General features: G+C 37.8%; 3 protein-coding genes across 4 annotated transcripts in view; 2 read left to right on the forward strand and 1 right to left on the reverse strand.

The window, feature by feature from the left end:
- Positions 1-869, forward strand: part of LOC127964060 (transcription factor ATOH1-like) — a 1,864-nt gene extending 995 nt beyond the window's left edge. The window contains exon 1 of the mRNA XM_052564207.1: positions 1-869. This exon is cut by the window's left edge and continues 995 nt beyond it. Coding sequence (XP_052420167.1) covers positions 1-282 — 282 coding nt within the window. The 3' untranslated portion in view covers positions 283-869.
- A 24,361-nt stretch (positions 870-25,230) lies between these two features.
- smarcad1a (SWI/SNF-related, matrix-associated actin-dependent regulator of chromatin, subfamily a, containing DEAD/H box 1 a) lies at positions 25,231-34,134 on the forward strand. Of its 2 annotated transcripts, XM_052564300.1 has the most exons (25): positions 25,231-25,296; positions 25,396-25,449; positions 25,556-25,642; positions 26,037-26,136; positions 26,335-26,440; positions 26,529-26,595; positions 26,827-26,906; positions 26,996-27,118; positions 27,203-27,281; positions 27,391-27,863; positions 28,243-28,439; positions 28,524-28,614; positions 28,731-28,830; positions 28,917-28,976; positions 29,114-29,189; positions 29,297-29,432; positions 29,572-29,703; positions 29,855-29,950; positions 30,124-30,241; positions 30,461-30,576; positions 32,062-32,250; positions 32,342-32,460; positions 32,823-33,005; positions 33,088-33,194; positions 33,601-34,134. In XM_052564300.1, the coding sequence occupies exons 2-25, from the start codon at positions 25,410-25,412 to the stop codon at positions 33,660-33,662; spliced, it is 2,937 nt and encodes a 978-aa protein (XP_052420260.1). In that variant the 5' UTR covers positions 25,231-25,296; positions 25,396-25,409; the 3' UTR covers positions 33,663-34,134. The 2 variants fall into 2 exon arrangements, with proteins under 2 accessions (XP_052420260.1, XP_052420261.1); XM_052564301.1 differs by having other exon boundaries at positions 25,247-25,478.
- A 9,412-nt stretch (positions 34,135-43,546) lies between these two features.
- LOC127963225 (perforin-1-like) lies at positions 43,547-47,171 on the reverse strand. Its single transcript, XM_052562985.1, has 3 exons — positions 46,841-47,171; positions 46,062-46,599; positions 43,547-44,940 (listed from the first exon to the last, which is right to left on the reverse strand). The coding sequence occupies exons 1-3, from the start codon at positions 46,854-46,856 to the stop codon at positions 43,917-43,919; spliced, it is 1,578 nt and encodes a 525-aa protein (XP_052418945.1). The 5' UTR covers positions 46,857-47,171; the 3' UTR covers positions 43,547-43,916.
- Positions 47,172-72,089: the final 24,918 nt, after the last annotated feature.

A 72,089-nucleotide genomic window follows, 5' to 3' on the forward strand; every position in this document is an offset into this window, starting at 1 on the left:
CACTCTCCCAGAGGATCGCCGAGCGTTTGCCGGAGAGGCGCGAGTTACCCGTACCAGTACGAGGACGCATCTTTCGCCTCTTTCATGGAGCAAGACCTCCAGTCGTTCTCTGGAACGAGCAAGTTCGGTTCGGAGGCCAGCAAGGACTCACCTCGGTCGAACCGGAGCGACGGAGAGTTTTCCCCTCACTCGCACTTCAGCGACTCGGACGAAACGCACTTGGAGATGCAAAGCGAGGACGAGCTGTCGGAACTGAAACTGCCCAAGCACAGCGCTTTTTAGAAAACACACCAACCGGACTGTCCATCAATCGTGTCAATCGCATATTTGGGCTTTTTAATAGGCGGCTTTATTTATCCATTTGCTGTATGATCTTTTGATAATGAAGTTGCTGTTGTGTCTGACGCCAATAGATTTAGTTGCCTTCTCGTGACATTGACCAGACCCCTACGCCATGTGAACTGCCGCGTGCAGCAGTGCCATGGGCTCGAATGTCATGCATAAAACTGTCTTCCGTGAACTGTTTTGACACGTCATTGTCATAGGCCTATTTTCGATTGATTACGAATTACGATTGATTTTGAACCCTCTAAGAATTTGCAACTTCTAAAGTTTACGTGCACTTTAAAAACGGGCCATAGGCTTGAGAAACACTGTTTTGTCATGGAACAAGAAATGTTGTGTTTATGTAGAAGTAATGCCAATTTGATGAATATATTTAATATAGCCATTAGATTTTGTACATCCGTTCGTTTTTAATATTTGATTTAACTGCAAAGATGTTGTGTTCTGCTTCCGTAGCTGAAGTAAGCTATTTATTTCCATTTGCCTTGTCAATTTTTTGCGTTATTGAAAATGAACAGTTTTGTTACTCGTATGTTTTGTTTTATTGTGTAGAAATAAAAAAGAATTTAGAAAGTAACATGTTTATGTCTCGTGTCTCTGTGTGATTGTCGTTATACATTTTTCATTGCAATTTATCAAATAACTTTCCTAGAATCTAGATTTTTTTTTTTTAAATAAAGAAAATCCTAATATCTGGGAACCAGCTTTATCTAATGCTATTTAATGTTAATTAAGTTTAGCCCTCAACAAGAACTTATATGTGAAACATTTTATGGTTGTAAATTATATGACATGATCGAATTCATTTTTTAAATATATTATTTTTTTTCGGTACTGTAGCCTATACAATTTTCTATCAAGACGTAGGGTGATCTTGTCTGTGAGACATACAAAACAATCCTTTATTTTTAAGTGTGAACTTTAGTCAAGTAACCTACAGTGCACCATTTAAAGAAAAAAAATGGGTGTTTTCGTAGCGATGCCATAGAGTAATATATATATATATATATATATATATATATATATATATATATATATATATATATTGGTTCAATGAACAGTTCCTAGAAAAACCCCTTTTTCTTAATGTGAAGAATATTTGTATAATGTAAAAATACACTTTTCCCCCCACTATAAACCTTTTGTGGAATGAAAAGGCTCCATGGATTTTAAATGATATTCATGGAACCATCAATGTCAATGATCCTTTTGACCATCTTCTTTTAAGAAACCCTTTCTTAAGTTGGTTATTTGGACAAAAAAGCTCTTAATTTAACATGACTTAAATTATAAGTAATATTTTATATAGCCTATAATTAGATATCAAAGTTATTTTTGGAACTTAAGATTCTATGGCAGCAGACAGCAACACAATGTTGGCTATAATAAAAACATTTAATTTTATATAATATTTCATTTTATTTACTCAAAAATCTGGGAAATCAGATCATCAAATCAATGCACTAAACACATTTAATTTAAAAAAGCAAATAAATAAATAAATAAATATTATTCATCATTAGCCTATTCATTAATTAAAAAAAAATATTAATCTCGCCGTCACCTAATTTAGCTAATATCAGTTCAGCATATTTGTATTATTATTTAGCCTGTTCATTCTGAGTCTGTTTTAAAAACCTTTGAAGTTTTACTTATAGCTGTCAAAAAGCTAAGCTGCAAACGCTTTATTTAGGCTATATTACAAATATTGCTCCTGTTTCACAGGTTTAAAGCCAACCCGATCTCATGAGAAAACGTATTTTAACGAATTTCTTATGATTTGATTCCAATAAAGCGAAAAACCTGCAATTTTAGAAGACGCAGGCATGTTAGGAAAACTTTATTCAGCTGTTCGTTCTACACTTGTTTTAAAACGTTATCTTTAAGTCATATCTTAGTCTCATTGTTAATATTTTCTTTTAGTCAGAGTTTGGAAGCACTTCTCTAAAGGCGTTTAGCACATACGTTAAAGTTTTCTTTATGTGGTTCATATGTATTCTGGTATGCTGCCAACTGCCCCCGTGCCAACTGTCAGCTTCTCTGCCCTCAAGCCATGACAAACATCATGAATCATTTCAGTTTGCGTATGAATTGGATTTAATAGTTTTCTTATCTATCATCAGCCTCGTGTCTATTGAAGGAATTGTTTTAACTGTAATTGAAGTGTTATTAACTTTTACAAAATTGTTAGCCGACCCGTGGCAGGGGGTGTTGGGTGTCCTCCTGGAAGCACGCGCTGTCAGCTGGTGAGCGCAACGAGTGGAGTCCCACAGGACCTGACTCGAGAGACTATACACTCGCTCCGTGAGTCTGCCACACACGCGCACACACGCCCGCCAGCACGCACCAAAGTAAACACTCGCACTCGGTTGTCTAAAAGGGGGCCTAAAATAGCCTTCCTTTGTTGTTGTTGTTGAAAATAAAACTGAAATAATTAAAGACCTCTAAAACACACGTTTTGAATAAACATTTTTGCCTTATGAACTTTTTTCTTTTTCAGAACATCTCCAAAAATGAGGTTTAATCATTGTAAATACCTTATTTACCGTGGTAAATTATTATGCATATTACAAAAAAAAGCGTTGATGTATTCTTTTTAATAGAGTAGCTTCTTTAAGCACTTTTCAACGACGATACAAGCTACTGAGAAAGTTCCCTTTAGGAACAGAAAGAGATAAGTAATTTTCCAAAACTTTTTTGTCCGCACCCTTCGAAGACTTCACTGGAATTGCTCAGGAATTATTAATGAAAGTGGGTTCTGTGTACCTGCTTTTTTGAGTCTCCACCCCTGAGTTTAACCAATCACTTGCCATGCGTCTGCGATCTCTGTCCAGATTAACATCGAGAAGAATAATAGGCAATATCATGCACACGTTCAGCACGCTAAATTATTCACAACATTCTCCATAATACCTTTATCTTCCAGTGAACCGCGCGACCATCTGTGCCGTCCTGTTACATGCGACCCTCAAACGACAAACGCGCTCAAATTTCGCGACCACGAGCCAGTAAATAGGGAGTAGCGACGCCTACCAAACTAAACTAGCTGAAAAGTTTATCACCTTCACTTATAGTTGCATTTAGTATGTTTTTTCTTAAAATGTGTTTCCCTAAGTTTGTATCTCTCGCCTTTCACGGTATTTTACAACGGAGACTGCCTGTTTCCGTTAAGTAGCACTTAGATCGGTTATCAGGGCATGGTTACATGAGCTGTCAGGTCCAGTCGTCCTCAACTAATTCCAATGCGTTCACCGATATGTCCAGTTTGTCTCCTCAATACAAAAATAGCTTAGAAAATGCTATTTTTCATCTTGACAGTTTTCTTTGTTTTTGGTTTGGTATGCGCGCGACTTGCACGTGGAGCCTTATCATATACAAACCGAATCTCATTAAAATCTGTAAAAATATTTTATTCTATTTTGTATTTAATTTTATGTAATTCTGGAGTAGGCTAGTCTATTTCATTTTAAGCTAGACGCCTGGGACCGAAGTTTCATGTCTTTTGTTGTATTTATTTATTTTATTTTTTCTCAGATTTGAGATTCCAATAGGCTAGTCTGTATCAACAATATCCTTAAAAGAGTAGGCTATGCGATGATTTTATGGTGCCCATGGTATAAAAATATTGCTTGATTTAATACAGAAAACAAATAATAAAATAAAACGTGCATTGTGCTACAAAGACGAGACAAGAAAATTACGTTTTGAAAAATGTGTTTAATTTTCGTGTTTTAAGTGGATACTTAGCTAACTGTCAGTTGACCCCGCGTGCACTTATTACCGCATCAGGGCAACTGAACTGATCTGATATCAACCTGTGGCCCCATGGGTCTTTTTTGCTAATTAAGTATTCTTGACAACAGCTGGGAAACTGCCTGCGTTGAGGTTTCACATCTCATTAAGTATTGAGGTAGAGCGTAGAAGGAAAAACATAAACAAACACTCTCTCCCTTTTGCGATGCGCGGGAGTCTGAGAGGCTCGTGCGCAATGGTGCTATCGTGCTATCGCCTTGCAACTTCATGCTATAACTTACAAATCCAACAAATTTGTTGAGTAAAGATTCCGAAATAGTTATGGTATGTTAACATAATGTGTCTCACTTAATAACTTTATTAATATGTTGTGAATGCAGAAAAAGTTGGCTCTTTCCCAACTTCACACTATTGGCTCAAACCTGATTGTTAGGCATTCCACAGTTTTTGTTTGACAGTGAAAACATAGGACAGTAGATCAGTTTTGTATGCATTCCAATGCTGTTAATTTTTGTTTGAGGTGGTGGACGAATTCGCATGCATAGCCTACAGAACAGGTAAAGTGTTATAAGTGAGTTAACAATATAAACTGCCTGCAGAGCACATGCTCATTCCTGTGCTTAGTTGAAAAGTGAGGTTCCTAAATTTCATTGAAGATAAGGGGAGTGGGTGGAGCCAAGGAAAGGGCTCGGACTCTCTGGGGACACTGGAACAAAAGCTAAAACTGGGCCGTACTTTCCATCTGCTTCGAGACTGTAGCAACAACCACAGAGCAAGACAGAAAAAGAGAGAGAGTGCATGTGGGGGTGAAGTGCACAAGGCATTCAAAAGAGAGGAAAAGAGAAGTGCAGAAATTGATAATAACTGGAGAAAAATCCACTGTTATAGTGCAGACAGATAATCATTCTCAGCTATGTAAGCACTGATCTGAAAGACTCGTGTCAGGTAACTGTTGCCCATCCAGGTATTGTCGAAAGAGCATTGGGATGTCAGCTTATGGAGACAACGCTTTGAAATATTAATGTCAAGTAATGTATTAGAGGCCTTTGTTGACACATACGCATACACCTGGGCATGTAGCACAACTACGTGGTTTGCAAAGCTTTGTGGTGTTTAAAAAAAGATTGTTATCTAAGCAAGGGAGGAAAATAATAGAAAACGTCACATGAGCCTCTGAATAAAAGGTATGAATAATGCATAGGCTTCCTGTGAATACTAGTCTGCAGTCTCTGATGATGCATATCAATGTAACCCAGATAGCCAGGATTATTCTTGTGAAATCATAGATAATGTTATCCATGAATGCTCTTAACTTGCAAAACGGGGGAGGCGGGGGCACTGAAGTGTCTGTTGAACATAATCTTCGGTCACTTTTGACTCAAGAATTGTACAATTTTCAATTAAAAAAATTGTAGCTTCATCAGAATGATACAAAACGAAGTGACTTTTATGGTACTTGATATGTGAACACACAAAAATAATTGAGGCATGATTTGAAAAAGCTAAGTGCTCATAAAAAACATTGTCACATTCATGTTCTTAGAATTTTTTTTTAACAATCTAGAAATCCTCCACAATGCAAAAATAAATAAATAAAATTGCACAGCACTGAAGGGGTGAAGCTCTAAAACATCTAGAGTGCAAAATCAACACACACACACACACACTTGTACACACCCATCCCCCCATGTACTGGTGTGCCTGTAACACAGACACTATGTAAAATAAAATTAATAATTCAACTACAGTTTAGTGGAAAAGTGGACAGCAAGGAAGGGGTTACACTTGAAAACATCATGAGTGCAAAACAGACACATCCACTCACACATACTCACAGACACACACACGCAATTATACACACTCAAATGAATTGGTATGGCTATAAACATATAGCCATAATGAGTACGAAAACTGAAATAAGAGGTTAAAATCAGATCACACCAAGAAGGGTTAAGCTCTGATAAAGCATTCCTGTTTATTTTTGTTACATGTTTATAGAATTGTAATGCTTTGTATAACAAAAATGCATTCTGGGTTCAGGTTTCACTATAGTAATAATAATTCAAAAACTGATGCTTCAAATCAACATTTAAAACAACAAAAAATATATCTATAAACCTTGACAAAAGATAAAAGTAAATAATTATGTATAAAAACAACAAGGGAATTCAAAGGCCTCTCTATAGATTCCTATACAGGCATCTAGTGGTTACACCATGAAATTGCATGTTTTTCTTTCTTTGATCTCACCAGGAGGAGCTAATCTCTATTTTAAAAAAAATGAGATACTGCATTAATTGAAATATAATTGTAATTTTTTTTTATTATTTCTAATAATTATTGTATAAATATGAATTATTACTATACAATTATCTCAAAATAATAATAATAATACATATTATTGAATAAAATTATTTTAGATTGATTTTACTGAAGAAAAATAAGTTACATTTCAGGTGTCTTGTCACTTTTGAAGACTATAAGTGTGATTCACAAATAAAGAACGGGTTCAATACAAGTAAAACTCACTCAACAGCATTTGTTGCATAATGTTGTTTACCAGAAAAACAAACTCTCTTGTTAATCAATTTTTTTGTTTAACTTTGTTCAATTATATGAGCTGGAATGTTGTTCATGTAATTTTTATTTTATAGTCATTTTAAAGGGATAGTTCACCCAAAAGTGAAACTTCTGTCATTAATTACTCACCCTTATGTTGTTCCAAACCCGTAAGACTTAGTTCACCTTCGGAACACAAATTTAGATATTTTGGATGAAATCAGAGAGCCTTCTGACCCTCCACTGACAGCAACACAACAACCACATTCAAGGCCCAGAGACGAAGTAAGGGCGTCGTTAAAATGGTCCATGTAACATCAGCGGTTCAACTGTAATTTTACAAAGCTACGAGAATACTTTTTGTGCACAAAGAAAACACATTTTTTTTTTATTACTTTATCATTCAATTCCTCTGCACTCTAGAATATGCGCTGAGCATTGTTTACGAGCAGAGGAGCGCACATGCATGCGCTGTGATACTCAATAATGGGGGAGGACTATCGTTGAATAAAGTTGTTATTTTTGTTTACTTTTCTTCCTTTTTTCCCATAAAAATAAACTAACAAGCTTGTTATTTATGTCATGTGTCCCTCCGCCATATTTTTAAACAGGTGCAGTTGATATTCTTCTTACACAGTATAGCACCTAATGAATTGCAAATCTCGCACTTTCACACAAAATAGCTTTCTTCAGTGTTGCAAAGAAAGTGAATACTATTGAAGCAGTGCGTGTAAAACTTTGTTCATGAATTGGCCCTATTCACTATAATCCAGTTTTTTGCTTGGAAAATGTTTTTTTTTTCCCCTAGTAATCAGCATTCATCGCAAATTTTGTTGAACCTGGACTACCTTTTTGAGTCTTTTGAACATGTATGTGATGTTATATATCACATTAGTTCATTAAAGTAATCTACAGAAAAACTGGAAGTATTAGCCATTTGTTAGCTAACCTTGTCCACCTCATCTCAATGTCTTTCAGCACCCCGTATAAAGAAACTGAAAGGGCAGTGGTGGTTCTACGCATCTTTGTCCCTCTTGTGGCTGCCCTTTTGTGTCTGCAAATGTTCAAAGTGGACGTACCTACACCAACATGAGGCTTCTTGGGTAACCGTCCCATTCAAAGGTATACAATAGTGAGGCCAATTATATTGACGTTCAATGCCCTTTGAGCATCAGTTACATTCATTGTGAGGATTTGGATGTGTGTGCATATGTATAGGAAACACCTAAACTGTAGGGGCATTTATTCTTTTTGTCGAGTTCTTCATGGATTAGGTTACGTCCAGCTTGCTGTTCCCCTTCCGATGAACGAGAGGCTGTGGTAGTGAATGGTTGAGGTTAAAAAAAGAAATGGCTCTCGAAGTGCTGGAGGCACTTTTCGAGTCACACCTCAGAACGAGAGGGGCAATTCTTTCTTTAAAACTAGTGGTGAATGCTTTGACTTCTATAGATTACAAGGGCAGGCACAGAGAATGATTGGATTTGTGGTGTAAACCACATCTAAGACCCTCCTGTGTGGGTACGTCTTTGAATTCTGAGCCGATATGCAGTTCTGAACTTCACGATCATAGAAACGCCATAAAATAATTTTCATAAGTAAATACTATTTCAGTCTTTCTACAAAATGTTCCACTTAATTCAAATATTAGTTGCTGTTTCTTTGTAATTATTTGTGAATTTGTGAAAATCGGTGTATAATGAATGAATCGCATTCAAAATAAAAGTTTGTTTACATACTATATAGATGTGTGTGTGTGTGTACTATGTATATTTCATATATTAAAATATGCACACATATATGTATATATGTAAAAAAAAAAATATTTGTATGTATGTGTATTTATACTTGTATATGAATTATATTATATATAAATATAAATGATCAGCCGTTCTCTGTTCAAATCTGCAAAAATTCTGAAGGTCTAATTTATTGCAATTATTATCCGGGACATCTAGGACTATTATCTTAGGAAGTATTCATTTTAAAACTTAAGTAAATATGGGTAATAAGATAAGGAATAGACAAATGGGTTAAATCATTTCAATTCGGTGTCCATGACATCTGCACCAGGACCTCTCTTGCCTTGAACTCATTTAACTCGCTGACTGTCCCACCCACTCACCTGTGAAGGCCACGCATCTATTAAGGGACTCTTGCCCCCATTGTACAGTGGCTGCACAGATAGTGTTTCAGCGGTGAGCCATGCTCAGGGGAGGGATACTGTATATTGTCAGGAGTTTTCTTGTGTTTTATTCTGCTGCCTTTTCATGGCCTGCTGAAAGCCTCCCCTAGTCCAGTTCCCCAGAGACCCTCACTCTCAGGTATCCTGTGGGTGGAGCAGAGGGGAGTGGGGCAAGCTGGGGGAGACAAGGATATCGCTTTCAGCTGTACGCAGAGACAACCGTGCCCCCCGCCCAACTTTTCTCCCTCCCACTCCCAATTAGGGATACATGTCCGACCCTTTTTGTTTTTTTTTTCCTTCCCACTAAAATTCATCTATTCAGCACTCCAAGATGAGCCTCTGACAATGGAGATTTGTGGAAAGCAACTTTGCAAATCAAACAATGTCATGCAGGGCAGTGGGATGGAAAAGGTAGAAGACAGACACACGGACGGTCAGATAGATAGATAGATAGATAGATAGGGGTTACCATGGCTGAGTCATGTCTAATGAGTTTGTGTAAATGTGTTTTCTTTTGTCACTAAGAAAAATTAGATGTCTGAATCACTGATGAGTCAGCAGACACAAGGTCTGTTACAAGAAAATGAGAGTAAAACCTGAGCTGAATGACCTCTGGTCAAAATCACCATTCAAGATTAGCATGCACACCTTCTTTGAAATGTATCGTTGGTTCCAAGGTGACAGACTGACCTGTTAATTTAAAAACATTGGGATACACAGTCACACTTCTCTTGTTCCTTAGTTTTTTTTCTTCTTCTTCCTTCTTTTGAGCATCCCTGCAGTATGAGTGTGAGACACGGGAGTGGTGGGGAGGGAGCTGGTGCCTGCAGGGTGTACTTAGAAAACATGACCCCTTTCTAAATAGTTTGTGCCCAACACTAACAGAGCAACTTCCTTGTTGCATTAATAAAGCCCAGATTCACTCATGATACAAAAGAAGCTGAGTAATTAGTTAACCAGCCAGCAGGCTTCTTAGCAACTCAAGCCTCTCAGCACCATCACACACCCCTCCTCCAAATCATTACTCAGCAAAGCTTAGCGTCATTTTTAGTTTGTAACTGTTTTCTGCTGATTTGGAGTTTGCCATTATTACCTCATCATCATTCCAAACCTGTTTTTTTTTTTTTTTACTTGAAACACAAAATGTACATTTTGGAAGAATCTTTTTTAAAGGGACTGCCTCTGTCAAGTTTTTAAAGAAAAGAAAATACAATACAAGAGGAATGCATAGCAATTCCAACAAACTGCAGTCTGTTAACTAGGGGACCTCAAGGGGGTAAATAAATAAGAATATAATTTTTTTTTACTAAATGTACAACAGTATTAATTTTAAAAAATTATAATACAGCTTTTTTATTTTTAAGTGTCATCACAACATAAATAGACTGTAGATAGACTTTATCTTTTTAAGGAGTTTCCCTACAGCCTGCTCTGATTGTATGACACTGCTTTGTGAAAACCTGCATTGAAACTTTTTTATTGTGAAGTGCAATACACTAATATTTGGTACAAAATAAGGTAACAGTTATTTTTCACTTTAGTAAACTAAATTTCAAATCGATTTCACAATTTTGGACACCTTTAAAAAAGTTTTCTCTACTTTTTGGAGCTTGACAGTGGTGTCTTTTGACTGTCATTATATTGATAAGAGTTGCATGGAACTATATATATATATATATATATATATATATATATATATGAATTAACCTGTAATACCTTTTTCTTTGATAATTTGATGAATAAAAAGTTTAAGAGAACAGCTTATGTTCAAAATAGAAATCTTTTCTAACAATTAAGTATTTGTTAGTACTTTTTATCAATTTAACACATCCTTGTTGAATGTTTTTACTTTCTTTAAACAAAAAGAAAGAAATATTTACTCACCTCAAAATTTTAAATAGTAGTGTCTATTGTAACACAAAATTTCTATTTTGACATCAGAACATTAATTAACAATCAGCATTATAATATTTTTATTATAGTATCACAATTTATTATAGTAGATAGTATTGATTGTGGAGCTGTTTGTTCAGGTAAGCATGGGAAAAGTTCTAGCTGTCTCTCATACTTGAGTTCATCTTCCCTCCCTGCAGATTATCCCTACATCCCTCGTTTTCACATCATCAGGCTCAATCCGCATCCAGTTGATGTTCTCCTGAGGGGTGCTTCCCCCTACAGATCAGTGCTGCCTCACTGCACCTGTCAATCAGTGTCTCTTTTCCTCTCCCACCCTATTTCCTGTTTCTGCATGATATACTCTGTAGTTCAGTTATTCACAAACTTCCCAACTTTAAATTGCTACACAGCGAAAGCCAATGCAAACAGGCCCAAAAAAACTTTGTTAAAAAACTAACATGCAGGAAAACTGGAAAATCCCAGGAAAACTGAACATAAACTGAAACAATATCAACATCTTTTAGAAATATCTTGATCATATTATTATTTTATAAATATATATATATATATATATATATATATATATATATATATATATATATATATATATATATATATATATGTGTGTGTGTGTGTGTGTGTGTGTGTGTGTGTGTATGTGTGTGTATGTGTGTATGTGTGTGTGTGTGTGTGTGTGTGTGTGTGTGTGTGTGTGTGTGTGCGTGCGTGCGTGCGTGCGTGCATGTGTGCGTGTGTGCGTCAATTACAGGTAGTAACAGGTAGTAAGATCTAAATCATTTTGATGTTGGTTAAACTGACCATTGTAGCTTTCTTCATGAGGTGATGATGAGGAGCGTGTCAAAACCTTTAGCAGTGGCATTGCTCTTATTCTGTCTTGATGTCCAGACAAGCTGTCTAGCTCTTCCCCCTCCCTGTTCTCCCCCCATCCAAAAGTGTGTACATTGGGGAAGAGCGTGAGATGTGAAGGCTCTGCCCTGCCAGGGAGACGGGGCGAAAACAAAATGGCACGGCTAACAAAAGGGCCTGTATCCAGGACGAGGCTAGCCATTGTCCTGTGCAGAGTCTGCCGTCGAACGTGAGACGAGCGGCCCCCCCTCCGCTGCAGGAACCTAATAGGAAATCAAAGTTCTCACAGAGAATGGGCCGGGCTCAGAGTTACCCTCCCTTGGGTCTTGCTGAAAGAAGAGTGCAGAAAGAGTTCTGGCAGGACCAGAGAAGGTTAATGTGGTGGATAGTCTTTCTGCTGTTTGCGTCCATGGCCCACACTAAACTCTCTGTCTGTCTGTCTGTATGCATGCATGCATGCATGTCTGTCTGTCTGTATGCATGCATGTCTGTCTGTCTGTCTGTATGCATGTCTGTCTGCATGTATGCATGTCTGTCTGTATGTATGCATGTCTGTCTGTCTGTCTGTCTGTCTGTATGCATGTCTGTCTGTCTGTCTGCCTGTATGCATGTCTGTCTGTATGCATTCATGTCTGTCTGTCTGTCTGTATGCATGTCTGTCTGTCTGTCTGTCTGTCTGTCTGTATGTCTGTCTGTCTGTCTGTCTGTCTGTATGCATGTCTGTCTGTCCGTATCCATGTCTGTCTGTATGTATGCATGTCTGTCTGTCTGTCTGTCTGTATGCATGTCTGTCTGTTTGTATGTATGTCTGTCTGTTCATCTGTCTTTCTGTCTGTCTGTCTGTCTGTCTGTCTGTCTGTCTGTATGCATGTCTGTCTGCATGTATGCATGTCTGTCTGTATGTATGCATGTCTGTCTGTCTGTCTGTCTGTCTGTATGCATGTCTGTCTGTCTGTCTGTATGCATGTCTGTCTGTCTGTCTGTATGCATGTCTGTCTGTCTGTCTGTCTGTCTGTCTGTCTGTATGTCTGTCTGTCTGTCTGTCTGTATGCATGTCTGTCTGTCTGTATCCATGTCTGTCTGTATGTATGCATGTCTGTCTGTCTGTCTGTATGCATGTCTGTCTGTTTGTATGTATGTCTGTCTGTTCATCTGTCTTTCTGTCTGTCTGTCTGTCTGTCTGTCTGTCTGACTTTCTGTCTGTATGTCTGTCTGTCTGTCTGTCTGTCTGTCTGTCTGTCTGTCTGTCTGACTTTCTGTCTGTATGTCTGTCTGTCTGTCTGTCTGTCTGTCATGTCTGATTGTCTGTACAAGATCAATCATGTTATAAAATCATTCTGAAGAGCATTGTACACAAACTTGAATAGTAGCTCAAGTGCTTATGTCATTGATGCAGATGGTGGGATGAACCAAATACTTAGACAATCTCAAATTTATTTTAGCTCTTTAATATAAATTGTCATAAAAAGTGTCTTAAATTGCAAAAATTAAAACAGCACCATTTCCACTAGTGTCAGAATATGAATGTCCATTTAAAGGCATGTCTCCCTTTATTATTTTCACCATTATTATTTTATTTTTACATTATTTTACTTAACCAAATGTTTTGAATGGACAAAAAACACATTTCTCATTTAAATGCCACAGAGCAAAGTCAGCCATACAGGTTTGAAAAAATGTAAGGATGAATAAATGATACATTTTGGTTAGGCTGGTTTATGTCCACTTGTGTTAAAGTCTCGAGATATGTCAGAGGTCAAGAAGAAGGCTTGTGTGAGACATGTGAACATTACAGGTTCATCCGTATTATTGTAGATTTGTAAAATTACGTTTGAACCCCTGATGTAACATTGATTATTTTACAGATCTCTTTGCTACGTTTCTGGACATTGATCATGTAAGGACCCTTGCTGTCTATGGGAGGCTCAGAGAGCTGTCAGATTCCATCAATATCCATCAATATCTTAATTTGTGTTCCAATAATGAATGGTGTCTTATGGGTTTGGAACAACATGAGGGTGAGTAATTACAGTTTTTCTCAGTCACTTTGGTACATTTCTCAGATCAGAATTGAAATTCTCAAAACTACCTGTTCATTTCTCACATCATCTAGTCATTTATACACATCATAAAACCAGTTTCTCATTCTTTTGATCAAGTTGCGATTGCTTTTGTACATTCATGCAATTGATTATGCACATTTATCTGCGGTTTCCTACATTATCAGTTGCTAATGTCATGTTGCTCAAAATGTATTATACAGTTTTCTGTGCAATAGTCTTACCCCTCAAAACATAGTCTTTAGTTCATTGTATAAGTCATTAAATGAAAAAAATGGTTAATCTAGTTGTCATAAACTGCCAAGCACACTTTTTATTTTTATTTTTTACAAATTAGTATTAGACTTTTTGTCAATTTGGCATGAATTGTGCAAGTGAATATTTACTAATGAAGAGAATGTAGATGATAAACCATTGATAAACCATTTCTCTGAAATAGCTCAAAGGTTCATCTCATGAATCTTCAGTTGGAAAGCTTACTGTATACTGTATAGACAGAGGACAACACAAGAGTTACAAATTCTGAAAATTGACCCATATTTCTTTTTCCTTTTCTATATCACAATGGCATTGTAAAGTTTTTTAATTTTTTAATTTTTTAATTTTTTTTATTCCTTGGGTCAGACCACTAGTAAAGGTGTAACTGGGAATTCTATCCAGTCTCTTTCAATCAATATCCCACATACAGTAATGTGCAAATTTGTACTTTTGAAATGGATATATGGCATAGATAAGCATATGGCATACTGTTCAATCCCGTAACTTTCATCCAAAATGTTGCCATAGTTTACATCAGAACATCCCTCCAGAGTACACTGTTATATTGACAACATGACTAAGCAATTTGACTGTCTTATCCGTAAACTACGACACAAGGACTTGTCATTCAATGGCACTGACATGTTCATTGACACAGATATTTACTTTTGAGAGATGAATTAAGGATTTTGAGTAAGAGAGTGGCTTTTGCAGGTTATCCATGGTGTTTTGCTATTTGTACAAATTGTTTTGAGAAATGCACTTACTGTTTTGTAAATTGTAAGTTTGATTCGAGAAATGTACCAAAGTGACTGAGAAAAACTATAATAACTGAATTTTCATTTTTGAGTGAACTAACCTTATAATATCCTCTTCTCTTTAGATGGAAGGGTTAAGGGGCTGTGTTTAGTTGCTAAAATGCTTCCGCAGCCCTGGGGGCAGAGAAGATCACCTGAAGGAAGGGAAGGAAGATCACCTGAGGAAAGATTTTTACTGTGACACAGCCTTTAGCCCCCCGTGTCTATTTCTGGGTTACCCACCAGACAACAAGAGCTTTTTGCGGTTCACATCCTTGGAAGGTGTTGGATGTCTGCAGTGTCACAACTAACAAAACCATTTGAAAACAAAGTGGCCCACTGAATGCAACGCTGCAATGTGATCCCCGTCCCTTTGTGCTGCAGTAGAAAATGTCCCCTCTGAAGCAAGGGGGAGACACAACATTTAATTCCTCCGATTTTCCCCTTTTAAGTGTATTCTTCAAAGGTGAACATGTTAACTATAAAAGAGCTATGTTACCTCTTGGGAAGAGGCAATCTCTCACGTGGTTGTTAGATGTAAAGGTGATAGACAGGCTGTGCCCTATAGTTTCACACTTTAAACCAGACAGCAAGTGCATTAACTTTTTTTATATATTAATTTTACATGTTAAAACTTTTTTAATTGCCTAAGAGAACATGAAAGCTTACTTCCTTACTTAATTTACTTACTTACTTAATGAATGAATTAATTTATTTATTCATTCATTCATGCATTAAAATGTTATTTATCCATTTATTTATGCTTTAATTCAATTCAAGTTTATTTTGATTTTTTTTTTTGTATAGCGCTTTTTACAATACAAATCGTTACAAAGCAACTTTACAGAAAATTGATGATGATGAACATTATTAATATTATTAATTAATAATTATTATATGATGCAGTCACACTTGTGGCAATATTTGTTAGTTCTGTTTGTTGATTCAGCTTTAATGAAATATAAAAATTATGTTTTTTATTCGTGCATTTATATATTTTTTTATGCATCTAAATAGATCTAAAAATCATTCGAATATTAAGTAAAGATCATGTTCCATGAAGATATTTTGTAAATGTCCTACCGCAAATATATCAAAACTTCTTTATTGATTAATAATATGCATCACTAAGAACTTCATTTGGACAGCTTTAAAGGCAATTTTCTTAATATTTGGATTTTTTTTGCACCCTTAGATTCCAGATTTTCAAACCGTTATATCTCAGCCAAATATTGTCCGATCCTAACAAAACATACTTCAGTGGCATGAATCAGTTAATGAAAACAATTAAAATTGAACTTCAATGGGGCATAGTTCATCAAGAAGAAGAAATTGAAAAGTTTAGAATATTTTTAGTCTTAGAAGACTTTTTTTTTTTATCTTTGATAATATCATTAAATGCAAACTTCTTATCTCTTTCTGTGCATATACAATTTAAATAGAAAATACAGTTCCATTAAAGATGATTATTTGTCATTGAAAACTGAGCTAGAGACCCACACCATAGGATCCCATGCTTTAAACTGAACTGATGCGGATTCTTTTTAATTTGTAGTCGCGATTCATGACAGAGGGTCAGAATCTATAGAGGGTCACTCTTGTCCACAGTAAAATGAACCTATAGGCCTTCCAACTGTCTGTCTGTTGTGGCAGCGATGCAACGGCTTATTCTCCTTTCCCTGTTGCCCTCATACTCCTGTCAATCAGCTAGTTAATTACTGCCTGTGCCCACTGTGTGAAAACCTATGTCAAGAACTTTGACCTCATGGGCTGTAACCCCCTCCATTCCTGTCTGCGGACAGAGAGGTGCTGCCACAGACAACGTACCCACTGACCACCTGACAGAACACACTGTTGGCCTTAATGGGCAAACGTCCACCTACGAGTGTATATGTAATGCTAGAGCAGAGGCAGTGCATGTCAACAAGGTCAAGAGATAAATATATGATTGTGCATGTGTGTGTGAATACTCTTTGGATGTTGACAGTGACGGATGGAGATGAAGAGGAGCAGGACTCCTGGGACTCAAAGCTAATCCAGCATCCTAACAATGGGCTTTCCTGGTGGGAGGGCTTTGACTCGCTGTCACTAAGGAAGGAGGCGGAAAATAACACACTGACATGTTTCATTAAGCTTGTTAATGCAGTCTCTGCCCCCGTCTCTCCTCCCCGATCCCACAGGCTATACTCCAGACATCCATGTTCGGGAATGCGGCTGAAGGAAGATCTGATCAATCACTGTTTACCTACGATTGAATTAGTAGACTGACTGGCATGGGAAGAATGACTAATATATATGACTTATAGGAATATTAGGAGTTTGATAGTTTAACTTCAAAAAGGGGATTAAACCTGCAAAAAATAAGCCTCTTTTCTTGTAGAATGTTATATTCATATGTCAGTTTTTCTTTCTTTAGTTATCACAGATATTTAATTGAGATCTCAAATAGCTTAGTTACGTTTTAATGTCAGAATTCATGTATTAGTATTCTTTTTTGTCGATATGAAACAAGGGAATTTGACAGTCTTTTGTTAATCAAACTAGACTTCCCTTCCAATAAAGTAACAAAATAAATAAATAAAACATGCACAAATAATCAAGCAAAACCTGCAGTCTAGGTACTTTTTCTTTCCCCTTGAGTAAAAATGTTTGTATCCATTAAGGAATAAACAACTGATAGAATAGTTTCACAAAATTATTGTACACCAAAACAACATTGCACACAGTCAATATCACATACTGAAGCATTCTCACATCCATAAACACTTATTACCAGCTTGTCTTTTCTTCACCACAGCCCAGATTAACCAGAGCCGTGTCTGCCTTAAAAGAATCTCAAAGAAAAACATACTCTCCACAATTCCTCTGAGGAAAATAATGTTATTTCCAGTGATCAATACCAACCTGGATCTGTGTGGAAGGTGAGAAAAAAACAGCCCGCTAAATGAATAAAGTGTAACTCGAGAATGAAAATTAAAATGCCATCGCTTTGTGGCAAGATGAAAGGGAGAGTGTAAAAGAAAGGCTCTGGCAGCAGATTGGGTTAGGGTGCGCCAAATCACATCACTAAAGACTTGCCCTCTCTCCACAAATTTGATCGCGAGCAATAACCGACGATTAAGAGCGCACTACATGGGTATAAAGAGAAAATTCAAAAGTCCACTGTGACTATAGGGACTTGGCAGGATTGGATTAAGGGCCAGAGAAGGAACGTGACCACAGGGGAGGCGTACTGATCAGAGAGGAGGTGAAGGGGGAGGCATAAAGAACACATCCAGCCACCTTTAGAAATAGCATTAGCTGTAAAGAAAACCATTTTAAAGAATGTGCTATATATTTTGGCTACTTTACCTTACTTATCAATTTCTCTGAAACACAAAAGATTATTTATTTTTGGAAATCAGTGGTCACCAAATCTGTTTGGCTACCAACATTCTTCAAAATATCTTCTTTCTGTGTTCTGCCAAGGAAAGAAAATCATTCAGCTTTGGAATGACAGGCATTTTGGGGTTATTGATATGTTATTACAACATAGACACATGTAACTGGTATCCAGGATTTTAATTGTTTTAGTTTATTTTATTTTTTTTAATCTGTGGCCAGTAAAAACACAATTTTAGTTTAAAACAAAGCAAAATTTCCTAGTATTTTCTCTTCAACAACCACACAATAAGCACCTGGTTAAAGATCCATTTATTATTGATTTCAAATAGGCTTTCACTTCTGGTTTTCAACAATGTCATGCTTTTAATATAAAAACTGCCTTTGTTTGGGGTTAAATAGTGTAATATTAGTTCGGGATCAGTTTTTTTTGTGCCCCTGATATTGAGTATCTGCAGACACTGAGTCCCGATCTGATATTTTTGTATTCCTAGTGTTTGGTGCACAATTCAAGTACATAAAATATATTCCAATCAATCCAGTGTATGTGCAGATAGTAAAGTAATTAATGTGTGTATGTATGTATAAAACAAGATACACTTTCTCTCTCTGTGTGTGTATTTATATGTGTACACACTATATAAAGACATCGGTAGATATAGACTGTCAACAGACTATGTGGTCATAATTATGAATACAGAACTACCCCAGTGTTAATACAAATCATCTAAAATCCCTGTGAACTCCGTGACCCAAAGTAGTAGCCTATTTAAAATGCAAGAGGAGAAATACGAGGTGTGGTACCTCTCCTCTGCGAGGTCTCCATCTCATGGTTAACTTTAATGGGCAAAGCCCCCTTCTCTGATTACTTTCTGACAAATTGTCTTATCAGCCCTGAGGCCGATTGGGCGAATGAAAACATGACCCTGGCCTGAATCTCACCGACATTCATGCAGACATCTCAGGTACAACCGATGGGGCAGATAAGCCGGATCAGTGCAGCCACTGGAGTGGCTAACAAGCGGCCATTAGACTTTCTTTTCATGCATGCTGCTGGAAGGGGCCAGTGACCGGAGGGGAGGCAGGGGGAGGATGATGGTGCTGGGGAGGAGGAACGGAGCAAAAACCTTTTAGATCAGCATCATTGTGTGCTGTTAAGAGGCACAGCCTTTGTGCCTGAGAGGCAGGGGGAGCGAGAGGTGAGGCGGAGGGGGGCAGGTTGGAGATAAATGGTTCCTCCTTTCTGATTTACGCTCTGCTACTCCCACAGTGGTGTACGGGGACGTGGGGAGAGAGGTTGCCGGTGAGACAGTGGAAGCTTTGTGGGAGCAGCGCAGACGGCCCCCTGGTTTAGAAAGCAGAGTGAGAAAGAGAAAGGTATGGAACGAACAGGAGAGAAAAGCAGAGTCACTTAGAAAGGTCAAGAAGAAGATGAGGAGGAAGAAGGGTATGCGAGGTGGAAGCGCTCATAGAGGATCATAGCACACCTAGAGATTTGACCAGATCACTGACAGGGAGGAGGGTTAATGGGATGACAGTAAAGGGGGTGGGGTTTAGGCTTAAGTTACACAAAAGCACTCCTGACATGTCCATCAATATTCTTTTCTTTTTTTCAGTGTGTGTCAGTGAGAGATAAAAGAAAGAATGGGTCTGAGCTGCTTCCTCTCCCAGGTTTGTGGGCAGGACTGGATATCACACCTCAAAACCAGGGAAACATCACAGAGCTACAACACAATACACATGTTCAGGACTCAATGAGGACCATTCAGAATATGCATGCTTGTACTAGGAAGATACACTCTTCTAAATAAAGGTTCTTTATGGGCATCTATGGTTCCGTGAAGATCCTCCATTCCAGAAAAGGTTCTGTATAGTGGACAAATGTTCTTTAGATATGTTCTTCACACTAACAAAAAAAATGGTTCTCTTAAAAGCTGTTCACTGAAAGGTTGTTTGGCAAACCAAAAATAGATGTTCTTCCAAAACTTCCTTTTGGAACTTTTGTTTTTAAGAATGTAGATCAGGGTTTTAAAGTGAAATTGCTTGTCTAATTAGATGGTAAATAGCACCTAGAATGTAAGTTATGTTGAGGTCATTCTTAACAGTGGTATAAAGTCATGTAGAAAACCTATAAAAACGTATGAGTTCTTGAAAAGTGCTTTTGATCCAGATGTTGGATAAGTAAAATACATTTTTATTTAAGCTAGTCATACAGCTGTGCCAACTGATATCATCAAGTATTCAGAATACAAGATGCTGTTTATAAATGTTGTTTGTTGAGTATCAGTCCTCATTTGTTCAGGCAAATGAAGTTCTGAAGTTGATTTTAAATGTAAAATTATTAACATTAGCATGAATATATAGGGAAAATCTGAAGAATATATTTAAACGTGCATGTGTTAACCCAGAGAATGTTCTAAAGAGTGTTCTAGCAACTTTCTCTCAAAGTTATGAAAAATGTATTTGAGTGATGTTAATAGAAAGCTTATTCAAAGTTATCTGGTCTTTAATAATGTATAAAACCTTTGCTCAAAAACTTTATACATCATTATTGTTTTTTTTTTTGTTTTTTTTTATGTTTCAACTGGATATTCATAATTTAACACAGTTTAAATGCTGCTACTCGTTTCAGAACGTTCAAAGAAATTCAAAAGTTACATTTCCATTAACATTTCTAAATAACCAAGAAAAACATTTTCAAAACTAGACATTGTGAACACTTAGAGACCATTCAGAAATAACATTTTCTCAACTCACTGAGAACATTAGCTAAATGTTCTTAGAATATATTTTTTTTTAGCTATAGTACGGTATCTCACATCATTAGCAAAAAGTAGGAGCAAAGGATTATGGATGCCTATAAATTTGTGATATTACAATCCATGTGGGTCTGATTATTAGCTAGGAATAATAATTATCATTATCATAAAAGCAATCATCTCTAAAGGCATTGGTGTGTCTCACTCACCTTTATTTCTTGGTAATGCTCACAGTTTATAGAACTTGGTGGAACACAAAGACACAGACAGGGGTGCTCATTCCAAAATGTATTTGTATATTGAATGCTTTAATAATTATGAAAAGAGGAATTATCTTCTTCCAGTGGTTGGATACTGATCAAATGGGCTTGGTGCTCAAGACAACATCAGAAACATAGCACTACTTCAATGAAGTCCACTTGCAAAGTAAATGAACAAAGGGCGAACTCATGGCAAAAAGACTGAGAATCGTGACGACCGGTCCAGAGCCTGATGATGGCCTCTGGAGACCTTGCAGGGGCCACGCTGGGAAGGGTCATGTCAGACATCGACTCCCATGGTGGGGCCCTTCTTCCTTACTCCTCCTCCACTGTGACTGTCACCACCTCCCCACTGGGCCCGTCCCAGCTCAGACTGACCCCACCAGTCCAAACCAGCAGGGGTGTTCCCTGCGTCACAGTCCCAGTCGAGCCATCAGAGCACCCCTCCAGTGGGAAATAATGAGAGTGAGAGATCCTTGATGCTTTGTATGTCATCATTACTTGTCCAAGAGCTTTAAGTTTCTGTACCTGTGCGGTTAATATCAAAGAATATGGTGGTGTGTGTTTTTTATAACTTACCTTTTATAAACTTGTTTTTCATTATCATACTTCTATAACACTGTGATGATCAAGCAGCAGACAATGTTTGTTTTAATTAATATTCAGTCATTTGGTAAGACTTTACAATAAGGTTTAATATGATGACATTAGTTTATTACATTATTTAACATAAACTAACAATGAACAATTATTCAATAGCATTTATTAATATGTTAATTTCAACATTTACTAATTTTATTTTATTTTTATCAAAAGCTGTTTTGATAACATTAATGTACGGTGAGCATGAAGAATGAACAATTATAGTTTACTAATAGCAAAGATTAATAAAGATTGTTTTAAATATATATTGCTCATTGTTAGTTCATGTTAGGTAAAGCTTTTACTAATGTTAACAAATAGGACCCGGCAAGAAATTTACCAGCAATTTTATAAAATTACAATAATAATAATAATATATGCATATATAAATATGTAAAATAATATGCAATGCACATAAGCATATTTTGTACTTTGAATATTTTCCATAAATATTTAAATATTAAACATTTTGTTTTGACATTCAACAAATTCCTAATGCATATATGGAATAATATATAATTTTATTATTATTATTATAAATAAATTTAACTTTTTTGAATCACCGGTCAAAACAGAAAGCATTCTAGCTAACATGAGCAAGTCAGTACTTGAATATGCAAAATGAAAGAAAGATGTCAGTCTGCTCAGTCAAATACAGCTCAGTAGCAGATTTGAACTCCAAAATTATAAACTGGGAATAATTGTTATATCATATCATTACATGCATCAAAAGAGCAATATGATATGACCTGATTCAAATCAAATGTGTGTCCCTCACCTCTCATTCCTTGGGAATTCCCACAGTATATAAGAAGTGGCGGGACACAAAGAGAAGACACAGCAAGGAGGAGCACATTCTCTTCCCACACTGCCTTTACCCTGGAGATGGTCAGATCCCCCTCACTAACCCCAGCTCCCCCTACCCCCCTCCCTGACTTCCCTCCACTTCCATCTTTTTCAATGTAGGCTGATTTAATTAAATATACCCAGCAGCACCACCCTGGACCTCACCCGCTAGGGTGGGACCTCTAGCTGTGGCACTGGGAGACATTGTCATTTACTGCTTGTAGACACACACACATAAACACACAAGTTCGATCAAGCCTACGTTTTCCCAATGTGGAAGGTTAACCCATTCCTGACAAACACAATGCGTTGACCTGACATTTCAAACTTCACTACTCTATCAGAAAGCACTTTGCTGTTTAGAGGGCCCTCTCATATTTAATGTGATCAAAGCTTTTCAGAATAACTATTTTCATGAGCCAAGAATGCATGCAGTTTTAAAACCACAACATTTTTAGAATTCATAATAAAATTGTAAAACATTTTAAAATAAATTTTTTACTGCCCACAAACACTTTTCCATAGACATTCGTTTTCTTTCATAATCAATGCAACCTAATAATACATTTTCCTTTTTCTGCCCATTGATCATGGTGCTACCGTATGTATAAATCAACCATCGTGTCACTGTATGTGAGAGTTATTCAAACATCAATCTGCTCTTCATCAATCTTAGAATCCCAACCCTTATTTACAGTTTTGGATAATATCTACTGAATGTGGATTGAGACAATGGCAATTAATTTAGTGATGATATTGCCATTGGGAAAGGGCGGGTATTTTGTTTTAGGGGGTGGGAAGGAGCCAAATCGCAGACATGTTGCCACGGTGATAAGGTACTCCCTGCCGCCGTCGGGTCTCGGACAAACAGGGAGCCATGGAGACTGGATAGTGACAGACAAAGTGACAAGTCCACAAGGATAGTAGGTCAACCTTGAGCTCAATTCCTCAAACTTCCATAGGGATGTCAGGCACTTAATGTAATGTACGTCAGCCAATTAAACTAATGAGAATGATCACGGATGGTGTCCAGCCATCGCTAACTTCCATTCTGTACAGCTTTTGATAATTGAAGTTACCATAAACTTTACAACGTTTCAATACACTTTCAATTTAGTACAATATTCAACGTTGCAACTATCTTTTCTTTGCTAATGTTGGGATGGGGTTTATGCTATGAGACTGCAGTAAAACTAACTGGGGTCCCTGATTCAGTTCCCTGCTGTTTAGGGTCAGGAGTCTGATCAAACTCAATGTCAGTGTGCCCATTGTGTACATGGCACTAGTGTTAGTTATAGGAATCTCCATAGTGACAAGGAAAGGGAGACAGAGTGGCGGCATGGAATACTCAGCACAATCCAGGACTGCATACTGCGTACATGTACTTTTGACATTGATTCTACAGTAATATGTGGAGAGTTGCCAACTCTTCTTCTAAATACCACTGTTTATCAAGGTAAATAATAATTCCCTCTCTGCGTTCACAATTAATCCTATATTGAAAAACTTACATCTTACTAAAAATATTATATTAAAATATTAACATTGATCTGGTAGTTTGCGCCTGCACTGCGGTTTTTAACCTTTAAAGCATTTGTCCAAATGAGTAACTCGAATCCGAGTGTTAGAGTAACCAATTACATAATGGACCTGCAGAAGGCAATATGATCTGACATAATACGAAATAGGATCTTTGTTTGAAATGTTTGTAAATTGTAACACAGTTAGTAAACACTGGATTATAATCACGTTAGTTCTCTAATCTGGGGGATTTTTAGATATTTTTTTTAATCCATTGCAACAAAGTTTGTTATGAATCAAACATTTTCTACCCATACCGAAAAAAGAAAGAAAAGTGTTTAAGATATGGCAAAGGAAAGTAATGTTTGAAAAAATCTATATTCACAGATATAAAAAAAAAAAAAAAAAAAAAAAAACATTTGTAGATGTCTCTCAGGGGGGTTTGGGACCTGTTTCCAGTCTGTTCAAGGAATCATAATCTCGTTTATACAGAAACAGACTCAGTGTCGCCTCTTTAGGCACGGCGAGGGATTTAACTGCAGCTTTGTAATACAAGTGTGTCACCTAGTGGATAGATGAAGTGATTATGTTAATGTAGAATTTGTGTCCTGCAATGTCAAAATGTTAGATTTGTAAAACATATCTATCTATCTATCTATCTATCTATCTATCTATCTATCTATCTATCTATCTATCTATCTATCTATCTATCTATCTATCTATCTATCTATCTATCTATAATTATTGCTGTGATCAAGGTACTTAATCCCATCTGCCACCATGATCTTATTGAGAAGATAGCATATTGCTAAAAATTCAATAGCCTATATTAAGAACGGTCAGTCAGAGTATGTGCATGCACTACTGCCTTCGAAACATCCAAATTATTTTAATAAATATTTTTAATTATTATTAAATATTATTCATTTTAATAAGTTATTTCAAAAATATATGGTATACACTAGTATATTTTATACACTTCTATCTTTCTATTTTAATAATTTGACCTCTAGTCTAAAATTGTGACGTTTAATATTTACAATCCTGATTTACAATTTAAAGGGGGAAAGCCGCATCTGTATTGTTATTGGCTTAAAAGCGGAAATGACGCATTGCCAATCGGTGGCGGGAACGTGCTACTTGCAGAATTCAGAGTTTACAGCACTGACTGTATTTCTTCTGCTCAAAGCATTTAAACCTGAAATATTTCATTAAATTAACCGTCAGGTAACTTATGCACTTCGTTGTATTTTTTTTTTTTTTTATCAGATATCGGTTGGGTTATGAGGCTGTCCAGAAGCTTTTATTATAGAACACAATCAGGTGCGCAAACATCACCGGCGGATGTTACAGTAAGACCGCGTGAGACAGAGGATTCTCCTAACGGTAAAAATATATATATATTTTAAAATGAGCTTTTTCAATCTAGACCGGTTCCGTTTCCAAAGGGACAACGCAACAGAGAGACACTTTAAATCTTCGGACGGATCCAGCTCGGATAAGGAGAATAAACCGGGTGAGTAAACACTGCCATTTCTCATCCGGGGCTTTTTTTCAGCTTTCATAATGGATATTTCTGAAAACCTAATGTGCTTTCTGCCTAGACAGCCTGTTTTATCTGTGATTATGTTGGTAAGAGATGGAATGCGAGTTTGTAATGCACTGTAGCTGTAATTTTAAGCCAATTTCCAGGTTCTAAGTGTGGGTGGTCACTGACAAGATTTTTCTCTTCTCACCTTTGTTTTGTGGTTGACGCTGATTTTCGAAATAACCGGCTCTCTATTTTTGTTAACCACTATAATAGACCCCTTGTATAGCATATTATTAGCAGTTGTCATGTTACAAGGATGCAGTCACAGCATGTTGTATTCCAAAATGTCTTGATTCATTCTTGAATTTTCTGTTTCCAGCCCACCAAAGAAAGACAGATGGTCGATGTGCATCAGGCAAGGCATCAAGACACGCATTAGAGGATGTTTCTGCAGATGACAAAGTTGTCAGGATGAGCAAGTAAGCGAGACTGAGTTTGTCAGAAGTGAGGCTGTAGCTTGTCTTCTCTTGGACACATTTCCTGCTCCACACTGTTTTTTTTTTTTTTTTTTTTTTTTGTGATATTTCAAGCTTGCTGATTGCATTATGAGAGTTGTTAACTATGTAAGCGTTCACTATCTAGTCTGTAATAAGTGATAACATGCAGCTATTTCACAGGGACACAACATCAGAGTCCGAGAACCAGATTAGCAAGGATATGGAGGACAAAATCATCAAACTAATGGAAATATTCCCTCAGAAGAGCAAGAAAGATCTACTGGAGGTAATTAGTCCCTTGTTGATGCAATATCAATTAATAAAGCAGGTGAACACTGGATTTTATCCTGTTGTGTCTCTTGATATTGTTACAGGTAGTTGAAAGCACTAGCACACTAGAAGGAGCTGTAGCACATTGTTTGATGATTTACGGAGATCACGGTAGGCCGTTTTATTTATTTATTTGCATGAACAAACTTCTGCTTGTTACACATTCATCCATACATTTAATTCTCTGTAATACTCCATTATTGTCTGTCAAGTCACAGCATTCTCCAGTCAGACATGTTTGCATTTTTTGTGCATCTTTTATGCAAATGTAATTAAAAGAAGATTTGTAATTCAGATACAATATTGTAATTTATTGAAATCAAAACTGTCTTATATGTGCAGATGCAGGCAGACGGAAAGGCAAAGCAGGGCATAGTGAAGATGATGATAACGATCAGCCGAAGAAAAGGAGAAAAATTGTGGTGAGTAAGCCATTTGAATCAATGCTTTAAACCCAACATCTCCTTAATGTAGTGAACTCACTTTTAAATGGCTGTTGACTCGGAATTAGCATTCAGAATCTGAAGAGGAGGAAGAAGATTCTGATGATGAGGAGAGTCAGGAGCCAAGCAGAGCAAAACAAGAGGCTCTGTTAAAAAAGCTGAAGAAAAAACTGCCTGATATAGAAAAAGAGGTAGGTTTAAACAGTTTAAAGTTCTATTGATGCAAAGCATTGCAATGTTCTGGTGAGTTTAAGTGTCTTTAATTTCTCTCATAGGTGCTGAGAGATGTCCTGAGAGAGCATGACTGGGACTATGAGAATGCCTTGGGTTCACTGCTTGTGTTTTCATCAACAGGTGATTATTACTGCATTTCAGTCACAGCTGAAGGTTTAGTCCACATAGAAATTTTAGTATGAAAATGATCCGACTTTAAGCCATCCATGCTTTATTACTTAAAATTTAGATTCAAGTTCACCAGATGATCAGAGACAAAAGTCAAAATCACATCACTCCAGGGAAAAAAAGGACAAGAGCTCTCAAAAGCCTGACGGCTCATCTAGCCTGTCGAGATGGCTGACGACTGCACCCTCTCCCGTGCCAAAAGTCTCTAGTGTGTCTACTCCAAAACCACAAAAATCAGCAGTCAGCCAAAGCACGTCTAAAAACACGTCCTTTAAGTGGAAGAGGGACGATGAATCGCCATTAAATGATGTCAGTGCCTCTGAGGATGAAGAGGAGATTGACAGTGATGTTGAGAGTATCTCTGATGATCTGGACTCGGAGGATGAGGACAGCATCTCGGGCAATCTCCAGGACAAGATCATTGAGTTTCTCCAAGAAGCTTCCCTAGATGAGCTTGCGCTAATATCTGGCTGCTCATTCAAAAAAGCCCAGAAGATCATTTCGCTGAGGCCTTTCAACACTTGGAAAGATGTGGTAAGAATCTAATGTGTGGACTCTGAGCTGCCATGTTAATTGTCACTGAATTGTGCTATTGTGGTTGAGTGAATTTGGAAGTGCTCAAAGGGGATTAGTTATTGTGGCTGTGAAGGCAGTGATTCATAATTGGCTGGTTTGTATTCATGCCCGCAGACAGATTGAGCACAGTTGTATCTAATTATTTAAATGAGGTGTTAAAATCTTTCACACTAGTTTGAAACGTTTTGCTAACAAAATTATGAAATTACAAAACATCCTATGCACTGAATTTTCAGTGACATTAGCTATGTGTAGACAAGTCGGTTGAACCATGCTGGTGAAATGCTGGCTTTTTTGGAGGGTGAGTGTGTAATCTGAATGTTTCTCTTTCTTTCAGAAAGAGCAGTTCTTCAAGGATAATGGCCTGTCTATAGATCTGGTACATGGCTGCAAGGTTGTGCTTAAGGAGAGGCAGGTGGTTCGAGACCTTATGGGAAGATGTGAGAGAATTGCAAAGAAAATGACTAAAGATGTTACCCAGGTCATAGAAGCAGGCATGGGCTCCATCAAGCAACCCCAAATCCTGAACCGCAAGTAAGTATATCTATTCTCCTATTACACTCCTGGGATATCCAGTTATGCTATTTTTTTTTTACTTCTTGCTTTGACATCTCTTAGTTTCAAACTCCAGCCATATCAGCTGATTGGCTTGAAGTGGCTGATTCTTCTGCACCAGCACAAGCTGAGTGGAATCCTGGCAGATGAAATGGTGAGTCACTGTCATATTGAATCCAAAGGTGTGAAATCCAAGAAGGTTACTCATTCCATTAAAGCACAGGACTATTATCACGGATATTGGTTATAAGTGATTCGATATCTCCACAGGGGCTGGGTAAAACTATTCAGGCTATCTCTTTCCTGGCTCATTTGTATGAAAAAGGAATCAAGGGCCCTCATCTTATTACCGTACCTTCGTCCACACTGGGTAGGAGTCACTTATTTCAGTGAGAGTGTAGCATATAAACTTGTCCCTATAGTGTTGCTCGAGATGATGCGTTTCTCTCTTTGCAGACAACTGGGTTCGTGAGCTGGGTCTTTGGTGTCCCAGTCTTAAAGTTCTTATTTACTATGGTAAGTTAGTTTTCAGGCAAAAAGATTTTAACTTTTTTTATTTAATTTTTTTTCATTGTGGTCTGAGAATACGTAATATTACAAAATATTGTCATCCTTTATTTCCTTGCTCGATTCTTTTGTGTTTATACTTATAGGGTCTGTGGAAGACCGCAGATACTTGCGACAAGACATCCTCAGTGGCTTAGTTGAATTCAACATCATAGTATCCACGTAAGTACATTGTTTTAAAGTATATATTGATTGACTGTGTATTTATGAAAGTCACATGTATTCAGTGGTGTTAACATTTGCCATACTTTTTTTGGTATCTGTATTAGATACAATCTCACAATAGGGAATGACCATGACCGCAGTCTGTTCCGCAAGCTGAGGCTGAAGTATGCTGTGTTTGATGAGGGCCACATGCTGAAAAATATGAACTCTCTACGCTACCGCCACCTCATGGCCATCAATGTCAGTACAAGCAGTCTTCTGTTTCGTAAACCATATTGCAAATATGATTTAAACAAATGCTTTTGCGTTATTTTGGAAAGTTCTTAATGAAGAGAAGGGTAGTAAAGTTGTTCTTATCTATTGTGTCTGTCATCTTCAGGCTGAGCACAGATTGTTGCTGACCGGAACACCTTTACAGAACAATCTGCTGGAGCTCATGTCACTCCTGAATTTCATCATGCCCTCCATGTTCTCCAGCAGTACCTCACAGATCTCCAAAATGTTCTCTACGGTACAGACAGTGCACACATTACTTCTAAATAAAATACTGTATGTGCCATCTTTTAAAAAATGGGTCTATATTTTATTAAATTTAATGATACGGTAATCATTATGTACCTAGACCGAATGCTCACACTTTCTGCCCATCTGCTTGGTTTCAGAGGTCATCAGAGGAAGAAAGCAGTTTTCACAAGGAAAGAATTGCTCAGGCCAAACTTATCATGAAGCCTTTCATTCTGAGACGAGTCAAGAGTGAGGTAGATGCTTTTTTCACTGTGGTTATGAACGCATTGTTACTGAGAAAATCTTGCAGAAATATTAATCCATCAAATTAAATGTATCTACATTCAGTCCTCTGTAGTGAAAATTTCTATGTCACCAGTCCATATTTTTGCCCACTGGGATTTTGACTTTGCAAATGTTATTCTAGGTGTTAAAAGAGCTTCCACCGAAAGTGGAGAAGGTTGAAATGTGTCCCATGAGTGATGCCCAGCAGAAGCTGTATGACAAACTTTTCAAAAGACTCAAGAAGGCTCCGAATGGAGAGAGTATGTGCTGTTAATTAAAAATTTTTATTATTTGGCTAACATGTTGTTTAAGAGTATTGCACTCTGCTTATTTTGTTAGCTTAAATTGTATTCAGATTTATCTGACATTAAACAGGGGCTGTCCAGAAAATGTTCCTTCTAAGCTGGAGGATCTAAAAAACAAAGTGGGAATGTTGAAAACGTCTATCCCATAATTCTGATCTCCTCTTTTGTCCTCAGAGCGGGAGCTCTGTAATGTTATGATGCAGCTGAGAAAGATGGCTAATCATCCGTTGCTGCACCGCCAGTACTACACCAGTGACAAATTGGCTGCCATGAGTAAAGCCATGCTTAAGGTGAGGACTGGGAGATTAGTTTTTAAAAGAGGCTTAATAATACAGATTTGACTGGATTTAATGAGTCATGAATTCAGCCCTGGGAACTTGTTTTGTTCCGAAAACAAAAGTGAAAAGTACTCGTCCTGAAGTTGTTCCAAAACTGTATGAGGGTTTCTTTTCCACTGCTGAACGCACATGAATAGTTTTTGAAGAATGTAACCAAATAGTTTGTGATCCCCACTGACCTTACTTCCATTTTCCCCCCCTCACATACCATGGAAGTCAATTAGAGACCAGCAACTGTTTAGTTTATAGTAGGGATGGGCATGATTAATCGACGATCGATAATTGATCGTTAAGATTTTCCTCGATCATGTTAATTTGTTATCGATTAATCTAAAGCATTTTTTTTAATCTAATGGAGGTTGCGTTGTGTAGTGCGAGTCTTGAAGCAATTAAATGAATTTCACTGTGTGGCAGCAATTAAATATTTTACCACCAGGGTGCAATATTTGACACCCTACTCGGTTATCTGTGATCTTCCGTTTTGATTTCAAAGAATAATCATGAAGATGTCACGGCGAAGTGTGGCGTGGGACCATTTTGATTTAAAAAGCGAACTAGTTAACTGCAAACATTGCGATGGGGTGTTTTTATGTACAACTCGGCCACGACTCAAATGATGTACCTGTGCATCCCGGCAACGTCATTTCCCTCAGAGCAGGTGTTTTCGGTGGCTGGACTGACGGTCACCAGGTTGCGGTCGCGTCTGACACCAGATCATGTCAACATGCTTATACGGTATTTCTCAGCAAAAATTCGTAGACTCGTGCAGAAGTTGTATGCTAGTTATTAAAGTTAGTTATTTTTCATGAGGCTTTAAGTAGCATAATTTGTTACGTTAGCGTAATTGTTAGGAAGGCTAATATCTGGCCTTTTCTTCTGGCTTGGATAGTTTTGAATTACATTTTGACAAAATCTGTCAGATCTAAGTATTATAATGGTTTTGTTTAATGTTATTGTTTAACATGATTCTTTTATCATTATTATTATTTTGGAACAAATGAGGTCTCTGTGGCAGCTGCAGAGCACTGCATATGCACGCGCATATATGTTCGGTTTGCCTGAACGTAGTTTAACTGTCTGCCACAAGTTGATCTTGTAATAAAGGTCTCACCGAGGAAAAACACGCTGTATTTTTGTATTCATTGCATTTTTTTTATTATAAAAAATAAATAATTATATTATAAAAATATTAATGATTAATCGATAGTCGATCGTTAATTCTCCCGACGATCGACTAAGAAAATTTAATCGAATGCCCATCCCTAGTTTATAGCGTTATAGGTTATTTTATATAAAAATAACTTGGGATCAACAGAAGAAAGAAACTCATGCAAGTTTGTAACAACTTGGAGAGAGTAAATTAAGAGATGAACTTTCATTTTTGAGAACCACTGCTGTATTGGATACTGCTGAGCTGACATGTTTCTGCTATGTTAGGAGCCAACACATTTTGATGCCGACCCTGCACTGATCCAGGAGGACATGGAGGTGATGTCTGATTTTGAGCTGCATAATTTATGTAAACAGTACAGCTCCATCAGCAGTTTTCAGCTGGAGAAAGCACTACTCTTAGACTCTGGAAAGTTTGCACTTTTAACCAAAATACTCACCAGGCTCAAAGAAAAGGTTTGTCTGGATGCTGTTTTACAGTCATTTTAAATTTAGTTTGCATTTTATTGTTGCTGATGTTTTTAAAACAACTTTCTTTATCCTCAAGGGTGATAGGGTTGTCCTTTTCAGTCAGTTCACCATGGTGCTGGACATTGTGGAGATTCTGCTCAAACACCTTGACCATCAGTTTGTTCGACTGGATGGTTCTACTCCCATGGCGGAGAGGTGAACATAACTTGCTTTTTTACCTTCTTCAGTACGTCATGTCACTTTGTTTGCACTGCACTCAATTCAGATTTTTTTTTCTTTCTTAGATTTGATATTTATGACTGACAGTTCTCATTGTCACCTTGCAAGTAATGAAATGCAATTGACCAATCAATTGACCAATTTCAGTATCCACTGTTTTTACATTTAAAATATTTGCATGTGAGCATAAATTTAAAAATAAAGAGACCACTGTACACACTACACTTATGTGATTTTAATGTCTTAAGTTTTCTGTTCAAGTCTCGAACAACTAAACAGATTTAAGTAGGAAGCTGCCTGTCTGAACAAATCTAATTCAACTCTCTCTGCTTCTCTAGGATTGGTCTCATCGACAAATACAATACAAACCCTGAAATTTTTGTGTTCCTCCTGTCGACTCGGGCTGGGGGGCAGGGAATCAACCTTGCCTCTGCAAACACAGTGATACTGCATGACATTGATTGCAATCCATTCAATGATAAACAAGCAGAGGACCGCTGTCATCGAATGGGGCAAACCAGGCAAGTATAAACTAATGGAATTAGAATTTGAGAATGTCATAAAGAAGAAAAATTGTTTCATGATAATGTATTTGCATCACAGAACCGTGCAGGTGATCAAGCTCATCAGCAGAGATTCGATTGAGGCCTGCATGCTCCGTGTGGGACAGGAGAAGCTGAAACTAGAACAGGACATGACTACTGATGGAGGTGAGTGTCAGCACACACAATCTCTTTCAAACCTACAGGTCACAATTTACAAGATGATCATTTTATAAAACTTTGTTTTTCTGAAAACTTGTATCTGAACTGTAAACTACTTTTTACAGTAATTATATGGTACTTGATATGGTTCTATAGACATTATACCATATACATTATTCTTAAAGGTCTTAAAGTCTTAAATTTGAGCTTTAAAATCCTGCAGAAACCCTGACCGTACTATATAGTTCATTTTGCTGCAATGTCAGTGAAAAATGGTTTATATAAAATTATTTAATTCCTATTTTTGGATAATCCAGTGAATGTATTAAAATAGAAACTTTCATTGAAGTGGTTTTACTGTATGTATCTGGTTTTTCATCACAGCTCTTTAATTCTTTTTCTCTCTGTTCAGAAGAGGACGGTGTTATGACTGAACAAATGGCAGAGCTGCTCAAAGTCTCACTGGGCCTTTAAAACCTGAAGAATGGTAAAGTCTGAAACTAAAAGGGTGGTAGTTGCCTGTGCATTTGCCTCCTCTCGTCAAGTACAAACATGGCAACTTGAAACTGATTTGATATGGTTTTGGTAAGGACTAGCTCTTTTTCCCCATGTTCAAATGTTAGAGGTCAGTTATTAAATGCACCCAAGTCCTGGACTAATGTACTGGTGGAAGAGGAGTTTGTGTTACTCAGGGATCACCTGAAATACTCATGTTAATATTCCACACTGGAGATCTATGTCATATGTGCCATCTGAAAGACTATACCTCACCTGCCCAGCTCAGTTTAGCCCACACAGGACTGGTGAGTTGGTTCCAGATTTGTTACCTTATAGACTAAAGACACTGCTGCAAATAACTGGTTTTACTGGTACTTTAACAGTTTTGTTGTTTATAGTGTATGTCCTTTTATTGCTTTCTAAATAAAGATAATAGTAATTTCCTTAATTTAGGTTTTTGATTGAGTATTGCAAGTTTGAGTACTACCAATTCAATTTAGACTCTTCAACATTGGGTTAGCGTCAAGTCACCTTTGTTTATATAGCACTTTATACAATACAGGTTGTTTAAAAGCAGATTTACAAAGGGTTCCCACGGGTCCTTAAAATCCTTGAAAGTCTGTGAATCATAAAAAAAAAATCCATATTATTCCCTCTGGTTCGCTAATGTGTTATTTCGCCAACACTTTCTGGCCTATGCATACTAGCTTGCTTAATTTACATTAGTTATGCTCATTTACGTGTTGTTTAGTATTACTGTGTGTTGTATGTTGCCATGACGTTCACGCGTGCACAAAACTACTACCATAGTACCTCAACATTTCACAGACTCACCGAAAATTAATGTTGAATTGCTTCGCTTGTTAAGACAATGTAAAAACTTAAAAAGCGTATTCATATATCTTAAAACTTCTGGTTACAGTACATGAGCCTAAGCTCTTTTCAATAAAATCCATGCAAAATAGGGTTGCTAACCGTTCAGTATAATACGGAATTGTCCCATATTTAAGGCATCAGAGAAGCTTTCCGTATGAAAGCTATACGAAACGCAGTTTGTCCCGTATTCATAGGCATACGTCATACGACCATAGGCCATACAAATAACAAATTAATCATTCTTTTTGCACTAAAAATTTTTTGAATTGCAAATGCAGCCACTCAAGGAAGGCTTTAAGACCTTGCACAATCCTCTGACGGCTGGACGCTCCCACTTCACCTGTGTTCATAGGCTACATGGTTGAAATAACTTTTTAGTAAAAAATGTTAAATGTCATTTAAAAAAAATACAAATAAATAAAGATGTATTGATTTTATGCCATATTGTACCTCCTAAATTACTACACCACTTGTGCAGTCACAATTCTATAGTGTTTTTTCTTTAAAATGTATTATGTTAATTTTAAATGTACTCAGTCCAATGCTTTGTGCGGAAAGCGCGCAACACTTTTTTATGACATTAAACTTTAGTTTTAGAATAAATGTACACCGGTTAAACAAAAAAATTATTCTTTCGGAGAACATTTTATACACATAATTGACTGTAGACACGGAAATGTCACTGTAAAAAAAAAAAAAAAAAACTAAAACTTACGTTAAAAAAAAAACGGCAGCTATGGTTGTTGGAATTTTACCTTTAGCAACATTTTACGGTTTTAACTTAATTTACATGCTAATAATGAATAATATCATGATAATATACCAACCTATTGAAGTACTGAAATCTTTTTTTGTACCTTTGTAATACACTGATAACCACCAGGAGGTGGTGATGAGAAAATCACATGATGAAACAAAGCCTATTACAAGCAGCTTTTAAATACTAAGAAATATAGAAGTGCGCGTTTTCATTCAAAAAATCACTAAACACCATTATGGTAACACACATGAAACATTAATTTAACAACATTAGGTGTAACCAACAACCCTAATAAACAAAACTGATAAGAAAAAACTTAGAAGCATAGTTATTTCAACAACAAAAAACATCACATTTGAAATATAATGCAGAGAATTCTGAGAATGTCAATTTACTGTTACTCACTGTAAATTATATGGTCTTTTTCCACTTCCAAAAATGGTATACTAATGTAAAATTACATGTAATGTCCAATACAGTGTTTCCCCATATATAGTAGGGGAATTTACCGCTAACCATTTAACAGGTTTTTACTGTAGCAATTTTACAGTCTTTTACCATTAAATTCACAGTCATATTTACAGCGTGGTACAGTAAAAAAAAAAAAGTTGTGTCCCATATTCTGCCCCTTATTCAAATCAAAGTCAAAGAATTAAAGTTGTCCCTTATTTTCATTTTCTGAAGTTGGCAACCCTAATGCAAAAGTTAAAATCAGATCATTTTAGAATACAGTATAGGATGTACTGAAAATCTCTCATAAGGCCAAAAGTAAATGCAAAAAAAAAAAAATGGTATACTCTGTGGCTATTTCAAACTTCTGTTTACCACTGAACGAAAAACTAGTGCTCTGTGAATATGGCACATACAGGGCTCCCCTTCATCCCTCACCTGCAAGTCAACGTTGGGCCGTCGGTGATCATCCGTAGGGTTAGTTTGCTTGGTTTGTTCCAGACATCGGCTCTCATCGGGCTCGAGTGAGCGGCAGTTTGCTTGATTTAGCATGTTCAGTCGGTGTCAGGGTCATCAGCGCAAGAGCGAACACTGATTGGATGCTCTGTTTAGCAAACACCTAATGCAGGAGAATTAAAATGAAAGTGATGAAAACGGGCAATTAAATGAAGGCGGCACAAACAGAAGACTGTTCAAATGTTATGTGATCTTACTAAAGCATTCCAATATGTGAATATTTTCATAGCAACATGAGCTGCTTAAAATGAACAAATTTATCAATATAACTTATTATTTTTATAATTGTTCATCATCATCTGATAGGTCTCGTAATTCATAAAAAAAATCAAAGATGAATGAAGGCTTGGAATGACATGAGGTGAGTAATTAATTACAGAATTTTTGTGTGAACCATCATCCCTTTGAGGTAACTAAATCTTCAAATTTCCCAGAAAGAAAGAAAGCCTGTCTAAATTAATTTTCAAAACTTTTATTCATATCTACAATAATGATCATGCACTTTAATGAGCTAACTTTACTTGCCATAATGGTGCATTTCATAATTAAAATAGCTTTGTTGCTGTTAATGCTACATGTAAATGTACAAATAAATCTGCCCAACATCTGAAGTAAGTCCACTAGTTGACAGTGCGCTGTCAGTAAGCAGATATAAGGGCAGATATTGTTCAAATGGCTGTTGAGTGTGACAGTACAGCGGAGCAGACCAGAAAACAGACCATTTGTCCTGCAGCATTTTGCTAATTTAGTCTTTCCTTCATGAGCTGCTGGACAGGAGGTGCATCTCATCCACGCTAAAGATTTATCCTGCTGGCTTTGGCATTAGTTAAGTGAGTTGGTGACTTGCATGTGCTCTCGGTAAGCACTTCCTGAGTTTGGGCTAAACAACTGTAAGGTTGTTCTTAAGCCAAAGCATGGCTGTATGTCAATTCAGAGCACAAGTCATGCTTCTACTTCTGGGATTAGCAATCCTATCTACACTGCCCAGACCAGGCACCCAGAGTGTAAGTAGAGCACTCTAGCAAATTCAGGCAATCAGGGCAGTGTTTTGTGTGAAGGAGAGTCCACTGGCAAGATCTGTTTGGGAGCCAGCTGGTCCTCCCCTTCTACCTTTGTCAGGTTTTATAGCCTGGACATCCCTGCACTTTAAGCACAGATCTTGCCTGTTAAGCTAACCCAAAAACCTCTGTGTGGTCCGTTTGAGTGCTTGCTGCATAAGGGCCTGTCCTAACGTTTCACCCTCACAGACCCAGGTGTACTCGTTGGGCAAACTCTCTTTTTACCCTCAAGTGTTTTTATTCTAGACAGTCTCACTCACAACTCGTCATATATATTGACTTTGGCGTCGCTTTTTGATGCTCATGGCACCCTTTAGCATATCTTTTGACGTGCAGGGTCCTTCTTTGCCGCCTGTGTCCAATTGCATCATACTATGTGAGGTATTTTTTTTTTTTATGAGATGTGAGTGCATTAACAGAGCTGGTTCATTTTAAGCATTTAAAGACGTATTTTTTACTCTCTTCTTCGCTTGAAGATATTGTATGGCTTCAGAAGACTTGGAATGCAACATGACATGTTTGTAATGCATTTATGGTTGGTTTATGCAATAAATACCTGTGACTGTACTTTTATTTGCCTGTTACATGTTTTATATTGTTCAGCAGTGAGTAGGTTTAGGGTAGGGGTGGGGTTACGTGTTCCAATTAAATTATAAATTTATTTACAATTATTTGTATTTAATACAAATGCATGAAAACCATTAAGACAACTAAAAACAATGGAGGTTTCAAAATGTGCTTTGAAAAATTATGCAAAAGAGTACCTTGAGCGTCAAAAAGTGATGCCAAGGTGTCCTGACCAAGCGTCAATATATGACAAGCTGGGAGTGAGACTGTTAAGTATTGGCAAGAAAGCCTGTTATGGGTATACTGTAGGTTGAGTACACCCTTAGGCTGGGCGTGTAGAATTTGCCTTTTGGTCTGTGCTGATAGCACAGAACTATTGGATTGCATTCCCCAAGGTGTCAGTAACTGACACAATTTAAGTGAACCATATTGAAAGGGAATGTCTTGGTTATTAACGTAACGTTGGTTACCTAGGATTATTGAAATGAGCCGCTGCGTTGCTAGCCATGCTACTAGTATTTGCTCGCCACTCTTCTTTTGAAAGATTCTGATGAAATGGCATGCACAGTCCACTTATACAGGCAAATGGCCTGCCTATTTCTGATTCATACTCACTGAAAGGCTTTGTCTGTTCAAGTGATATATAAATATATAAATAGCTAGCTCCCCTTGTTTTGTGTGAACCCTTGGTAATTCTGACTCGATCCAATGATCTGAGTGATCTCAACAAAATGAAGTTATCTGTCAGCAGATTCTGAGTGGGGTCTCAAAATAAAATGGTTTGTTTTTCAGTGTTTTTTTGACAGGTATTTGGTCAATGGTGGTGAGAAAAGTACTTTATGAAATAATGTTTTTTTTTTTTTTTTCAGATAGAACCATGGTTTTGCTGAATTTTCAAGTGTTTATGACAAAATTGTTTAGTCAGATGTGTGTTACATGTGAATTTAAGCATCTTTGAGACTATGTCTCTTCCTCAATAATACACAATCCTAAATCTCACAAGGAAAAGATGCACTGATATTAAATTAATTACTTGTACTGCAGCTTGCTTTTAAAGTTTGGTTTGACTACATCAGGATTTTATAAGCCCTGATGTGACTCTCTCTCTGAACAGCCAACAAGAATGAACTTAAAAATTACTTGTAATTACTTATAATACACGTAATATACTTAACACACACAAATATTGTATTCTCTCTCTTTCTCTCTCTCTCTCTCTCACACACACACACAAACTCTTTCTCTCTTTACTGTATATGTACATATGTGGCCTATGCAAACATCTATTTGTTACCTAAAGATACAGTGTAGCAATGGCATCCTTCGCCGAAAGTGAGGTCAGAAAACCGCTGTGTGATGCTGCAGTGGCCTCTAGTGGTCAATTTTGTAAGTAGGGCTGTGCCACATCCAACCTTTAACAAACATCCCAGTATGATTTATTGCAAAACAGTGAACATAAAAAAAATAAATAAAAAAAAAAGAGTACGGGGAATAAAGCAAACAGAAAGGCGAAAGTAGAACTTGAGAGTTTTTAAACCTATTTTCAATTAAGATAACGTTTTTTGTTCTGGATTGAGTTTAAACATGATTAAACTGTATCTATAGCCTGTATGTTCATACAGTGGTGGTCATTTTATTACAATTATTATTTTCACCAGAAAAAAAATGGTTTAAAGTCAGTTATTTTATCTTTTGCTGTAGTGTGTCAGGATAAATGTTTACATTTCCAAACATTAGTTTTGTCATTAATCCAGTGATATTTTTATTTGTGCAAGGAGTCTGACAATAACCAGTGCTCCACACAGAGATCTGATCTCATCATCATCATCATCATCATCATCAGCCTCCAGTCTGTGGAATATCATAAAGAAACAGATCTAACTGAGACAGACTCAGTCCAGAAGAACTGTGGCAAAGTCTCCAAGGTGCTTCAAGTAACCTCCCTGCAAAGCTACAGTACTTTTAAAAGTTATATATCATATCACATATATCATATCACAGAAATACTAGCTTACAGTATATAATTGTCAGCAACAACAATAATACTACTACTGTACCACTACTACTACTACTAATAATAATGCTGATAATAATAATTAGTAGTAGTAGTAGTAGTAGTAGTAGTAACATTTCTATAGTGATTGTATCAGCTTTTGAGTACAAAGATCTTTAAAAATGCACACAATAAAGATTTTTTTTATTTTAAAGATTTAACCCCTTTACTTGCAAACATCGCCGACAGCCCCAGTTTATTATTGTTTCACTTTCACAGCACATTAAACATCACTCTCTTACTTGATCTGGACAAACTGTGCATCAGTTGACAGTTTAAAGACTTTAGCTTCGATATTTGACCAATGTTTTGATAAAACATTGTTGCAGTGACAGTTAAATAGTAATTTATGTCAGGAGTGCAAAATAATAAATCCTTATAATGCCACATTTTGAATAGAAATTCACCACTTATTCATATTCATTCGTGTCAGCAGCAGTTTATTTGTGTTCACATAGACTCACTGAACCGCGTCAATAAGGATTTATAGACCAAAGATGCATATCTGCGGAGATATATGGATAAATTTACTGATGTTTACTTCATATTTACCTCCATGGCTCTGAATTAAGGAATATTTGATATTACCCAAATAACCACTGATTTGAGTGTTTTTTTGTTTTTGTTTTTTTGTTTTTTTTTTTTGGAATGCATTGCTGCCAATATCAAATTTAAGTTTTTCGAAGAAGGAAAGACCTGCTGATGAAGATACAGGAGACAACAGATTCTTGGTGACAAAGGATATTTTAAAATAGTCCTCTTGCACCAAAGTGGCACCAGCATGAACACTTGTGATGACATGGGTGCCATAATCAAGAATGAGTTTATCTAATAGATACATTGCTTGACCTGTTTGATTGTTCTTAATAGTATATGTGATTTCTTTGGCCTGTCGAGTAAAGTGGATGTCAAAAGGGAAGTCAGGATACACTTTGACTGTATGTGGATGGTTATGGACCTAGAAACAAAAATAAAGAAAAAAAAGACAGATTAATAGATTAAATGGTTTATTTCAAAGGTCTATTTTTAAAGTAGGGCATACATACACCCATTTACACATCAAATGTGTGACCCTGTCAGTGATATCCAGGCTAGATCTGATAATCGATTCCCAGTTTCGAGTCTCTTTTTGCTCAATACCATGAACAAAAATCAGCTGGCTACATAAAAACTGCACTCAATTAAGAGCTGTTTGTGTGGAAAATAGTTTCATGATTCTTTATGAATTGAGACTTTTTTTAAATGGAGGTTGTAGTTCTCTCGCAATTCTGAACAAAAAATAAAAAACGAAATCTCATGAAATTTATGAATGAATTCCTGACTTTAAGTATGCGATTCTGGAAATGTAATTGATTTTCAATTCCCTACCCTAATTTTGTGTCCTAAAGAACTGTATATAAATGCTAAAGTTAAATCACAATGACAAAGTTTAGATCTTCTGAATTAATATTTTCTATACATTCATAACAACAAGAGTGAGAAAATATTATGTAATTTTGGATATCTTAGTAAAAATAGCACAAACTAGAGTCATCACAATTTTTTAATGATGACTTTCTGTAATTCAAAAAGTTTAAGATTCCAGACTGCTGTTTCATGTAAATGTTGTTAGACTGTTGTTTTGACGAACTTGCTGTTGCAGAACTCTCCTTCACTTGCTGAGTTTTAATTAAAACTCAATTTAATTAATTAAAGGTTTTCTTTGGAGAATTTACCATTGAGCACCAGAAGAAAGGAAGAATCTGTCAATGTCAATGTCAGTTTTATTTATATAGCACTATTAAACACAACCATGGGTTGACCAATGTGCTGAACAACAACAAAAAAAACATTTCAATAAGACAATACATAATAATACTATAAAACCATACAGTAGAAAATTCTCAGTTTTAAAATGCTAAATCAAAAAGGGAAGTTTTCAACATATTAATAAACTAATACAGAGGGGTAATCCATTCCACAATCTAGGGGCAGCTACCGAGAAGCGTGGCCGGTCACCCCTACATTTCAGCCTCGAGTTAGGGATGCATAAAAACGACCAGAGACAAGAGGGGTCACTAATTCAGAAAGATAGGTAGGGGCCAGAACGTTTAATGATTTAAACACTAAAAGTAGAATTTTTAAATTAACTTGGTAGCCAGTGTAGAGAGCGTAAAACCGGTGTAATATGCTCCCGTTTTTTGGAGCGTGTTAAAAGCCCAGCAGCTGCATTTCGAACTATCTGCAAGCATGATAGGGCTGACTGACTATTCATTTACATTACATTACATTACATTTATGCATTTAGCAGACGCTTTTATCCAAAGCGACTTACATTGCATATAGGCTAACAATTTTTCCTAACATACTAACTAATCCCTACATACAGCGATCTTTATTATGTCTTATCATCAAGTCAGGCTTTGCGGTTTCGGTGAACCAAAAGGCATTAATTTTTTTATTGAATGATCTTTATTAGAATTTGAAACAACAAAAGATCTTATCATATTATTTTTAATTTGTCACATACTAATCAGATGACCAAAAGCAAAACAATTTTCGAATCTTTTGTTGTTTAACACACCCAAATATGTAACTTTAATGTAATATACTTGTCTGCTTCAATTAAAAAATTGCCATTTTAACAAACAATCAAAACCACTTTTATAAATACAATTTCTGCAATCATTTACTCACCCTCATGTGTCATCCAAACCTGTATGGAAATCTTTCTAGGAACACTAAAGAAGATATTTTAAAGGCAACTATAAGGTTTTTATGGGCAAAAATAATGACTTTTCCACCAAAAATGTTCATTTTCCACAGAGGAAAGATGTTCGCATTTGTTAAACTATAGGGGGAGATTTGAAAACATCTTTTTTTCTAAATGATTTTTTAAATCTACCTTAGAAAAGCACAAAAGTTATTTTCATAGTTCACAACAATGTTGACAAAGACATACAAAAAGACATACAAACTCATGTTATAGCATTTGAGGTCGAACTTAAATCAGTTTTATCTGATCATGATATTCATTATTCCTTTTTTTTTTTTCACCTGGGTGAAATTTAAATAATCCTTTATTTTCCAGTTTATGTCCTATCTATTTGTGCATTGTCTGTTATGGTAGAATGTTTTCTTTTTTCTAGTTTCTATCTAAACTCCGGATCATCCTCCAGATGATGAAGTGGGGAAAATGCATGTATAACATCAGGATTGATATGTAAGCTCATCATTCAGTTTGAGCTGGGCTTTGGTTTAAATGAAACTCTATCGTGTGTGTCATGAAGCCCTGGTAGAATCCCATGCTCATGTTATCTTCAAGGATTTGCAACTATTTGTGTCTAAACTCTGTTTTCTTTGGCATACCTGTCTGGAGAATATTGTGCAGCCTCTATGATGTACTTGACGTCTTGCTTTTGGTCTGGGAAAAACAATTAAACAAAATGAAAGACCATTTTCTATTTGCCTTTCTGACAATTTTTTATTTGGTTGTTTTATTTATTATATATTTTATTTAATAACTGTGTGCTCCATGGGAAATGAACCAGTGACTTTGGCGTGATAAACACAGTTTCTTGTCTTATGTATTGAAAAGTCATTGTGCACTTTGGGTCTTTATTGAACCAGTAAACTACAAACACACACAGGAATCAGACCATTGAAAGCAAAACTAATTTCTGTAGTAGAACAAATGCAGTAATAATCTATTAGTCTTGAGAAGAAGAAAAAAAACACCAACAGCTAAAACCTCTTTTTCCTCGAGATATCAAAATTTGAAGTTTCATTTGAACACACTACCTATATACCCTTATATACACTACTTGTATATTAACTTTTTTTTTTTTCTAAATGTAACCATTTTTTATACGTCTATACAACTATCTTAAAAGCAATATACATAAATATTCTTCATTCTAAATATGCTTCATTTTCTCTTTGTGTCATTTGTTCTATACAAATACAAGGTCTTATGTTTTTGGTGAATATCTGCTACACCTGGGTCCTGTTAGATGAGCATCACAAAATGCATTGTAGGTGAAATACAGGATGCCTCTCTTTAATTTACAGCTGTGTGAATGAGTTCCACGTTCAGGGCTGACCACGCATCTCCCCACCATGTCATTATAAATGACATCAATGTCCCAAACCTCAAATATGAGTTCGTGACCAAACTCGACTGATCCAAAATCATAGCTGGTGTTCCATTCGGGATCATTATTGTCCATAACCACCTCAGTCTCCTCATACATGAGGTTGTACCAAACTTTCACGTAACCGTCAGTACGTGTGAAGAGATCTGCTTTCAGGCCTGCGGCTCTCTGTACAAACACTTCTAACTTGCCACGGCCGGCTCGCATAGGACAGCAATTGTGGTCCAGATTTGGTGTTTGTGAGCATCCTTGATCCTCTTTGTGATTTACAGAAAGCCTGTTTTCTTCAATATACGCAGTTACTGCTCTTTTTAGATTGACACTAACCTCAGGATCAGCCACCAGGTGATGGAGAGGGAAAATTGCATATGATATGACTTCAGGATTGTCATGCAAGCTCATCATCCAGTCTGAGTAAGATTCAGCCGGGCTTTTGTTTAAAACTAGGTCTGGAAAGTATTTTTCGCCTCCCAACACTTCTATCTTGTGTGTCATGAAGCCCTGGTAGAATCCCATGCTCAAGTTATCTTTAAGGATTTGAGAGCATTTGTTGGAAAGTGAGGCATTAGCTGGAAGGAAACCCAAAGTCATCTTTAACTCAATATTCAGACAGTTCTTGATATCAGTCTCTGAGAAACCCTTCAGTGTTGCAAGACAAGTTCGGAAAGCTGTGGCCCGCCTCACTCGCCCTCCCAGATGGACTTGACGTATGTAGTGAGTGCCGTAAGTATCTATAGTTCTTCGGTACAGGGGTTTTGTTTCCTCGTCATATTGTGTCGGAAGTCGCTGAAGGTGTTTTGAGAATTCAGTGCTGAGCTCTGGGTGGTCTGTAACTCTGTAACTGCAAATGAACAACAACGAGTCATCTGTCAGAAGATTCCGGCTGTGGGGTCTGAATAAAACTGTACTTTTTCCTGAAGCTTTCTTTTTGAGTTTTTTTGATAGTAATTTGGTCAATGAGGTCATAAGAAACTATGTATTAAGCATGTTCTGGGTTTGTTTTTCAGATAAAACCATGATTTGGCTAACTAAATTGTTAATTGCTAAGCTAAGCATCTTTGAGATCATATCTCTTCCTCATAATACGCAATCCCAGGGACAATTTTAATATAACTCTGATTGGATTATTCTGAAAGAAGAAAGTCACACACATCTAGGATGCTTTGAGGGTGAGCAAAACATGGACGAATTTAGATTTTTGGGTGAACGAACCCTTTAATGTAGCTTTGAACTGTAACTGCATGCATCTTGTGGAATAACTTTGTTTTTGGTTGTGCTTTGGTTCTGCTTGTCTGTGCGGATGAAAGAGTAGAGGTGAACACATGGATGCACCACCATCTTATTAGAGCAGGCGGACAAATGAATACGTTTCTTTATGATTCCCCAGAGGCCTGCCTTTTTAACGATCCATGGTCCAAATAATTATTGTTTGTGACACAAAACGTTTAACTTAATGAGTCCTGTCTGTGAATATGACGTGATATACTGTATAATGATGTCTGCATGCAATTTCCTGCAAAATCCTCCCTGCCATTTCTAAAACACAAAATATATAGTTTCAAGGTTTATTTTTGCAGATATTTTTTTAAAACTGTTACTAGTTTACAAGTGTCCAGATAAGTGACAGGTGTATTGTTGCCAAAATGGATGAGATTATTATAAGATATATCATTAGAAATTTTGACATCTTAAACCTTAACAGACTAATTTATATGTTATTTAGGAAATCTTCGATTTCAATTTGTCCACCGTAGATGAGATATATGCGACTGTTAAATAAATGCAATGTATGTAACAGGATAAAGATCATTAATTGTAGGCCTAGGTGCTTTCTCGGTTTTTAAATCATCTAACAATATTGTGCGCATGTTCAGAGATACTGGGAAAGGGTCAGGCTGTCATCATTAACAAGTCATTATAAATACAATGCAAAAAGTGTTATAAACTCATATGTATACTTACCTGTAATATGTGCAGCTGAGCTCATGGAGGGCAAATGTTGCCTTATCCATTGCATTCTGAGATTGGGCAAATTTAGCAATATCTGAACGACTCCCTCCAAAAATTGCCTTTCCTATGTTATCCAGGCTAAGGTCCATTTCCCAGTTGTTATTGATGAGTGACGTTGAACTCTTCATTAGGGAGTCGACAGAATGATGAAGAGCACTAGAAAGCTGTTTGCTGCAGCGGCTGAAGGGACGCCAGTCCAGCACAGCTGAGGGAAGTTTCTGCATCTGCCCTCCCTGAAAGCGGTTCTTGCAGACAGTACAAGTGCCATTATCCATGTGTGACTTGACATTGATCAAAAAGGCACCTTTACGGCGCATCCTGACAACATCAAAGCCTTCACCCGCCAAGTTGTAACCAGGCACAAATGGGGCTTTCTCACATTCTACCTGAGAGCCTGTGTGGCAAGCTGACCCCTTGTGCCAGTGTGTCAAGATCAGAGAAATGCAGAGAAACACGTGGAAAACACAGTGATTTGTCTCCATGATGATGTCTAAAGAGAAAGGTTCAAATGCTAATATTTCATTATTTCTAAGATGGGAAATATTGTATGAGGAAATATACATGCAAAGTTTAAATAATAATAATCATCATAATAATGTTAGAATAATATTGTAAAAATTGCATAAAGTCCAGAATGCAGTTTAGTTTGTATTAACTATGGCATAGAAATCTGCTTTAAATATCTTATCTGTTATAAAAAACAACAGCTCACCAATGTCAGTTTTACCTACCAAGAGTAGCTTTCATGCAGCAGTCTGTTCCATCTGTGCTATACCACCATGTTGACCTACTTCTGAAAAAGCCTTTTCTCTGTTCTTCTTTCAAAATGTGGAGTCACTTTCTGGAATGCTAATTTTAAAAAGAAGCACTGTGAAGTCTGTGGCATTTGTCGAAAGGGAGTGTCTTCCTGTCAACCCTATTCTTCTGTGCTGCACAGATTTCATCTGCTGAATTGGTTTGTGTAGAATTATTTTTTTTATTTTTCTGAATACCAGCTGTGCAGTGGGGGAGGGTTCTCATGAGACTTTGCATGAGGAAATTGAAAATGAAGTGCATGGTCAATATTAATCATACAGACATGTGAATGACAAATTGTAGCATATTCCTTTTTAATTGCAGTTGAACATAAGACTATGGATATTATGAAATGAAAATCATAGGCCTACTCATTAGCACATTGCTTGGGAAAGATTTTGGATAAATGGAAATATCATTTTAGTATATACATTTTATGGAGGAAAATACCAAATTTAACATTAGAATAGTCCATGTAAATGCCTGAAAAAAAAAAAACAATTAATAATAAAAAAAAAAATGTTATTTGGGATTTTTCAGTCAGTGCGGTTACGTCATTACGCCAGTAGGTGTCATCAATGGATTGTTTTTGTTTATTATGAGTAAGTCAACGAATCAATTTGATCAAAAAAATTATTGAGGAACTGATTACAGTGTTGCCTAGTGTTGGGAAGTTCGGATCTTTTCAGAGATTTGGCTCGGCTCCCTTAGAAGAGACGGCTCTTACCGCTCCCAGATGGCTCTTTATTTAGTATCTCTCTGAGCCTTCTATTTTAGCTAAATGTGAATGATTTGTTGGGTAGCAATTTTTTATTCAATGTTTTCATAAAAAAAACTTATTTTAATGCTTTATTATTATTATTATTACAAAAAAAAATACAAGAATACACAACATTTTAAGAAAACTTTAATTGAAAAATTAAACATACAACCACAGCAAACAAATTAATAAAGGCACATTAAGACACTTTTAGTCTTTAGTGCAGGTTGGCATTCAGAAATCAGATGGTTCAGCTTGGATGTGCTGATGCAGTTTCTCCTCTCTGTGATTATTTGTCCTGTTTTAGAAGACTCTCCAATGTTCCAAAGTCTTTAAAGGCCATGTTGCAGGTTAACCACCACTTTCGATTAATGGGTACATAAATCACTCAAGATATGTATATCATTTTTAAAATGTCTCAAAAATGGTCTTAAAGACCTATTTCTTTTTTTAAGGTTTTGGTATTAACATTTTTAACATCAACTCGGTGATGACGTCACGTTGGGGAGAAGTGGAGGAAAGTTAGCCTCAGCCTAATATGATGCCACGTTCCAGGCAACCCATAACCCGTGTTTTTCCAACCTTAAATCTGTGAAAGTGCAATCAAACCCGTGACTTCCCAACTGTGAACTCATGTCTCGTATACTAGATCGATGTACTCCGAGTTCAGAGGTCGCACAGCACGCGAAACAACGATGACAGCCCCTACGAATAATGCTGCCTACGGATGCAGTGTTTATGCAAGTGGTACATGTTGAAAAAATGATTTTAGGTCAATGTAACATTGCAATAAAATAAATAATCTAGTTATAATTCCTTGCACTCAGAAAGTTTGGCGTAACTTGCCTGGAACGGTACAAAGTCGTTAGTAGTGGTATGAAATAGTGATTACGAGCTCAAAAACCTGCCTGGAACGCAGCATCAGGACTAACGTTATAGTGACTGACTGGGATGAGGAAGAGGTGGCAAGAGCCAAAATCTATGATGGCCCGCAGAAGTGTAATTTTGATCGAGCCAGCCGTGAGAGGGCAAATGAGGAATTGGCAAGAACTGATGTCCGTCAAAGCCTATGCATGGTCCGAGGAGAATTAGTGGAGAGTTGGTGGAGTATTTATTTATTATTATTTTTTTTTAACAGTCATTGAGTAACACTGAGTGCAAAAAAAAAAAAAAAAAAAATTCTACGTTTTCTTTATATCTAGTTATCTAGTGGCAGTGATCATGACATTAGTTCAGATAAGTACCGGTAACCTTTGTCATAGTGTCGTAGTACTGCTAAACTTTGTCTTTGTCATCTAGAAATAGAAGGCATCATGCTAGCTATATGGACGTTTCTAAGCTTTTTTCTCGTCCTTCAGTGAAAATGTTGTTGCAAACGTAGCCACGTGTCGCTGTGTTTGGCAGGTGCTTGTGTGGGAGGTGCTATCCCATGGAAACCATACAGTCTATGATGGAAACTGCGCTGAAAAGCTTGTGCTGTAGGGAAGCGAGCACGTTTGGGTCGCTGTTGGTCGATATCTCTCTATCTATCTGTCTGTCTATCTATCTATCTATATCTATGTATTTATCTATAATCTGCACTATCTGAATACTCTTGTCTACTACTCGTCTCTCTCTAGTCACTCTCAATGCTCTCAGGGCGGGCTTTGGTAAATTCTCTCCCCAACGTGACATGATGCAATGCATTGTGGGGGAAAGGAGACCGCTGTAAGATGGTACCTACTTTTTAATATTATATTCCGTTTTGTGATACCCAACAACATAAAATACAATGGATAACAGTTTAAATGTTTATTAACAACAAGCAAATTGCACAAATTTGTAAAAAAATTAACCTTGCAACACGGCCTTTAAGCAACGCACTTGTGTTTAAATCCAGCTCCCCCATAGCTCTGTCCCTTTGTGTACCTGGCCTTAAAGGGATACTCTACCCCAAAATGAAAATGTTGTTATTAATCGCTTACCCCCATGTCTTTCCAAACCCATAGAAGCTTTGTTAGTTTTTGGAACACAAAGCCTGGAGGCCTGTGACTGTCCCATAGACTGCCAAGTAAATAACAGTGTCAAGGTCCATAAAAGGTATGAAAGTCGTCGTCAGAATACTCCATCTGCAATCAGACGTGTAATCTGGGTTATATGAACAACGGGAACACTTTTTGTAAGCGAAGAAAACTAAAATAATGACTTTATTCAACAATTCCTTTGTCAACAGTGTCTGGTGTGTCTCTCCATATCACCATATGCTGCGTATGCTCTTCTTTATCAATCCACACCACAAATCAGCACTAAATACATGTAGAAAAAGAGCATCATAAGCACAGACACAGCAAAATATGTATTTTTGAATACTGTTGGTATCTAAGCTGTTTTGTTCCCTACTGATTTTCAATGCATGAAAAAAAAAAAATACTGAGATCTTTCTCAAATTATCTTTTCTGTTCCATACTTTGTTACAGTACCGCTGCTCCCTACATGCAGGGGGCAGCATCCCAGTTGCTCAAAAAAAAGCATGTAAATTAGAGATGGGAAGTTCGATTCTTTGCCCCGAACCGGTTCTTTCGGACGGTTCGATTCAATAAACCTGTCGAAACAAACGGTTCACCGGTTCTTTTACGCTCGACGTAATGACATCATTGGCGATGAAGTAATGGCTTCAAGTCTATCAAACATTCATATATATATCATATTTAAAGTCAGTAATCATGACTTTAGTCAGTTAAAAACCTTAAAGTTAAAAAAAGTTTAAAATTAAGTTTTGCAACAACGCACCCAAATACAGTGACAGCAGTAATGTGCATAAGAGGATTTAAGTCTTTAAGATATAAAGTAAATAAATTAAGTGTCATCAGTGCAGAAACCATGATCCACTCACTATACATAATCCATTGCGATGAATTTGTTATCAAAGTAACTTGCCCTTCATTCAAGCCTTCGGTTGACATTAGCATTTGATTTACATTACATTAGCTCATAACATTAGCAAAGAATCAGTTCAGAATCAATCACCAAAAGAATCAGTTCAGTTCAGACGTGCTGTGAGTCAGTTGGCTTCATGCTGAATCATTCATGCGCAATATCATCAACTCTTCGGTTCTCGAATTGGATGCGTCCGAAAGAAAAAAAAATTCGGTTCAGTGTACTCATGACCCGAAAACAGATGCAACTGGTTCTTGACTCAAAAACGAGAACCGCTCTAACTGGCACGTGCTGCAGTTCAGTATCATCAGCTGCTCTACTCGTGTTAATGTTCTGTTTACTACAAACTAAATTTTTGAATGTGTCATCATTAACTATAAATACAGTACAGATATTTCATAAATCATCCCTTATTCCTATCAAACACCTCAGTCTTTAGAGTCTTAATTATTGTCCAACTTCCCTGAAAACAACCTTCGGCCTATACATGATATACAATTCACAGATTAGAAACATTCATCTTAAAAAAAAAAAGAATCAGCTCATCGGTTCTCAAATCGGATTCGTCCGACAGAAACGGTTCTCAGTTCAGTGTACTGGTGATCCGAAAACCGATGCAACCGGCTCTTGACTCGAGAATCACTCCAGCTGTGAGCGCGTTCATTTGTCATCTGGCTATGCTCAGTGTTCATCTTCAGTTCGGTCTTCACAGCAGTTCAGTCAGTGTACTGTTTGAGTAAATTAATTACTCCGGGATATTGGTTTAATTCTGACTCAGAGGGAGTATCAGCCACATTAAAAAAAGTTAACAAATTATAAGTAATTTGTGGATTAATGCTTCTATTATTATAAAGAACTTTAAATAATTTTTTGGCAGTATTTTAACAGCCAAATTTAGTTTGGGATTAATTAGATTAATTAATTGCAGCCAGGGCCATCGCTATAGTGGGGTGAAAGGTGGTGCCTAGCCTAGCCACTTACCAACTTAAAGGGTTGGTTCACCCAAATATTAAAATTATGTCATTAATGACTCACCCTCATGCAGTTCCAAACCTGTGAGACCTCCGTTCATCTTCGGAACAGAGTTTAAGATATTTTAGATTCAGAGAGCTTTCTGTCCCTTCATTGAAAGTGTGTGTATGGTATACTGTCCATGATCAGAAAGGTAATAAAAACATCTTCAAAGTAGTCCATGTGACATCAGAGGGTCAGTTAGAATTTTTTGAAGCATCAAAAATACATTTTGGTCCAAAATTAGCAAAAACCATGACTTTATTCAGCATTGTCTTCTCTTCCGTGTCTGTTGTAAGGGAGTCCGGTTCGCGAACGAATCACTCGATGTAACCAGATCTACTTGAACCAGTTCACCAAATCGAACTGAATCGTTTGAAACGGTTTGCGTCGCCAATAAGCATTATTTTGCCAATAAGCACTATTTTGGTTATTTCCTGTTAATACTTCCCCCTTAAAAGCGTGTGTAGCCACATGATTCTACCAGTCAGTGGCATAAAAGCAAAACACGGAGGTGAACGCCGGTTCAACACATAGTGATGGCGCATGAGCGTTGAGCCTTGAGTCTTCACTAGACTTTGTCAGTTGTATTTGTTTTATGGTTTGGACGTTCAAGCGATTAGACGATCGGATGTGTATTATTATTATATAGGGCTACCATGTTCGCACGAAAACTCATAGCTGTGAAGATCGGGCGTACAGAGGAACGCAGTTGTCAACGCTGTCCTGTGATTTATCACTAAAGTATCTTGGAATCTCCAAACTTATTATATCATATTTTTTCTACTTTTGAAGGAAGTAGGCTATTAACAACCCCCAGCTTCACAATACTATAGAGACGGTATGACTAATTCACACACGCAATCACTTGTACTGGTACTGTTTACCTTTAAAGAGCCACACAGATGGGAAATCAATTACCTGTATTACAGTGTATGATGTAGCTGTCCATCAGTGTAAACAATGTGCAAAGTAATTAAACCAAAAAGTACACGGTTTGTAAATTTATTTGCTTCTAAAGTAAGGAGTCGACTCTGAATCGCTGAAACGAGTCGTTATAGATTTCAAATCTTTTGCCCATCTCTATGTACGTCACTAGGAGCACTTTGCATAATAATCTCCGCCTACCGTGTTGGGAGAAACGGAACTCTGACCTGCCCCCCCCCCACACAGACGCTCTGGTTGGTGTGAGAGCATCATGTCGAGGAGACAGTGTGTTTTTAATTGTAAAGGCAAGTTTGTTTTATTTTCACTGCCAAAGAATGAAAATCAGAAGAACCAATGGCTAAAATTCATTTTCAACACAATACCAGAGCAGTACAACAAATTTCACTGATGACTGCTTTTCTAATCTCGGTGAGTACAGCGGGATTTTCAAAGCATTTGGCCATAAAAGATGGTTCATTACCAACTTTATTTAGAACAAGTATGATTATGAAGTTATTTGTCTGTTTTCTCCCGAGCGTCTTATCAGTATGTGTGCTGTCTGCAGCCTGTCTGCGCTGATCGTCATGTACAAACACGTCATTAAAATGAAGTATAACTCCGTGAATACTCAACGAAGAGACATGAGAGATATCTATAGAAAGTTTGACATGTCTACTTTAAAACTAAACAAGTGCTGCCGAAAACAGATATTCTGTGATAAAGTAATCCATATGAAAACACGATGTCTGTTTTTCATGTCTCCCTTCGTTATATGTAATGTGACCACGCCACCACGCTGAACGCGCTATACAGATGCAAACTGAAGCGCGCGGCTTGAATACACCCACACAGAAGAAAAAGCAGCGAGACTGTTCAAGTTTTTTATTTTACTGTTTGATTTGCGGTGAGAGGAATAAGACATAATTCACCCCAAACAGATGCTAACGCATAGTTTACCGTGTGTGCGGAACAACCAATCAAACCTGACTATGTTAGTTGACCAATCAGAACACAGTATGCTACCGAAAGGTGGGGTTTAAGGAAACTGAATCTTTTGAACAGCTTCACGCGAACCGTTTGGGGATCTCTGAGAATTGAGGTAATTTTAAAATTATATTTTGACAAAATGACAATGTTTTTTAACCTTGGATGGATTTAAACCTAATGTACAGGACCTATAAACAGTGATAGGAAGCTTAGAATTTTCATCTTACTGGCTCTTTAAGCTTTATTTATCTCTTACACCGAGCAATAATATGTAAGAAATGTTATGAACATAGATAAAATAACTGCTGATAGTGAGCTATGATCGTTCTTTCAATAGGAAAAAAATATCCCACCTTTAATAGTCGAGCTCAACCATCTGGCTAAGGCCAGTCTAAAAAGACGCTCAGGACAGTTGACAGAAAGCTGCTGCGTGCCGACACGAAAGCGTATCATTTTCACGTGTTATTAAATCCAGTCAGGCAAAAGGTCAATATCCAGAAAGGCAGTCCAAAACAAGAAACACGATAAACCCTAGGGAACACAACAAAGCAGGGGGAAATAACCAAGGACTCCATGAAAATGATAGAAACAGACAGGGTATATATGGACAGGTGAAAAAGATTAAAACTGGGAACAGCTGAGTGCAATTAACTGTTGTGCAATTAACAGTGATGAATCCAGACAAAGGCTTGTGGGAAATGTAGTACCTGCAGTGGGGTGACTATATGGAGAAGTGAGACCACTAGTGGACACCCATAGATACACAGACCAGACACTGTGACAATTTGATGAAGTAGATAAATTATTTAAAGTTTGTGGATAAATGTTACGTCATATGTAGTGAATACTTCATACTTGTAACATACCGAATTATTTCCAATTCCTCAAAACGTTGAACAATTTTGTCCCGTGTCTTTTATGGACTCTCTATGGGCTTCTCCCTTGACTTCATGCCTCCATGTCCTCCCAATTGCCTCACAGACAGTAAAAGACTGCCTGTGAGCGTCTCCTCCTGTCCATACGGTAATTTCGCTACTGTGCGACAGAGAGTCGCAGGTTATGACGCAATCGTTAGCCTATTTTTACAAAAACTGCTTCTACGGGGCCATAACGTAAGAAAAAAGGTAATGGAGCCTTTTATACTTTTTTGTGTTTCTTTAGAAATAATTAATGGACAAATGGAGTCTTTAAACGCCTCAGATGTAAAGTTATTCTCTGTCAAAGTGATGCCAAAATGAATGGAAGTCAGTGGAATGCTAACAGCAGGTGGGGGTCCGCTAACCAATAATGTCACCCGGGGAAGCATCAATAAAATATGAAACCCTGCCCCCTGCATATTATACCCAAAAAGTCTTCATACAATGGACAACTAGTGAAATTGATTTAAATAATAATAATAATAATAATTGGGACCAACAATAATTCAGACACTTTGACCTCACCATGTTTTGCTTGTGTGTTTTTCTCCTGAATTGCTCATGCAAACTTTTCACACCACAGACTGAACAAGATTAAGCATTGATTGGTATTTGGTCAACAAAGTATTGATATTTGTGTAAATACTGTCATACTAACAGTTCTTAAGTTTTTATCAAAATTATCTGACATTATCAATATGAATTTATTCTGATACAGTTTGACCCTGAGTTCTTGTCATATTTTATTACCATTTTCTGATATAGTATATAAACTGTGATGATGTGAGAAATGTTGAAGGTGTTTGAATAAATTTTGGTTTGATTGTATATTAAATATTTACAGTAAAGACTATGTTTTAAATTTAATTATTCGGTTTCTGTACCTAGACACCTAGAAACTAAAAAAAACTTTGTGCAAATAACACAAATAAATAAATAGAACAAACATACAAATTAAACAATTTCAAACAGGGCCCAGTGGGCAAACCCCAGCTCCGGCCTTGATTTCAACACCTTGTAATTATTTAGATAAAAAAATTAAACGACTGACAGCCATAATATTAGATAATATAGAAAGAAAGAAAGAAAGAAAGATAGATAGATAGATAGATAGATAGATAGATAGATAGATAGATAGATAGATAGATAGATAGATAGATAGACAGACAGACAGACAGGTAGGTAGGTCTATATATATAAAAGTGGCTTGACAAACATGGGTCCCAAGCGAGCGCCAACCTCCCGCTCTCTCTCTTGAGAGAGGAAGTGACTAAAACTGCAATTCATCGACTGACTGCTTGAGGCTGGCTGCAAAAGGGAGTCATTCCCATAGACTCCCCATATTAAAATGCCCAACTTTACAGCAGAAAAAAAAAATGTTTACAGTCTGGTGCAAAAAAATATTTTGATCTAAATAGCTAATTTTGCCCTTCATGACAGCTGTGAGGGGAGTGAATTTTTTTATAACTCATCCGTTCAAATTATGAATTTATTTTCCATAATTTAATGATAAAAATTAAACTTTCATATATTTTAGATTCATTGCACACCAACTGAAATAGTTCAGGTCTTTTATTGTTTTAATACTGATGATTTTGGCATACAGCTCATGAAAACCCAAAATTCCTATCTCAAAAAATTTGCATATCATGAAAAGGTTCTCTAAACGAGCTATTAACCTAATCACCTGAATCAGCTAATTAACTCTCAACACCTGCAAAAGATTCCTGAGGCTTTTAAAAACTCCCAGCCTGGTTCATTACTCAAAACCGCAATCATGGGTAAGACTGCCGACCTGACTGCTGACCAGAAGGCCATCATTGACACAGAAAGAAATTTCTGAATGAATAGGCTGTTCCCAGAGTGCTGTATCAAGGCCATTCAGCGGTGTAACGGATATGCAGGTCATCGATTCATGGGTTAAATTCAGGCATATAAAATGAAACCATTTTACACTAAATGCCTGGCCTGGCGCCAGCCTGGCTGGATTTAAATTAGTCATGTGGGCGAGCCTGAAAGGAGACACGAAACCCCCCACATTACACACACACACACACACATAAGCACACACACACAAACAAACCTTTCTTAAAGTTATTTACCTTCATCATTTTATTAATAATATGTATTTTGAATATGTTTGTGCGTACTATGGTTAATCCTTGTTATGCGAGGATTTTAATTTTACTAGCTTATAAATTGGAAATGTTTCTCCTCATTTTAAGGTTCTCAAATAGATTCATGTTTCTGTAACCCCACTCCTTAGCAGCTCATAAAACTTTATGATCCCACTGGGAAACAGGACAGGAAAGAGCCCGTTTACCGGTACCTTTTTCTCAATGTATCCTAAACTATTACTTTTTCAATGTGGTCTCAATGTATTAAGTATTGCTTTTTGGTGCATTAGAGATTCCCCATATAAATTGGAGAATCTGCAGTTTTTATCGTGTGCTGATCAAACGTTAAATGTGTGTAATTTTGCATTTGAATGTTTCTATCAGTTATATGTACTGTTTGGTGTTTTTGGAATTGTCATGTTGTGACCCAACTATCCATCTGTATAAAAGGTGTGAAAAATATATTAATCTGGAATTACGAACTTGCTAGAATATCACTACTGAAATGCTATAAACCAGAGTGGAACCAGAAAGGAACTTTTTCCCGCTTCAGATCGCTTACGTTCATTGGTTGTTCTCGCGAACAGAGGCGTGAACCATTTCAAGCCATAAGAGTTGACCCAATAAGGTCCTCCCTCTCTTTCTTCTTCTCTCCTGCTTCGACCCTCGTCGCTCCGCTCGTCCCTCTGCCGCGCGGCTGAGAGGACAGCCGTTCCCATGGCTCCAACGGGAGTTTCCATTCCCGTTGTTGTTTTTGTTTCTTTTCATTACTAAGTTTATTCGCCTATTCGCCTCTCCACATGAGGAAGACGAATTCTGAAACACTGCTTTGTTGGAACTTTCAAATACCGCGCGATTCCGCAGCAACCCCCAGGGGACAGAACAAAGACCCCGCTCACGCTGCTCCAGCACAAAAAAAGAACCAAGGACGCAGCTCACACGCACGCCGGTCTGGCGTCACACAGAGACACTTTCAAGTATCGTTTTCTATGGAGATTTAAATGCTGCTTTAAAGTTTGTCTATGATTTGAATCGTTGTTGTCTTCCAAGGGTTACTGTCTGTGAGTTTGCATAACTGAGCTCATTCTGTGACCACGCTCTCTCTCTCTCACCTCCCTTCTCTCATTTTTTCTCTCTTTCTCTCTCTCTCTCTCTCTCTCTCTCTCTCTCTTTCTCTCCCTTATTTGGATTCCGTTATGTCTTGTACAAAGTTTACTGTCTGTATTATCGTACGCGTATTTACTCTGTGTGATTTGTAGTTTGATGTATTACTAGTTCAATTATTAAAAACCCATATATATATTCAGGATTTCCTCTGAACCGCTCACATTACGAGTCAATGAAGTGTCTGATCTTTAGCTACATGCTGTTTACTTCGAGTAACTAAATGTATCATAATGATAGGATAATGTTTTCATGGCCAGAGAATATTTTTCCTTGAATTATAAGAAGTGATAACTTTATTGAAAATTGATAAGTTAATCTTACGGCCATTTGCTGGACAAACCACTGTTTGATTTGCTGTAATTTACAGTAAGAGATATCACTATAATTGATATGAAGAATGGAATATTGACATATTAATGAGTAAATTACAGTGCCCTCTAATGAGTTATTAATAAATGCAATTGAGCTATTTTTCATAATCAATAATATTAATGTAACTGTCATATGAGATATATATTAATCAGATATCTGATTAATTATTCAAATTACCCATATATCATTTGAGTTAATTATTATGTACAACCCAGTGGGTTGTCTGTGGGAAGGAAAAAGTGTGGCAAAAAACGCTGCACAACGGGAAGAGGTGACCGGACCCTGAGGAAGATTGTGGAGAAGGAGCGATTCCAGACCTTGGGGGACCTGCGGAAGCAGTGGACTGAGTCTGGAGTAGAAACATCCAGAGCCACCGTGCACAGGTGTGTGCAGGAAATGGGCTACAGAGAAGCAGCACTGGACTGTTGCTCAGTGGTCCAAAGTACTTTTTTCGGATGAAAGCAAATTTTGCATGTCATTCGGAAATCAAAGTGCCAGAGTCTGGAGGAAGACTGGGGAGAAGGAAATGCCAAAATGCCTGAAGTCTAGTGTCAAGTACCCACAGTCAGTGATGGTCTGAGGTGCCATGTCAGATGCTGGTGTTGGTCCACTGTGTTTTATCAAGGGCAGGGTCAATGCAGCTAGCTATCAGGAGATTTTGGAGCACTTCATGCTTCCATCTGCGGAAAAGCTTTATGGCGTTGAAGATTTCGTTTTTCAGCACGACCTGGCACCTGCTCACAGTGCCAAAACCACTGGTAAATGGTTTACTGACCATGGTATTACTGTGCTCAATTGGCCTGCCAACTCTCCTGACCTGAACCCCATAGAGAATCTGTGGGATATTGAGAAGAGAAAGTTGAGAGACGCAAGACGCAACACTCTGGATGAGCTTAAGGCCGCTATCGAAGCATCCTGGGCCTCCATAACACCTCAGCAGTGCCACAGGCTGATTGCCTCCATGCCACGCCGCATTGAAGCAGTCATTTCTGCAAAAGGATTCCCGACCAAGTATTGAGTGCATAACTGAACATAATTATTTGAAGGTTGACTTTTTTGTATTAAAAACACTTTTCTTTTATTGGTCGGATGAAATATGCAAATTTTTTGAGATAGGAATTTTGGGTTTTCATGAGCTGTATGCCAAAATCATCAGTATTAAAACAATAAAATACCTGAAATATTTCAGTTGATGTGCAATGAATCTAAAATATATGAAAGTTAAATTTTTATCATTACATTATGGAAAATAATGAACTTTTTCACAGTATGCAAATTTTTTGAGAAGGACCTGTATATTAAGACTTAAAGTTATGCATAATTAAGAGTGTGGCCACTTGAGTGACAGGTGGATTGCTGCTGCTGACACTGCCTTTGCGCTAGGTGGGCTTGGCTTCAGCAAGTAGCTCCTGCCTTTTTGCCCATTTTTGATTGTCCGGGAGAGTCGCACAGTGACGCACTGCCAAGATGGTGATGGCCCGCTCTGCACACTATAGGCTTCAAAAACTTCAAAAGTCTACGGGTGATGTCACAGACACTACGTACATGTTTTTATACAGTCTATGGTCCCAAGGCCAAACCAGTTGAGAACCACTGCACTAGTGTGTAGTCCTTTATTATTCAACATAATGATTCAACCTTTCCTCTCAGGTTGAACAAAAAGTAGGATAACAATACATCATATATGTCTAAAAGAATATGCAAGCTGCAAGAGTTGAAGTGGAAAAATGGACCAATAATGGGAATATAAATTATCTTAGGCAAAAACACAGGTCATTTGTTTTTCAAGACTGCATAAAATAACACCCCTCTCCTTAAAACTGTATGGGCACCTTTACAGTAAGAACCTACATTATGCTGATAGAGTGAACAAATCTGGTAAGAAAACAGGAGGAGGACTCTGTGTTTTTGTTAATGATTTCTGATTTATTTCAACAGCAAATGATAAGTTTTGCTCTCGTGATTTGGAATATTTAATGCTAAGTTTCTGAATATTTCACTTGCCCAGGGAATATACTGTTGTGATTGTAATGGCTGTATATATACCACATCAGGGTAATGTTAAGATGGCATTGGAGCAACTGTATGATGTTATCTGTGGACAACAGAACAATCACCCTGATGGAGTTTTTATTATTGCTGGGGATTTTAATCAAACACTTCTTAAGACTGTATTTCTCAGATCCTATCAACTTGTTAATTGTAAAACTAGAGGGGAAAATATATCTATAAAACTATACCAAGTCCCCATCTTGGACAATAAGATCATCTCTCTTTGTTTCTCGTTCCTGAGAAACCATGGATGGACAATGAAGTTAATCAGTTGATCAGGGCGAGGGACACAACTTTTAAATCAGGAGATATCTCTGCTTACAGAGCTGCCAGAGCTAATCTCAAGAGGGGCATTAGGTCTGCAAAATTAAAATACAAACGGTGGATTGATGAAGATTTCAGCAACAACTCCAATCCTCAGAGAATGTGGCAAGGTATCTGATTAATCTCAGACTATAAAAAGAATTACGTACAACATATTTAATCCAATTATAATGCTCACCTTGCAGAGTAAATTAACAGCTTCTATGCAAGGTTTGAAAATGACAATAATCAATCCCCAGTTCATTTCAAACAGAAGGAGAATTCACAACCCCTTGTTGTACATACATGAGGTACACCGGGCACTTAACAAAATCAACATAAGAAAAGCAGCTGGTCCTGATCATGCGCAAGGATGTGTGATACTTGCCTGCGCTGACCAATTGGCAGAGGTGTTTACAAAAATTTTTAACCTCTCCCTCTCCTTGTGTATAGTTCCCACATGCATGAAATCCAGAAATCCTGCCCCCCCCCCAAAAAAAAACCCATAACAACATGTCTTAATGACTAACGACTGATTGCTCTCACTCCTGTCATTGCTAATTTTTTTGAACGACTAGTAATCGCTCCCATCAAAGACTCTATACCAGTTGATCTAGATCAATATCGGGGAAATAGATCAACCAATGATGCCATCTGTGTAGCTATGCATGCTGCTCTTTCACATCTGGAAAAGCCCAAGACATACATCATGATGCTCCTCGTTGATTACAGCTCGGCATTTAACACCATCATGCAAAACAAGTTGATTAACAAACTTCATGCTCTAGAATTAACTTCCTCCACATGCAGCTGGTTATTGGACTTTCTTACCAACCACCCCAGTCAGTGCATTTAGATAAGTATACCTTAATTTTGAGCTCTGGTGTACCACAAGGATGTGTGACAAGTCCCCTCCTTTATGCACTTTTCACCCATAATTGTCAAGCTATCCATGACTCTAATATTCTGGTTAAATGGGGAAGCCGTGGCCTAATGGTTAGAGAGTTTGACTCCTAAGTTTGTAGGTTCAAGTCTCTGGCCAGCAATACCGAACCTCCAACTGCTCCCCGGGCGCCGCTGCATAAATGACTGCCCATTGCTTCGGGTGTGTGTTCATGGTGTGTGTGTGTGTGTGTGTTCATGTGATCAAAGCTTTATGAAACACTCAAATGTGCATTGGCTTCAGAAAAATATGACATCCATCTTTACGGTGACACCTAGTGCTCATTTTCGAATATTGCTCTGAATCTGAGCTTTGGGATCTTGACCCCATGTTGAAACTTCAGTTTCACGTCAGCCATACATAGTTTCTTCTCTAGCTTTGAACTGGTTTAACCTGTTGTCAGTGAGTTGTGTTTCTGTTTTTTGCCAGGTCTGTTTCTGGTCAAGTCTGTTTATGCCATGCCAAGTCAAGTCTGTTTCAAGTCAAGTCTGTTTCAAGTAAATTATTCATTTGTTTGTATTTGCTCCTCGAATTGTTAGATATATAGAAATATATGTATAGAAATGTTTGAGAAGTGCCATAAGCTAAATCCCACCTGTAGCAAAAAGTCTGACCTTTTTTTTGGTGTAAACTCTAAAGATAGTGTAGGATAGGGCAGGACTTAGGGTCGTGGAGGCCCCTGGGCTTGAGTCACTTTCGGGCCCTACCTTTTATACATTACTTTAAATAGAACAAAATGATACATACATAAGCTATGTATTAGAGCTACACAATTTTGGATAAACTGAGAATAAAAATAGAGATCACTATTCTGAACAAACAACTAAACAAAATAACATAATTTGTTAATTGCTGAAGTCTATAAAAATGTTTAATTAATCTGAATCATTTATTTTAAAAAAAACTTGGGTTTGAATGAATGATTCAATTCCTCAATCAAATACACTTGTTTCATAGATGAATCGGCATTTTTGAACGAATCTCCTGAATGAACGATTCAATGACTGATGTTTGTTTTAAGTCATTTGTCGCCATCTTGTGGCGTAACAATATAATCGATCCAATCGTTATTTGAACTGCAAAGCTACTTTCAAAAAGTGACTAGTACAGTATACAGTGTTACATGTTAAAAAAAAAACGTTATAATTTATTTATATGACCACTGATTGAAGCTTGAAAAGTTTTTCTTATAAATAAATAATGATTAAAAAAGTTCAAAGTGATCATGTGTTTATTGCAATGCACAAATGTCTCGGTCAGAATGAGAATAAAACACTTATATACTTGGAAAACATATTGAAAAACAAAAAAATACCTTGTAAAGTTGCAATCATAACAAATATTATTATATTACATATAAATAGCTAAATCTATGAGTGTATAAATCTTTTTTTTTTTTAACTGTTCTTGGTAAGTGCTGCCATATTGTATAGATTATATACATCTCCAGTATATATATAGGCAGTGTTAGGCTGACTTTGACCTACAGTACTATGTCTACTAAGTTACATCACATAAATTTCAATCTTAGAGAATAATATATAACAAAATTAAATAAGCATTTTCTCATTACCATGGCATTTTAAAGATCATTAGATGTAATTTAGTACTCTAGCAAAAATACATAAATAGAACTTCATAGAACATGCCTAACTTTGTTCAAATTTAGTGGCGTTGGAGAACATAATTCCACATATACATAATTCCAAGTGTGTGTGTGTGTTTGTGAGAGAGAGAGAGAGAAAGAAAGAGAGGCACAGGCGCGAGCTAAAAGTCGCAGAGTGTTTGATTATGTGTGAGCGTGTGTGTGTGAGGCGCGATCGAACAGTGGAAACAAAAACATACTCTGTCATTTTGTTTATACAGGAGTCACAGGACATCATTCAAACTGCAAAGTGTTTAAGTTGTTCTGTTAATTCAAATGATAAGGAAAACGAATATATTAATCTGAAATCTGTGTTACACACATAGGATTTGATTAGCCTACTTGTTGATATTTAATCAATGGGCATAGCCTGTAGGCTGAGGTGGATATATAAAAAAATCTATATTGTAAAACCTATATTGTGTTTCATTATTATTGGTTTATTATTATATTTATTTTAATGTGTGTGTACTTTATGTTTTCAGGGATAAGAGGAATAGTGTGAAAGATTACTTTCACAAGAAAAATACAACACCCTGCACCCCCCAGGAGGCTGCCATACTTGCTGAGAGTGTCTTATCAATGATTGTTAAAGACATGAGGCCGATTTCTGTGGTTGAGGGAGCGAGGGATTCAAAGAAATGCTGACCACCTTTAAATCAGGTTACACTCTACCCTGTAGGCGCCATTTCACTACTATGATGGAGAACAAGCACGAAACTTCAGTGGAAAAACTTAAAAACAAATGTAAAATGGCCACATCCAAAATCTCTCTTAGCACTGATGCCTGGACAAGTCTGGTCACAGAAGCCTACTTAGGGGTAACTTGTCATTTTATTGATGACAGCTGGGATCTTGTCTCCTTCAATTTGACAACACTTTCACTTGTAGAACGCCACACTGCAGAAAACATTGCCTCCTGGCTGGAGAATGTGGTAGAAAAATTTGACATCTCGTTTGAGAATATCCTTGCTATTGTACATGACAATGCACGTAACATTGTGGCAGCTCTCAGAATCTTGGAAGAGAAATTTGGGGTAGTATCCCATCGGTGTGCTGGGCATACACTTCAACTGGTAGTCAACCATGCAATGGACAACCCTGTGATTAACAATGCACTCTCAGCTACACAGTGCTTCATAAAACACATAAAGAAAAGTGAGCCAGCTACCACTAAGCTGAAGCTAAAACAAAAACAGATGGGCACAGTTGAACATAAACTGATACATGATGTAGCAGTCCATTGGAACAGTTCATACTATATGATTGAACGTCTTTTAGAGCAGCGATGGCCAGTGGTTGCGACGCTATCAGATCCAGAAATCACACAGCGCGGTAAGCACCATCTTGATCTGTAAAATGATCAATGGATTCTCCTGGGGGAACTGGAAGAGGTGCTCAAGCCCTTTGAGCAAGCCACAATTTTCCTTAGTGGTCAATCTTATGTCACAGCCTCTGTTCTACCCCCACCTCCCCCCCCCCCCCCCCACCCCCGCTCAAGGGTCTCCTGAAATCAACCTGAAATAAATCATTTGATTCTGCTGCCATGACCTTTTTCCAGACCAAAGCAGAAGAGGAGATATTGTAAAGGTGGCAGGAGGTGTTTGTATTTCAAGAGGATGGGAAAAATGTGTCTCTCATTGCTGCTGCACTTGATCCCCGTTTTCGTAAATTGAAGTTCATTCCAGCAGATGATGCACTCAAACTACAAGTACAAATACAGACTGTTGCTCTTGATATCAGAATGAAGCAGAGATTGTTACAGGCAGCTGCGGTGCAGGAAGCCTCACCAAGCTCCCCACCAAAGAAGAGGTCCTGCTCTTTGTTGGACACTTTGTTGGGCACAGATTCTGAGGGAGAAGACGGCAATGAAGTAAACATGGACCAGGAGGATGGTGATGGGGACAGTGAGACAGTCAGGAAAGAGGTGCTTTTGTATTTTGGGGAAAACCCTATCCCAAGGGATAACAACCCCCTTACATGGTGGAAGGATAACGCCACAAGGTTCCCCACCCTGGCTGCAGTAGCCAAATCCTATTTGTCTATACCTGCCACATCAACACCATCTGAAAGGCTTTTCTCAGTTGCTGGGATCCAGTGTTGGGGAGTAACTAGTTACATGTAACGGCGTTACGTAATTGAATTACAAAATTAATGTAACTGTAATTAGTTACAGTTACTAAGAAAAAATGAGTAATTAAATTACAGTTACTTATGAAATTTTAAACGATTACAAAGGGGATTACATTTGAAAATTTACACACATCCACATACAGATTTAACTGATTTCCCAAATTGCACTGACTATTCTGAGACATACGCCCTAATAATTTCCGGGATGCGGAAATACAGTCTGGTTCATAGAATCCAGTCATAAAAACGGAATGCCTAACGCGGACGGAATATGCCATATTTTGGATGATTAAATCAAAAGTAGGTCAGTACACTTGAATCAAAACATGTCATGGACTAGTGTCTGTGAATATTAAGCCCCAAAAATGCAATATATGACTCCTGCACGTTCTGCGTGTCAGTTGAAATCAGGCGCGGACTGGACACCGGGAGAACCGGGACAATTCCCGGTGGCCTGGCAGCTTCCTCAGTCTTCCTCAATTTGGCCCTCTATTTTAATATCATTATTGTATAATTGCCTGCCGAATGTACTAAAGCGATCATTTGCGAATCCGCCATTTGATAATTAAATCTCGAATAAATCTGTTAATCGTGACTTGCGAGTAATCAATGCGAAAGAGAGAGTAAAGAGTGGACTGTGGAAGCGCACAGCTGGAGCAGAGAAGCAGAACTACTGTTCAGGGTTTCAGGTCAGTTTCATCTGTAAAGATGCTTTTTTGTCTTTGTTTTTGTTTTTTTTTAAATCAAGCAGCAGCACGTTGCTCATCAGTATTCACTCAAAATATATAAAGGACATCATTATTATCTGTTGTAATGTTACAGTAGTACTTTAGCTGAAAAATAATCAGAATTTTTTGGGAAGCTGAGAAAATGGTTACTATTGTTTAACTGTGGTAACCAAAAATGTAAAATTATTTTACAAATGTATTTATTTAAAAATAAATACAAATCCATTTGCAAAACAAAAAACAAAACAAGGTTATTGTACTTTTATAAAGGCTAATAAAAGCATGGTAAATTTTTGTAAAGGAAAAACATGACTCGTGTACAGTATTAGGATTTTTCTATAAATATATTGTTGTATTGTAGAGTATTGTAAAGTATAGTTTTGTTCAATCTTGAGTATTAAAGTCATGAGAGAGATGGATAACAGGGCAAAATAAAGAGACTGAAGAGAAAAATGGAAGTGAAGGTGCAGTTCAGGAGAGAACTTTTAATTATTTGCATGTCCCCAATTTAAAGATTTAAACCTTTTTTATGTCAGGTCCATACAAAAAATAGTTTTGTCCATGAATTTGTTTGTATGAGTTTGAATTTTTTTTTTCCCCAGTCCGCCCCTCCTGTAAATTAATGGCAAAGACATGGTTTCATTTACTACACATAGGCCTACTGAAGCTTTCAGTGTTATCAACCTCTGCCGTCTCAATATAGGAGTACACAAGCACATAAACATAATTTATTGTAACGCCACGCCAGCAGAGGGAGCCCTCTCCCGAGTACTGACTGTGATCCGCTCCCTCTGCTTCACCTGTACTTCCTGTTTGTGCTATATATAAGCATGGCCGCCACCACTGTCACGTTGCGAAGTATTGCCAGCCTGTCTGCCTTACCGAGCGTTTTTCCCATTGCCATAGTTTGCCTTCTTGTGTATGATCTTTGCCTGGTTTCCCTGTCTCTGTCTTTGGATTTGCCCACTGTCTTGTTGTTTGGATTGGACTGCCTATCTGTGTATGATTCTCTGCCTCCTATGATTACGATTCCCTGCCTACTGTTTGGATTTGTCTGCTGTGGAAGTTATTAAACTGCACATGGATTCTAACGCCGCCTCCGCGTCATTACATTTCTAGAACTGCTCTGTCACTTCATGCATTTTACTTATTTTGAGAAAACTATCATCATATCATATACAAAGAGACAGCAGTTTAAAAAAAACACCAATGTTTCAGGAATTTATTATACAGAATATGACACATGCTTATTAGATAACTTTGTTTGAGTTGATGTATATGCTTTTATTTATTATTATTTAATTTTCACAAATTTAGAAAAGTAATCAAAAAGTACTCAAAAGTAATTAGTTACATTACTTTAATAAAGTAATTGAAAAAGTTACACTACTATTACATTTTAAACAGTGTAACTTGTAATCTGTAACCTATTACATTTCCAAAGTAACCTTCCCTACACTGCTGGGAACACTGTTACTAAAAAAAGGGCAAGCCTGACTCCTGAGCATGTTGAAATGCTCACATTCCTCCACTCCATTATGTGACTGTATTTTGTCTTGATTGACACACACACAGAGAGAGAGAGAGAGACACACACAGAGAGAGACACAGACACACAGTATTCTTAAGGTGAAAGTAAAGTGTCAGAGTGTAGGTTGTTATTTGCATGTGAAATTGTGAATGAAGATGCTTCTTTTTCAGTAAGCTAGGCCTATGTTCAACATAAATGTTGAGTTCTGAATGTTTATTTTCATTATTTATTTTTTGTTGGAAAAGCACTTTCTGTATTAGCTTAAAGCCCCCAAGTTTACAATAGTTACTGTATTCTTTCAATAGCTCTAAGAAAGGGTGGCTTCCTGGGTGACGTTTTAATTTGTTTATTGAATGCTAGACATCAAGTTGTTATTTTCATCAAAGAAATACAAGATGCACTTTTTTCAGTAACCTAGGCCTTTGTGTTTTCAAGGCTTCGAGGTTTTATTGAATGCTACCTCTGACTAAGAAAAGCATTACTTTGCACTTTTATAATTTTTTATTTTGGAATTTTAAGAGCAATAAACATATTGCAATGTTAAGGAATTCATGTTTTTTCATTCAGATATGTAAATCAGCATGTATAAATTGCTATTAGTCAATTAATCGGGAGATAATCGATAATCAAATCGAATCGGACAGGAAAAAAAGAATCGTTAGATTAATCGATGCTTCGAAAAAATTATCGCTAGATTAATCGTCTAAAAAATAATCGTTTATCCCAGCCCTAGTCAATATTAAAATTCCCATTTCCCGTTACAATTTTGGCATAGTTGGCAGGACCCTTGACGTACACAACAATATGAATAGCAGCGAGCAGCCTCAGGTAGTGGGTGCACAGCCACAAATGGTAGCTGCATTAATGCCATGGCTTATGGGGGGGCCATGGGTCCCAAAGTTTAGTGGAGAAGGGGGTGCATCAAAGTTTTTAGAATGGAAAACACAAATTCAAGCCTTTATCCGGGCCCAGGGGCTGAATGTAGAGTAACGGGTGGACTTTGTGCTGAGTGCATTGGAGGCAAATGCTAAAAGAGAGGTGGTGCTGTTGGCGGCTGACAAACGTGACACTGACATTAAAATTTTAGAGGCCCTAAGTGAACTGTATGGAGTCCAACAACCAGTAGCTCAGTTGCGAGTCCAGTTTTTTAATTGCAAACAGGAACCAGTGGAGGGTGTCAGGGATTTCATTCTCCTTTTATGTGAGTTGCATTACAGATGGAGAGCCAGGGATCCTCTGGACGCCGGAACAGATAATGAACTGCTACGGACACAGTTTGCCATGGGCCTGAGAACTGGATCCTTGAAGCAGGAGCTACAGGGGCAGCTCCGAAGGACCTCAACGCTTACCTTTGCAGAGGCTTGTGAGGAGACAAAAGCATTAGAGCGGGAACTGGGCCACACAGAAGAAGCCAACGTTTGCCCAACCGTTGCTGCAACATCATACCCACGGCCTACTCCCATTGTCACAGAGTTGCAGCAAATGAAGGAAGCTCTGCGGGCTGAGTTGCGCCAAAAGTTGAAAGAACAGGTAACCCTTCTAGGCAAGTTTATTGTAGAGGAGCTACAAGGACGCTTGAAGTCACCGCCGGAGATGGAGACTTCCCCTCAATCATCCTGGCAGTCACAGTCCAATGCCCCTCAACGCCAACGCCTGGGATCAGCCCCTCCTGGGCAGTCGTACTACCAATGGGACGCTCAAGGCCAAGCTATCTGCCGTGACTGTGGGGATGCTGGACACATCCAAAGATTCTGTCCATGGCGACGTCCAGCCCAGACGGGTTTTCAGCACCCCCGGTCACAGCAGGGCAAGTGAACCGGGAGGGGCCCTCAACCATCCCCCAACAAAGGCCCTCCATGGTTGGTAGATGCCCTGAAATCGAGGTAATTGTCCAAGGGCAACGAATTCCATGCATTCTAGACACTGGCTCTCAAGTCACCCTGTTTAGCCAAAAACTATTCCAGCGCCACTTCGGTGATGAATGTATACAAGACCCTAGCCGTATATCATGGCTAGCTTTAAAAGCTGCTAATGGCCTGTATATTTCCTATGTAGGCTATGCTGTCTTAGACTTTTGCATTGGGGGAGTAGAGGTAAAGGGGAAGGGGGTAGTTATTGTCCGCGATGACTGCATTAACACTGAGTATGGACTCTTGAGGATGAACGTTGTGGCAGATTGCTGGACCGGGGTTTTTAAAGGTGGCCATCCTGGAGTTGCTGCATTTAAATCTGTGTTCCCCCTTTCTGCAGAAAGAATATGGGATACAGCTTTTGCTGCCTGCCGGAGGGCTGAAACTTCTGTGACTCAAGTGGAGCTTCAAGGTGTGGCTAGACTCCAACGACAGCCCCCGGTGGTATTGCCTCCCTCCGCGGAAATGATTGTCTGGGCCCATGTACCGCAATCTAATGGCTTGCCTGATTGCCCGGTCCTGATTGAAGATATGGAAAATCAGGGGTGCGAATGGCGAGTGGCTTGATCGTTAAGCTGGACCAGGGGAGGGAAGGTTCACCTGCGTATCTGTAATCCAAACCCATTTCCCATGGAGCTGCCTCAGCGATGCCCCCTGGCCATAGTCACCCAAATCGACCAAGAGGACGTGAGGGGACGGACGAGACTAGTGTTATGGAATACTGGCCCCCAAGTCATCGAGGTGGATGTACAGCAAGTGGGACGGACCCTAAGTGACGATCACCCAAACCTAGCTCTGTATGGTGAAGGACTGGACGATGACCAACAGGCCCAATTGAAGGCCTTCTTAAAGAAGTGGTCTCATGTGTTTGCAGCCCATGAAGAGGATTTTGGCAGAACAGCCGTTGTTACCCATCAAATCCCCACTGGCACGGTGCCCCCAATCCGGGAGCGCTATCGCCCGGTTCCCCCAAACCTCTATCCAGAAATGAGGACTTTGCTACAGGGCATGCTGGACAGCGGGGTGGTGAAGGAGAGCTCGAGCCCCTGGGCTGCCCCAGTGGTTCTTGACATGAAAAAGGATGGCTCATGGAGATTTTGCGTTGATTACCGCAAACTGAATGCAATAACCCACAAAGACTCCTTCCCTCAACCTCGCATTGAGGAATCCCTCACTAGCCTAACCAAGTGTGAGTGGTATTCCACCCTCGATCTCGCAAGTGGGTACTGGCAAGTGGAAGTTGCGCCGGAAGAGAAGAGAAGACCACTTTTACCAGCCCTTTTGGCCTGTATCACTTTGAACGTATGCCCTTTGGCCTCTGCAATGCTCCAACCACTTTCAGGGAAGTCGTGACCTAATGGTTAGAGGGTTGGACTCCCAATCGAAGGGTTGTGAGTTCTGGTCTCGGGCTGGACGGAATTGTGGGTGGGGGGAGTGCATGAACAGCTCTCTCTCCACCTTCAATACCACGACTTAGGTGCCCTTGAGCAAGGCATCGAACCCCCAATTGCTCCCCGGGCGCCGCAGCATAAATGGCTGCCCACTGCTCCGGGTGTGTGCTCACAGTGTGTGTGAGTGTGTTCACTGCTCTGTGTGTTTGCATTTCGGATGGGTTAAATGCAGAGCACAAATTCTGAGTATGGGTCACCATACTTGGCTGAATGTCACTTCACTCACTCACTTCCAGAGGCTGATGCAACGCTGTCTGGGAGCACAGGTGTATGATCATCTCCTTATATATCTTGATGATGTCATTGTCTATTCACCCAACTTTACAGCCCACTTGCAGCACCTGGAGAAGGTTTTTGCCCGTCTTCAAGAACATGGCCTGAAGTTACAGCCACGGAAGTGCAGTCTGTTTCAAAGGAAAGTTACAAATCTGGGACATATCGTCAGCAACCAAGGGGTAGCGATGGATCCAGACAAGGTGGCGGTTGTCCATGATTGGGCCATGCCTACGACAGTGAAGCAAGTGAGATCATTTTTGGGCTTTGCCAGCTACTATCGGTGCTTCATCCCAGCTTTCTCTAAGGTAGCAGCCCCCCTTCACCAACTCCTACAAGGATAAGCCAAAAGACCTTCTGCCCCTATCCAGTGGACACCCGGTTGACAAGTGGCCTTTGATAATCTGAAACAGGCCCTCCTTAGTGCCCCCATCTTGGCCTATGCAGACTTCCAGCTTCCATTCAGATTGTACTAGAGCTGTAGACAAGTCCAGCTTTGTCGAGTCCAAGTCCAGGACTAGTCGAGACCGAGTCAAGACCGAGTCCAAAGAGGTTCGAGTCCAAGTCAAGACCGAGTCCAAATGAGTGAAAAAAAGGTCCTATTCAAGACCACATACTTAGCTACAGATAATGTTTGTGATGCGAGAGACAGCATATCTCCTATTCTAAGAAAATAATTGTACATTATTATTTGTAATGATCAAAAAGCATGTGCAAAGTAACAACTCTGTAGGACAGGGGTCTCCAAACTACATCCTGGAGGGCCAATGTCCTGAAAAGTTTAGCTCCAACTGGCCTTAACACACCTGGAAGATTCTAGTGTGTCTAGAGCTTGATTAGCTGGTTCAAGTGTGTATAATTAGGGTTAAAGCTAACAGGGGCGTTAAACAAGATCCTGGGCCCTATGCATAGGCAGTCCTGATGGGCCCCCATGCCCCCACCCATGAAAATATCCAGGTAAAATAAAATATATTTCAGATTCATACTTTTCAAGGGCCCTCTATTCCTTTGGGGCCCTGGTAATGAGTACTGGTTTTACCCC

This window comes from Carassius gibelio, chromosome B8, assembly GCF_023724105.1.
Source record: "Carassius gibelio isolate Cgi1373 ecotype wild population from Czech Republic chromosome B8, carGib1.2-hapl.c, whole genome shotgun sequence".
Classification (NCBI taxonomy): Eukaryota; Metazoa; Chordata; class Actinopteri; order Cypriniformes; family Cyprinidae; genus Carassius; species Carassius gibelio.

Coding starts and splice junctions, on each gene's coding strand:
- smarcad1a (XM_052564300.1), top strand. CDS start 25,410: ATGAGGCTGTCCAGAAGCTTTTATTATAGAACACAATCAG. Junction 26,441..26,528: donor GCAAGAAAGATCTACTGGAG/GTAATTAGTCCC, acceptor ATATTGTTACAG/GTAGTTGAAAGCACTAGCAC. Junction 33,006..33,087: donor CATCGAATGGGGCAAACCAG/GCAAGTATAAAC, acceptor TTTGCATCACAG/AACCGTGCAGGTGATCAAGC.
- LOC127963225 (XM_052562985.1), bottom strand. Junction 44,941..46,061: donor CTCAGCTGCACATATTACAG/GTAAGTATACAT, acceptor GTTCATTTGCAG/TTACAGAGTTACAGACCACC.